At 35.0% G+C, this 72,089-nt stretch overlaps 1 protein-coding gene and 1 non-coding gene across 2 annotated transcripts; one reads left to right on the forward strand and one right to left on the reverse strand.

Moving 5' to 3' along the window:
* The first annotated feature begins 5,689 nt into the window (after positions 1 to 5,689).
* On the forward strand, positions 5,690 to 41,066 carry LOC138696366 (toll-like receptor 2). Its single transcript, XM_069821231.1, has 8 exons — positions 5,690 to 6,050; positions 7,982 to 8,160; positions 12,718 to 12,875; positions 13,941 to 14,144; positions 17,414 to 17,745; positions 25,059 to 26,193; positions 38,661 to 38,850; positions 40,429 to 41,066. The coding sequence occupies exons 2-8, from the start codon at positions 7,987 to 7,989 to the stop codon at positions 40,735 to 40,737; spliced, it is 2,502 nt and encodes an 833-aa protein (XP_069677332.1). The 5' UTR covers positions 5,690 to 6,050; positions 7,982 to 7,986; the 3' UTR covers positions 40,738 to 41,066.
* On the reverse strand, positions 38,207 to 38,279 carry TRNAH-GUG (transfer RNA histidin (anticodon GUG)). Its single transcript has one exon. It is a non-coding gene; the product is annotated as a tRNA-His (tRNA).
* Positions 41,067 to 72,089: the final 31,023 nt, after the last annotated feature.

Below are 72,089 nucleotides of genomic sequence, written 5' to 3' on the forward strand. Positions count from 1 at the left end.
CGATTGCATTTAAGTGTGCTTAAATGCGACAGGCTCATGTCAGTAAATTTACTCGCATGTAAAAGAACTCCTGCGGGACAAAATTCCGGCACATCCGGCGATGCTGATATAACCTCTGCAGTTGCGAGCGTCGTTAAATAAAACATAACATTTATAACATTTTTATGTACGCTTACATACCCTGTGTGCACAAGGAATAAAAGTACGTACATTTTTTGCATATCTTAGGGTGACCATACGTCCCGTTTTTAAAAGGATTGTCCCTTTTTCCAGTCTCTTGTCTGGTGTCCCGAGAAAAATGTGAATTGAGTTTATTAGGTACATAATTTTTAAGAGTTTAGAGGTAATTCATTATTTCGTGAAATCTAATGCTTGCGTGTATCGTAGCCGTTCAACTCTATGCTTTTTTCTATTTATGGCACCATAGGTAATATCTGATAATAGAACCAGAACATTTTGATAACTATGATACTGTTTTGTTTTGTCTTTTTATATCAATTAAACATCTCTTATGTTATTTATTTTAATGATATGTTATTCAAAGTCACGAAATCTTTCCGCGGCGACCAAATGGCATTTCGAGAATGATGAGCGAGACTAGAAGCGCACGAGGGTTACGAGACGAGACTCGAAAGACAAATGCAACGAACACAGCGAGCGAGAGCGGCAGTTAGTTTTGTTCATCTCTAGTTTATAGTTCCTAACGTGTAATGGCGAAGTACCACCTACCTGACCTTTGGTGAAGAATTCGTTATTTTCAGTCTTGTATAACTGCGTAGGATACGATTCAAACTATTTGCGCAAACCAGCAAACATTGAGGTAGCCATAGAAACTACAACAACAATTTTATTCTTTCACACTTATTCTGTGACGCAATACACATGAGCCGTGAATTACTGTATTACACACGCTCCGGATATAAAGCGAGTGGGATTAACCACGTAGGTATTACATCGTGCTACAAATAAGAGTCATGAAAAAGAGCCGAATTTGTTGGTTGCTTGACAAGCAACATAGTTATATTTAATCTCATTGTAAACTACTAACTTTTAATGCTGTATTAATTTTAATTATCGATTTTCGTAAATAACTTAGTGATATTGCTTGCGATTACAGTATTCACTGGATGTAACACTGATCGCATTCAGATATAAATTATTGTAAGAACCAACAAATATAAAATGTCATTTTCCGTTGGATTTATTGATTAGGCCTATAAAAAAAGACATTATATTCAATATTACAGCCTTATTCATATTACATGAAAACAATCAGAATCTTGTTAGAATACCACATGAAATATTCGTACTCACGAAGAGACACAAAATAAATTGATATTTAAGAAAAGTAAGACAGAGTGGCACAAAATTGTCTAATTAAATTTTTCACTGCAGTACTTCCAGAGGCATTTTAAATTTAGATTAGGTGGAAAAGGAATAAAAATTACAATTTAAACAATGTTTTAACAATTTTCGATTTGCGGAAGATATACTAACTTTATCTGGTAACTCTAAAGAGCTATAATCAATAAATATAAATTATAATAAGTCCAAAGTAATGCTCAATGAAATCATATACAAACAGAATAGTGGAGTCAAGTATAAAAGTTTGGAAAAAGTTAAAATCTGTAGGCTAGGAAATTAATATGAATTGAAACTACACGAATGAAATCAACTGAATTCAACCGTGCCATAAAACTATAATGCAGTGCTTTAGGTTGAAAAAATATGCCCGCGCCACGAGCGTGCTAAACTAGCCCCGGCTATCGACTGGTACTTGTACAGGATTGATATCTTATCTTATATAGCTTAAACTGGTTTACGGATACGAAAAACGTTAGTTCGCTGATCATCCACCGGGAGCTCGCGCTGAGAATGTCTATGAATACGGCCCATGATGTTTAAAAACCAAAGAAAATTTATTGAGGACCTCGCCGGAAAATTGATGTAACATCGAATTAAAGAAAAAGGTGGAAAAAGTAATTTTGAAGCATTTATTCATAACAATAAATTATTTCATCCAATAGCTGAATAAACTTGTATGCTTGTAAATATATGCCTAACGAAATATGCCCCTGAAATTATTTTTCCTCCTCCTCTGACATGTATTACAGATTTGTTGGTTACACCCTAATTCCGGGGAGATCTTCAATTACGTAACGTGTGTATGGTTCTTAAGGCATCACATGTTTCTTCGTTTTAATCATTCACACTCATTAGAAAATATGTATAGATATTATTATTATTATTGATTTGTTGAAAACTACTTAAGAAATTCATTCCCAAATTAGCTGATTTTTTAAATGGTTTATTGAACCTCGCATATTACGTAGAACTAGGGTGACCAGATTCAAATGGATAAAAAAGAGGACATTGTTTGAAAAAAGAGAACAGAAAATATGTACTTAGATTTAGGCTTAGGCCTATATTATACTTTACATTACGTCATTACACAGTCGACCTGGTTGGCAAGTTGGTATAGCGCTGGCCTTCTATGCCCAAGGTTGCGGGTTCGATCCCGGGCCAGGTCGATGGCATTTAAGTGTGCTTAAATGCGACAGGCTCATGTCAGTAGATTTACTGGCATGTAAAAGAACTCCTGCGGGACAAAATTCCGGCACATCCGGCGACGCTGATATAACCTCTGCAGTTGCGAGCGTCGTTAAATAAAACATAACATTTTAACGTCATTACAAAAAATATACAGTACAGATTTAGGCTTATATCAGGCTTAAAAGTATGTTAATACCTATTTTATTACAAAATAATTACGAAAAACTTAATAATTTTAGTTAGCTAGGCCTACATACGAAAGTCAAGGGAACTATAATTATTATTAAAGAGGACAGAAAATATTTAGATCTATATTCGCACCTCGATCTCTCGATTTACTAGCTACCTGTGAGCAACGACCATAACAAGGAGGAGCAAAAGAAAGTTATGATTAGACTTCGTGGAATTGCCACGAGAATCGCAAGGTTTACTGCGCACGCGGTATAGAGTGTATGAGAAGGGGACGTGCAACGGATGCAGTATGCCTCTGATGTAATCACTGAGCAATATACTGAGGTTACAATAAAAACATGTATCCTGCATTCAAGAAATACAATAAATGATCATTGAAGTAGGAAATGTCTAAACATGTAAATACACAATTATTTTATAGTGAGATATATTAACTCTTAAATGTAAGATACTCACATCATCCTTGAATATGTGCATTGCAGTGAACATTTTGAGCGACTGCAAAGTAACCTCCTCCGATGGTCACTTAAACAGTTGTTATTTTAGGAAAATGTACGTTCAACATCACACGATGTAATACGTACATATTTGAAGAACGGATAGTCACTACCTTTTAGTACACCAACTTCAGATATCTTGTCGTGACCTGATGGTACATAATTTATAATAGGAAGTTGTGAATAGGCAGAATTTTTAGCAATAATGTTTCTCAATTTGCATTTCACTTTTTCTGAAATTAATGAATTGTTATTTTGGATAACGGTTTGTGATACTTTATCCACTATATTAAGGGCTTCTGAGAGTTATAGTTTAGACGATTCTAACAGGATGATGCCTTTCGACACGATTTAAAAATTAGAATCAATGAACAGAATATCTTTCAATAGCTGTTCAGAAGGCAATGATTTTAAAGCTGCAACAGCGGAACTGTCTGTGCTATCCAATGGATCAATTACTTCCATTATTTTGCCGTAATGTTCTGCATAATAATTAACAACATCCAACCACGTTTCCCAACGGCTCAAGACTGGCTGTGGGGGTAAGGGTATTCCAGGGGCAATTATTTGGAACAGCAACACTCTCATTGTAGTATGTTTGATTTAATTCTTGTCTGCACTGAACAAATGTTAAGCTTTGACTATTCCAACCACAGTAATGCAAAAAGTGCTTAGATAGGTATACATTATCTGTAGCTGCTGTATCTATTTGGACCGGTCACAACTCTTAACATGAACTGCTTATACTACGAAACCGGGAGGTCGCCCACCTCCTCTATACTACCGTACACCGGCAACCTGATTGCATGCTGCGTGTGGCAATTCAACGAAGTCTAGTTATGATTATTGGCAAACAGTATGTTCCGTCGATGCTGCTGCCACCTATAGGCAAATTACTTGAAAAAGGCGTCAAATCAGGTAGTTTCAAAATATCAGGCATACAAGGCATTTCTTGATTTTTAAAAAATCCGCCCGGACCCCGGGCAAAGGCCTAAAAAGGAGGGCATGTCCGGACAAAAGAGGACGTCTGGTCATCCCAGCGAATAGGGATTATAAAGAATGGACACTTCGCGTCGGTACCTTTGATGTAGCCGCACTGATTTCAATGACCTTCAAGCCAGCTAGAGCGTGAGATTCTGCTTTCTCCCTAGAGTTGGCGCTGACATCACACCAGCTAGCAGTCGACACCAGAGTCCTTGGATATACTCTGGTCGACACAGCGGAAATATAACACATATAATTAATACATCTAGGTACATTATGTACTCAAATAAAATAAATTGGATCCATAAAATAATAAATCCGTCATTAACTGTAATGTCTAGACTCTAGAGTTCCTTTATAATGAGAGTGGAGACGTTGACCCAACAACAATTAAAATATGTAATGATTTGATAGCACTGAACATGGAAAAACAAAACTCTTATGAGAAGTAAAAGCATATACCTATATTACATTATATACAAATATTAAACGAATTTGATACATAATTTTATAATGCATTATATTATTTTATAATATAATTTATTATATCTGAAATATAAAAAATTATTATAACTAGTTCGTCACCGAGAAATAGGGAAAAGCTGTTAACTTGAATTTATTTGAAGCAAAGCGTTACTGGATTATGCAATAAGGTAGGCGTTGTTTGAATCCTATGCCTCAACTCTATTCTCAATTATTATCTTAGCCTATGCTCGATTACACTAACCTCTAGCGCTTGAAAGTAGAACTAAACGCTGGCGCACAGAGAAACAAAACAAAGGAAAATTCGCTAGTGTCCATTCTTTATAATGCCTATTCGCTGGCCACCCTACGTAGAGCTAAAAAATATTTCTCCTTCAGGCCTGCAACTTCCTTGTTCAACCTTAACCATCTTAACTCATCAGCTGACCAATGCTGCCAATTTGATTCTTAAAAAACCACTATGAAACAATGCAGAAGTCGCTAAATTTCTGTATTGTCAATATAAAATGAGATTATTTTGCCGCTATGAGTACTAAAATCCCGCTAAATCCCTATATCAGCAATACAAATTTCATAAATTTTACCCGATAAGCTAACACTGAAAGACGCTACATCTAGCGGGAAAACCGCTGAATTGGCTACATGAGCGATTACTGTACGGTACCTGAATGTACTCTCTGTCTCTATCCCAGTTTCTGTGCGTTGACCTTGAGACTGCTGCCCTAGGTGGGATTGGAACCACTATCATGACCTTGCATTTTAATCTTTCTGTACGTCGTGATCAGCCACGTAAGGCTATAAAAGAAAACAAAATATACAAGGAAACTATACAACCACTGTTTTTTCCTGGTTTCCAGATCAGAACTTTCATACATATCCTTTACATAACCTACAGTCGTCATCGCGTGAAACTGGTTGTAAAGGCCTACTCCCCCCCCCCCTCTGACACACACAATGAGTAAGAACAACTGGGATTTCACAGAGGAAGTAGGAGTGTTGGCTTCGCCAAGCCATGTTATGGTTACCAACGGCGCCAGGGAAGAGTCCTGTCATGTTGTTTCATAGTGTTCTTAGGTGGACAAGTTGTCACAGTGATTGTAGAAATCCGTAGCACTTGGTGTCTTTCGTTAGTGAAGTGTGAACTGTGTACCGCAACTGTCGGTCGTTGTGGTAACCTTATTTGGAGACATCTTACGCATGTGATACATTGATACAGTATTAATAACGTTCCTTGTTGATAATACCATTTTATGTTCGTCTCTACAAATACAACGTTTTACTTTACATATTAAAATTTTATGGCAATTCAAATGGATTATTTTATAATCAACTAAGATAAAGGTAAGTCGTAAAAGTAAGAGCAAAATCTCTGTAGGTACATTCTTTTAACGTGAAGTTTAAATAGTTATTTATTTGTTCATTATTTATTTACTTTTATTTATTTACATATTTTTTCATTTGTTTATTTATGTTTTATTCATTTACATTTTCATTTGTTAACTTACTTTTTATGCATTTACTTATTTTTATTTATTTATTACATTATTATTTATTTACTTACTTTCATTTTTAATCATTTTTTTTATTTTTATTGTTTATTTTTCATTATTTACTTATTGATATGTTGTAATAGATATGTATAGGTTATATATATTTAGTTTTGCGTTCTGTGATGCATGTAAAACCATCTAACATTTCGGTACTTCGTTTCGATCCCATCGCAGAGAAAGTTAAGTAGAAGGGACAGATCTGTTGGTTCTTTCACCAAGTGTCATTTTTCAGTCCTGCAGCCAACACACAGGCTATGTATGCCTACCGTAGTTTCGAAAAACGTTGAATCAAAAATTTAACAGTAGGAGAATAAGTAAATTCTTTCCCGCACTCTAATAAATTAAATATAATAATAATAATAATAATAATAATAATAATAATAATAATAATAATAATTGGCCACCCTAACATATTACCTCCTGGCATAGTTGTCTCATGAGTGATGTCTTATTGTGTCACTTATAAGCACACAGCGAATTTTCGGTTCCTTCACTGCGACAATATGTCACGCCCCTTGGTTTACGGAGGGCGAGTAGCGATGAGTTCAATGACCCCCTGCAAATGACGTACATCACGTTCAGTATCGGGACCGAAAATCCGCTGTAGTTCTTATGAGATTTAAGCCTGTCTTCAGAAAGTTGACTTAATAATAATAATAATAATAATAATAATAATAATAAGAAGAAGAAGAAGAAGAAGAAGAAGAATGCTGAAACTGATCAGAAACAGAAAAAGGAATTGGTTGGTCAATGGCTGAGAAGAAACTGCCTACTCAAGGATACATTAGAAAGAATGGTGAACGAGAGAAGAGTACGGGGCAGAAGAAGATATCAGATGATAGACAACATTAAGATATATGGATCATAATATGTGGAGACTAAGAGGAAGGCAGAATATAATAAAGACTGGAGACTGCTGGTTTGTAGTGAAAGACCTGCCCTTGGGCAGAACACTTATGTAATAATAATAATAATAATATTAATAATAATAATAATAATAATAATAATAATAATAATAATAATAATAATAATGTATTTACTCCCGTAACAGACGTCATCGCATAATGTATACACCCCAATTTTTGACATTAATATGAAGGGGGGAAAAAATCCCTGCATAACGTACTCATTACATTTTCAATTGCTACCTGTGGTAATATACAATCGGACTCTTATTCTTCTAAAATGTTTTCAGCAAATAAAACGCACCCTGGATTTTTAATTTAAAAATTATTTAAAAAGAGTGCGTCTATTACTCAAGTAAATACAATAATAATAATAATAATAATAATAATAATAATAATAATAATAATAATAATAATAATAATAATAACAATAATAATAATGCATTAAAATATAATGTACTAATTGTTTTCGTGCCACTGACAATAATTAATTATTAACTTATATACTGTACATAGGCACATGAGAATGTCCCTGAATAACATTGTTATTTTTAAGTACGTTAAAACCCCTCTTATGGACTATAATAAACACTTCAATGTTATTACTGTATATACACGATATTTCCTTGTGTATAGGAATGCTGTCGTTTACGTTGTTCAATTTTGTTTTATCAGTAAGCATTTTCTCTTAGTGTAGGTCGAATGTCTTTAAGTTAAAGCATAGAAAGTATAACTTACTTTGAAACTAATAAATTAAATTTAAGCTACCTTCGCTATTTTCAATATCGTACTTTACATTACTAAATGATAATTTCAGAAGCAATGATGGCGACATACGGGTGTAACTGGAAAACATACTTCATACTAACCAGTTGCGTTCTTGTGAATGGATTGCTGGCGTTAACCACATTCGACAATTCAACATCCAACACGTGTCCTACATTCGAAGGGAAGGAGTCGATACTTCTAAAAAATTGTTCTTACAACTTAAAAAAGGTAAGGAGTATTTTTGTAAAAAGGTTAGAAGTAAGGCAGAAAAACAGTTTTCGCATGTGATTTGTCCACAATGGCTACAACCTTGTACAACAAATGTACAGTAGTGGCAAAAAAAAAAACCGGACCGACCCTTGTAGCTGATTTGAGAGCCTTGTTCACTCAGAGCACGATAGATTGGTAACCAAGACTTTCGTGGTTCGAATCCTGCCTGGGAAGGAAACTTTTTTTTGTTCCTTATTCAAATTTATTCCCAATACTTTTCGATTGCAGCGGTATTTTAGTACATAATTAACTTATTATTCCCAGAACATGAATTTTACCAGCAATCGAAAAGTATTGGGAATAAATTTGAATAAGGAACAAAAAAAGTTTCCTTCCCAGGCAGGATTCGAACCACGAAAGTCTTAGTTACCAGTCTATCGTGCTCTGGAGTGAACAAGGCTCTGAAATCAGCTACAAGGGTCGGTCCGGTTTTTTGCCACTACCGTACATTGAAATTTTGGCTGACAAAAATCATTGAGTGATATTTTTGAGGTTAAAGACGGTAAAATTAACAAACACGAGTGAATTCTTTTATAAGACTATGAAAATATGTGAACTTTTCTGTATAACGGTGATAATGTTATTGAGAAATATTCTAGACTATATAATTACAAAATTAATTGAAATAGAAATGTTCCAGCAACAGTTCGGAGACATTCTGAAACTGAACTAGACTACTTCATTTCCTTACATTCGTTATATATATTTTGCTTCTTTCTTCCCTATTTTTAATCTATTTCCTATCTTTAAATTCTCTTAGTTTTAACTTTTGGACGTCTTTCAACGTAAACCTACTTTTTTTGTATTTATTTCGAATGTTCATTTCCATTTATTTTCATTTGTCCTTTCCGGCACTTAGTAGGGTAAAGGTTGGTAATATTGTGATACTAATAATATTATGATAATACATTTTGAGAATTTTTACAATTTCACTGAGCGAGAGAAGGACCGGTTTTGTGCAGAAACTTGTCCACGAACATTCCCTTAATACGTTGACGCAAAAAACCGACCTTTCTCTCGCTCGGTAAAATTGAAGAGTTCAGAACCATAGTGGACCAAGCGCCATTTACTAAAGCCGTAGAAAACATGCGTTAAAATGAAGTTTTTACCATAATTCAATGGAAATATACAGCAAGTAATATAAAATATACACATTAAAACTAAATGATATGTCAATCTTCATTAAACTATGCTAATCACTTCACTTTAACTCTTGCTTTCTCCGTTCTTAATAAATGGCGCTTGGTACACTATGGCTCTGAACTCTTCAATTGTAAAAATTTCTCAAAAAGAACGGTCATAATATTATTAGTATCACAGTATTAGCAACCTTTAGCCTACCCTATTTGTTTTCGCCATTAATTGACTTTTTATTCTTTTTTTTCACATCTTCCATTTTCTTTTCTCTTTTTCTTAACTTTAAAATTATTTTTCTTCCTTTTCCTGTTTAATTGAAATTAAAAGCTACATCTACTTCATTATTTCTTGCTAAGTATTCAGGTTCCTTTATGAATTTGTATTAATTTCTGTTTTGTTCAATTATTTATATTTCTAGTTAGCAGAACATACTCTTAAACTTTATCGTTGTTCCACATTTTCCGGCATATATATAAATATATCAGTAATTATTTTCCTTAAGTTCTTTTCTCCTTATCTTGTATTTTTAGTGTTTGTTAATTTTCATTTTTCCCCTTTTCACTATCGTTCTTCAAATCTGTAATTACCAATTTTTTCGCCCTTTTGTCTATTTCCTTCTGCGTTTCTCTCTCCTCCATCCCTAGTTAACCAAGCTCTTTCAGTGCACAATGAAGATAATTACATTATCATTTCTTGTTTGCTAGGAACGTTTGATTAAACTTATCACGTTAATGTGTAACCTTCAGACACGCTTCATCTACTCGGATCCTGGTAAATCGATGTCCTTCACGAATTGCCCCACAACTCACAGGAAAAGCGGCAGCGAAGCAATCAATTAAGCCAGTTCTTAGAGTGGTCCACGTGCGAGCACTCTTGACCCGACAAGTGGTGCTTTACATCAGTCGGGGGTAGAGCCCTGGGCCAAACAACTCTATTGCCAGCTCAGACGCATCTTTAGTTCATGGCCGAGCCTCCCCCATTCGAGGAAAAGTCAGTGCACCCCATCAAGCACTCTGGAAATTGCTTGCGATCACGTTCCTACCTAGCCCAAATATGTCTGTTCCATTAGTGTAATCACACGCCCACCGCTATTATCACAAATAAACTTTAACCCCGGAACACTTGGATTTTCTTTTAAAAAAGCGTCTGCTTCCAACGTTACCTCAGGTTGCAAAAAAATCCTTTTATCTTTTAAAAGTAACTACTAATTAGCGTAACATACTCCGTAATATCTAAAATTATATCGCAGAATTCTTTCGATATAATTATTCAATAACATAATGAAATAAACATAAAATCGTGCTCAGAGGAACAAGGCGAAATTTGACCCATCTCGTTGACGTAAAAATGTGCAAATCTTTCCAACTGCTGAATATATCTATTTATTTACTAACAAATGGCTTTTAGAGAACTCGGAGGTTCATTGCTGCCCTCACATAAGCCCGCCATCTGTCCTTATCCTGAGCAAGATTACTCCAATCTCTACAATCATATCCCACCTCCCTCAAATCCAAGGCCAACTCACCAACTCATAACAGGAAGAATAGTTTAATCATTGGAGGGAGGGAGGGAGGGAGGGAGGGAGAGAATGAGAATAGAACAGAAGAAGGGAAAGTGGGAAAGAGAAGATGGGAAATGAGTGCCGTGGGAGAGCTTAGGGGAAGTAGAGGACGATTGAAGTGGAGAGGGGAGCAAAGCAGAGTAAAGGAGAGCAGAGAAGAGGGGAAAAAAGGAGCATGGGAGTAAAATAAAGCAGAAAAATTGCAGTTAAAGAGTAGAAAGAGTTGAAAAGAGACTAAGGGAAGGAGGGTAGAAGAGAGGAGAGAAGAAGCGACAGAAGAGGACAGGAGAAGAGAGAGAAAAGTAGAGAGGAGAGGATACGAGACAAGAAGACGAAATAGAAGAAAAAAGAGGACGCGAAGGGAAAGGATAGAGGGGGAAAGGAGAGAAGACGAGAAAAAAGTACAGGAGAGGAGAGGAGAGGAGAGGAGAGGAGAGGAGAGGAGAGGAGAGGAGAGGAGAGGAGCCTTATAAGAACAGGGGAGAACGAATCAGAATAAAGGAAAGCGGTTCCGGACAATTCGTCACAGAAAATTAGTCGCAGAGACAATTCGTCACAGATAGACAATTCGTCATAATTCGACACAGAGGTACAAAAATTAAATCATGATTGCCTGAACAACTCTATATTATGTGAATTTAAATTGCTTTCAAAATCTGTAAATTGCAATTGGTTTCAAAAATGTTCTGCCAGATTGTGGCTTATAGCTCTTAGGTACCCGATGATGGTGCCTTCTGCCTTGTATTGCGGGTATTTTTCAACTATACGTAAAATTCGTCCGTCTATGTCAACGCACTTCCGCTTCTTTTTGGTATGAGAGTGGCCGCCCTCTCAATTTTCCTGTACACTTCTTCAACTTCAACTGTTTTCTTTTGTAATTTTATTATTGGCTTCAATTGTAATCAATGGCAACACTTTGCGTATTTCTTCTGTCTCTCGTGAACATATAGCCTATTGTTGATATATTAGTTTGTCGTGATATCTTTCAGATTTTGTAAAACGGATTTCATCCGTCATAGTTCCAAATTAGTTTCACACTGCTGACTTGATGTAGGCCTACTGGTAACCATACAAATTTATTATTCGTTGTTATACTTTGTTTGAAAAACAAATAATTTTTTGAGCTGTAAAGGTGTTTGTACACAATGACTAACATATCAATACAACACACACATTTATGTTTATTTTATTGTTGCCAATATTACCGAATTCTTCCTGTGGCCAATATGAGCATGTGACCAGTTGTACACTGTTACGAATTTCAATTATATGACGAATTGTCTCTGTGGCCAATTTTTTGTGACGAGTTGTCCCCAACCCATGGGAAAGAAGAGAAAAGGAATGGATAGAAGGGGGAGAAGAAAGTTGAAAAGAGGAGGAGAAGAGAGAACAATGAGAGAAGAATAGTACCGGCACATAAGACAATAGAAAAATCAGCAGGAAATGAAAATGAGAGAAATGGGGAAAGGTTCAAGAATGTGGCGGACGAGTGAGAACAGTTTTTGTCACATAAATTCTATAATTTAATATACCGAACAAAGCCGCGTAAACTCTGGTCCACAATAAGCTGGGAACGGAAACGACGAGAACGAAAACGGAAATATTGTTAAAATAAATGTATTTAAATGTGAGCATTCAGAATTAAAGAGAAGCTTGCTGGAGCCCGGGAACGGAAAAGTGAAAGTTAACTCTGAATGCTCACATTTAAACACATTTATTTTAACAATATTTCCGTTCTCGTTGTCGTTTCCGTTCCCGGTTTATTGTGGACCAGTCTGAAGAAGTTATCTTATTCCGACTTTCTTGTTCTGTTACAGGTGACTTGCAGCGTTGTATACACAGCACGTTTCGTCGAGTCAGATCTCTTGACGAATAACAGAGTGTTCTTTAAAATAACATCGTCGTTCAGAGTCCTGAACTCGAGTACAGAAAATTCAGCCCCATCCACCAACACCAGCGCACTCTCAGGAAACAGGTAGTGATTCACCTCCTTAAAATATTGTGCTGTTTATGATGAGTGATAATATAAGTTCCCGGGTTAGAACTTTCGTGTCTATTTTGTTATTAAATTACTTACCTCAAAAGCTTTATTTATTTTATGTTTCAAGTTTCAATGAACAAAATATAAGAACCTGATAGATCCTACGACAACTAGTTTTGAGACAGTAACCTTAAAGTTCCTAATCCACTATTCAAAAGCTATGACTTCTTGTATATGTTACTTTATGTCTTTATTTACATAATTGTGTACAAAATTAATTTATTTCTAATATCCATTTGTCTTAATTTATTCATTAATAAAATAACTCGATTATTAATTAAATAATTTGTTTTATTTGTTCATTTATTACTAATTTATTAATTCATTTACTATAATACTAACTCCCTTGTTAATATATTATTTTATTTTCTTTACATACTTATTTTCTAATCCATTAACTTACTTATTTTTTATTATTTATTTATTTATTTTTCATTCATTTACTTGGGCATTAATTGATTTATTCGTTGACATACTTATTGCCTTATTAATTAATTAATTCGCTTGTTAATTTACTTGTACATTTAACTGTGTATCATTTCGTTTTTTATGTTGCGCACTATTTATTTTACTTCTTCATACAATAAATTATTCATTCATCAAATAAAAATGTACCGGTATTCATTTATCAAACAAAAATTTATTCATTTACGTAGTAAATTATTTCTTAGTTCTTCCATTTATTCATTCATTTATTCGTAGTCTAATTCAAAACTTAGTTTCATTTATTCAATTAAACTGTCATGTAGAAGGCAAGACTCGAAATTATTATTATTATTATTATTATTATTATTATCATTATTATTATCATTATTATTATTATTACTATTATTATTATTATTAGTATTATTATTATTATTATTATAGTTTTGGTGGTCGTCTAATATTATTTCTATTATAAAAAGTGCCAACGTAATGTTGACTGATAATCACCAACAATAACACCAGTCCGAATTAAACACTCGAGCTATTCCCAAGCCATTGTATTTGTTGTTGCAGAAGATGTCTTGTGCTCGAGAGGACGAGTCTGGAGGTACACAATAATCTTGCGTCACAAGAAAATGGCTTCTCAGTGTCGCAAGTGCCCATTTCCCTCATACTCTTCAGCTTGGCTATGGACGAAATCAAACTTGATGCCATTTTCAATACCTCAGAACCTATGGCGGAAATCATATCCGACGAGTTTTGTCTCAGCTGTAACTCGTAAGTTTTATTTTATGCCTATTTTTATTGGCTTTCCTATATCATTTACAGTCTTCTATTTATCTATAAAAAAAACTTTCGTCAGCACGTAGAGCTGAAAATATGGGTTCGAGTCCCGGTGCCGGAGAGAATTTTTCTCCGCTCTACCCATCCTTCATCATTAAGTAATGCAGAATTCCTGCACGCAAATATCATATCGTCCTTGTTCCTGCAGTAACTTCTATGTGCCATATTTATTGATTTTCAGATTTTCGCTCTATTAAATTATTTAAATAGTGGTACAGCAGATAATAAAATCTCCTACATGTAATTACATTTGTTTCTTTCGAAAATGTAAGAATTCACAATCTCCTATGTACCATTGCCATAGGATGAATAAATGTGTTTTTCCTTCCTACTGAAAAATTTCATATTTTGCACATAGGAGTTATTGCAGGAACAACGACGATATGTACCTCGGTACATCACAATAATATCATACAGGACGTTAATAATTTTGCAGATTGACAACATGAACTTAATTTAAAAGAATAAAAATAAATAAACAGTCGTTGGTGACGAGCACAGGAGAAGAGTGAACAGAAGTTGATGGTTAGATCAGTAAGTGAACAGCGGCAACAGTTCTTTACATTAAGCGTGTAGTTTGACAGATGTCATGCATTTATATTTATAAATACAGGCTTAAATAATTAAAAACTCACCTGTTTCGGTATTTGATTTTGAAATTCCACCTTATGGGATCCTTTTCTTTGAAAAAGTGTTCACGTTTCAAATGTAGAATTTTTATAGTGACTTCATTACTATATTTTCACACATTTCTCCATTTCATGCCTACTTTAAAACCTATTTACAGTACGTCCTGGGATCCTGTCCGCACGGCGAAGCTCTGCGAAACGCTAGACACCACCAAGTACGATCAATTATAGCCACTGCCCTTAAACATGCCGATTACAACACCTTTGAAGAAGTACATGGTCTCTCTGTCACTGGCAGTACACGGCGCATAGATATAATAGCTTTCAAGGAATCTACAAGATCTGGATTCATAATTGATCCCATTGTGCGTTTCGAAACGGATGAGGAACAGCTAGCAGAAGTGAATAATGAAAAAAAGAATATCTACAATCCTACCATTCCCTATTACCTAAAAAATACCAGCTAAAAGAGCTTGAAGTAATCGGACTTCTGGTTGGAGCAAGAGGTACTGCTACTCTTTTCATGAAAGATGTGTTTAAGAGGCTTGGAATACCTTCATCTACTGTATTATTCCCATTGTAACCTTAGCTGCATTGAAAGGGTCAATTGCTCTCCTGAAGAATCACCTATATTCGAAATCAAACTAAGTTCAGTAGCATTCTTTACTTTTTTGTAACACTTCTAAAAAATAGGTATATTTTTACTAATCTCAAAAAAAATATTTGCAGGAAATTATTTGTAGGAATTTCATTGTTGAAACAAAATCAATGGTTTTCATGAACTTGTAAAAATTTCTATGGTTAAATACTCTTTGTCCCTTGTGGCAGCTCACGAATGGTGAGAAGATATATAAATTAGAAATTCTAAGTCTACAAAAATGCACACAATTTATTGTGATCTTGAAGAACTGAAGGTTTCAGAACCATAGTAGACCAAGCATCATTTACTAAAACCGTAGAAACAAGGGTTAAAATGAAATTATTACCATAATTCAATGGAAACATACAACAAGTAATATGAAGTATATACATTAAAACTAAATGATATGTCAATCTTCATTAAACTATGATAGCCACTTAACTTTAACTCTTGCTTCTCCGTTTCTGATAAATGGCGTTTGGCCCACTATGATTCTGAACCCTTCAATGAAAATATTTTAAAATAAAATCGACAAATAAATCAACAAACTTTCCTTTGCTGTAAAACTACGAGTATCAAATGTGCCTTTACACGCATTCCTTTGAAGGTGAACTAAGTTAGAGATGAGTAACATTCGTGACAAGTACTAACAATTGTTGCGCAGCGTGGTTTCGTAACGTCGACACATCCTTCCTTGTCACACTATAATATTATTGCTGCGTATCTATTTGACAACCGTTTCATAGAGTGAAGAATTCTGATGTAATTAAAGATTGGTTTCCTCAGAATCTTGAATTTCTCAAATCTTTTGGCAACCTAGATTTTTTACATATTAATCATTTTAGAGAATATAAACATATTTACGAACAGAAAACAATGACAAGTCCCTAACTCGATGGAAAATAAATGTTTGCTCAAGATTGGGTAAGAAAACGAGCCCACCACTCGGTGGAAAACAACGACGACTCCTCGACTCGATGGAGCGAACTCCAAGTCGATGGAAAACAGGTACGAGTCCCCGAGTCGATGGAAAATAGGGACGAGTCCCCAACTCGATAGAAAACATGAACGAGTCCCCGACTCGATAGAAAACAATGGAGTCCAAGGATTGACGGAAAACAATGAAGTCCAAGGATTGATGGAAAACAATGGAGTCCAAGGACTGATGGAAAACAATGGCGAGTTTAGGACGGAATGGAAAACAATGGTGAATTCTGACTTGATGAAAACCAATGACGAATTCCCGAATCGATGAAAAATATTGATGCCTTCACGCTTCGATGGAAAATAATGAGTCCCCGACTTGATGGAAAAAAATGGCAAGTTCGTGACTCGATGGGAAACAATTACGAACCTCCGACTGCGTGGGAAACAATTACTAGTCTCCCACTCGATGGACGACAATTGCGAGTCCCTGATTCCATGGAAACAATGACGAGTTCCTGACTCGATGGAAAACAATGACGAGTTCTCGACTTTATGGGAAATAATGACCAGCTCTGGACTAAAGAAAACAATGACGAGCACTCAACTCGATGGAAAAAAATGAGTTCTCTATTCGATGGTTAACAATGACGAGTTCTAGACTAGAAGAGAAACAGTGATAAATTCCCGACTTTGGAAATAATGAATTCTCAACTTGTTGGGAAGGAATGACGGGTGCTCGACTCGATGGAAAACAATGACGAGTTCTCGACTTGATTGGTACAAACGACACGCAAAAATTAATGAATCAGTACACTCGTTACAGAACTAGCTTCAGAAAATTAACATTCAAAATATTCAGTGACACAATATATTCATCTCAAGTAACTGGCCAGACATGAAGTCCTTACTCTGTGTTAGATGGAAAATTCGTGTACTGCACTGAAACTGACAATCAAACCCATCCTGCTCTATTGGATGGTGAGTTCATGTTTTCGCACATTTTCTAGGTCTGCTTGCTCCTGCAATGTGAGGATGCTGTGGCCGGATGGTTTCCTGACAGACAGCAACACCGGACTTCATTCAGAGGATTTCTGGATAAAACTCCGGAATCTCGTCACTGTGAAACTAGCGGGACGTGTTAGACGCCTCCACTTAATACACGGCGTCGCCGCCTCAATAAGAGTTGAAGGAATCCTTCCTCATCTGGAAGGATTTGGCATTGAAGACCTGCTATTGGTTGGTGCTGACTGGACGTCTTACGAAAGAAGACATCTTCCGAACATGCCCGAGCTCAGAATCCTCAACATATCTAGGAATGGCATTGAAACTATTGAACAAGGTAAGTTACTAAATTATTGTGTTATCGGTATGTACTTATATACTATAAGCTTAACGATCTAACAATGAGCCATAGGAGAAAAAAATTTTATACTTGAGAAGTTGTAGTTTCGTTTACTCCACTCTTTTATCAAGTTTAATCTCCACTACAGATAGATAAAGTGCTTATAGGCTACTTAAAGTAGCAACTTCGTATAATCCACCTCCATCAGGCATGAACTCTAGCCGTAGTTTTACAAAATACTTGTTCGGAATATGTATTATATGACTTTCTTGTGTTAAATTCTACCGTACCTGGTTTACATGTTTCGACCTATTATGGGTCATCCTCAGAAATGGTCGTTGTTGGTCTTGGCGCCTATTGTTTTGTTTCCTCTGAGGGTGTGTTTGTGTGGTGTAATGTGGAGTCAAAGAGTGTGTGTGTTCTGAAATTGAGTTGTGTGTTTAGAATTTCATTGGGGTGTGTTTTTGTGTGTCTGTATATTTCAAATTGTTCTAGTATGTTTGGTTTCTGGCTTTTTGGTTGGATGTGTAGTATTTCCATGCCTGTTTTGATGTGTCTGTAGGTGTGGTTAGCATTTGTGATTTGTTCTGCATATGTGGAGGTCAAAGTATACAGAAAACCCACAACAACAACACACATACACAACACATCCAACCACCCAACACAACACAAACAAGCTGCATTCCGAACAATGGTACACAGACTACTCAACATACCAATGAACCAACAGGATTACAACGAAGAACTAAACACAATCAAATACATAGCACAAGAAACGAATACAACCCTAACATAATAGACAACACAATACGTAAGACAAAACATAATCACAAAAAAACATAAGAATACAACACAAGCACAAGAACACAAAAAATACATCACACTAACATACGAAAACAAAAACACACACAAGATTGCAACATCATTCAAGAAATTAAATTACAATATCGCATAGAGAACAAATAACACTCTACAAAAACATCTCAACACACAAACAACACAAACAAACAAATACAACCACACAGTCGTATACAAATTCAAATGTAACACCTGCAACAACTTCTACATAGGACAGACAGACAGGTCATTTCAAACACGTTACAAAGAACACATCACAGCCATAACAAAATTACAAAACACATCCACATATGCAGAACAGTCACAAATGCTAACCACACCTACAGACACATCAACACAGACATGGAAATTCTACACATCCAACCAAAAAGCCAGAAACTAAACACACTAGAACAATATGAAATATACAGACACACAAAAACACACCCCAATTAAATTCTCAACACACGACTCAATTTCAGAACACACACACTCTTTGACTTCACATTACACCATACAAACACACCCTTACAGGAAACAAAACAATAGGCGCCAAGATCAACAACGATCAGTTCTGAGGATGACCCATAATAGGTCGTAATATGTAAACCAGGTACGATAGAATTTAACACAAGAAAGTCATATAATACATATTCCGATGTGATACAGTGCTAAAAGTTGTGTAATCAAGATGTAAAATACTTGTACACAAAATAGCAGCTTTGTCTTTACCACATTATCAAAGTTTAGTTTCAACACTTGCAACCACAGTTTGATAAATGCGTTCTGTTACAGAATATACCATTATCTCCGTTTTTTCTACATTGTTACCACGCATGAAATTCCAACCACAGATAATTCTGTGGCAAACGCGTCACCACAATCATAGGCAACAAACATTCTACGTAAATGAAAGTTTCTCCATAGTTACACAATAAATTCTTGTATATTTCATTACTCCTTGAGGTTACTGCAGAGGAAGTCGATTTCCAACACGTCATACTCTCTTAAATATCGGCCATTAATATCCACTCGATTACAGTAGGAAATGAAATATAGGAAATGCACGTGTTGTCAAGACCATAATGCATGACAGCTGCATTTTTTCAAATGTATTTTCCACGAAAGGGGATGACATAAATTACTTTATATGGTATTAAAGGAAATTATGAACATTAGTGAACGATGAAGATATTACATTTTAATAATTTGTGAATAAAGTAAATATTCATTGATGTGATTCGAAAGTTTCAGAATAGTATTTAAACCGCAGAAATCTAAAATTGGCGTGTCAGAATTAATGAAGAGAACATAAGAATCAAGGAAGACCTACAATTCGATTAGCTAAATAACTGGTACGCTATAAGGCTTAAGACAGAGGTTCCCAACCGGTGTGTCGCGCAGTCCCATGGAGTGTGTCGCAAAATTTTGCAACTGAAAAATAAATTTTATGCCATCCAGAAAGTCTCTTTACAACGCATTTTTTTTTTTATTTACAACGAAGTCTTTGGTATGGTACATTTTATTTTGAGACAGACTTTACCAATGAAACGTGAACACCTGCAACAATGATCAGTTTAATTTTTCTGCCTGGCGATAATTCGAATGAAAGTGAACACCTGCAATGATGCTTATAGTCGCGACGCTGTTATTCCCGGCGTGACTCCTCCTCTTTGCTTACGTCTTAGGTAGTGAAGGCTCTATAAAGTCTAGGTAGGTAGTATCGTTCTCCATTTTTGTTCTTTCGTTCCCGAGCTACCAGACGAGGAATCTATTTGCCACACCATTAGGCATTATCATGTCATTGCTCCTATGATAATAAATTAAACGCACTGTAATTGAGTAAATAATTGAGCGGCAAATAACGTCCTCATGTGCTTTTTGCGAATGCCAAGGAAAGAGCAAAATGGCAGCCGATTATATTAAGTATTTATCGAGCCTTAGGAAATGCATAACGTCGTCATCAGCGAATCACAAGACGCATACGTTTCAATGTAGCCGGACCTGCAACGTGATTGGCTGCCGGAAATAGGAGCGACGGGACTATAGTAATTCGTTTACTCTTCACACTTAGTAATAGAATCGTTAGAACATACTGGTCAGTTTCAGTATATACGTGTGAGCGGTGATAGTGCGACTATTTTATCAAAAGTGCTTTATTTAGATTTTATCGTGGACAAATAGGCCTATTTAATTCGTAAAAGACAATCTGAATCAAGTTCTGGGTTAGATGACAGCAATGCTAACTGAAATAATGTGAGCGAAAATTCCCTAAATGGTTCACAAAAACGTACTGCGTTTCGTAAATATAGTAGTGAAATTTGTAATATGGTTTAACGTGGCGTGGAGTTCAATATGAGCAACATCCCGAGTGTCTTATATGTTTTTTTTTTTTTTTTTTTTTTAAGATTGCGTGTTGACATTTACCTCTTATATCGAATTATGCACTCTTCATCCCCCTATTATTTATTCGCTCGATTTCATACTCTCTCTCGCTATCATAATATTAACACTCGATCACAACGCGATAACACGCTAGAAATTCCACTTCACGCATCGTCTCTGTATTCCTCATCCTTCACTGTTGCTACCTCTCGTCACTGGAACTCTCTGCCGCCTGAAGTCAAGGGCTGCCGAACATTGAATTCTTTCAAATCAAAGTTAGAAAATTATCTTATGACGAGTTGCCAAACTAACTTACTATTATGACAAGTGTTGTATTGCATGTTTCCACGTTTTCACATTTTTTTTATGTTCTAATGATATTCAACTTATTTTATATTTTTGTTTTCATATTTTCCGATAATGTTATATCTCTAATGTGATAAGTTGAGCTATATATAATCTTAATTTTCCTTATTGTGTGTACTTAGAAATATTGTATTCACTGTATACTTTGTACTGCACTATTTTATTACTACTATTATTATTATTATTATTATTATTATTATTATCATCATTATTACTATTCTTATTTTATTATTATTATTATTATTATTATTATTATTATTATTATTATGATGAATAATTGTCTTTTTTTTGTATGCCTTATTTAATTTGACCTGCTGTTCACATATTATTATGCTTTTTTCTTTCTTTCTGTATGTTATATATTATGTCCGATTTCTTCTTATTTGTTGTTTATTTTTTATTATTATTATTATCTTATTCAATTTTGTGCGTAAAATTGTAGTGTAATTTGTAAATTTGTAGTGCTTTTGTAACGCAGTCTTTACTCCTGGTTGAGTGTTAGAGAAGGCCGTATGGCCTTAACTCTGCCAGGTTAAATAAATCATTATTATTATTATTTATAGCACTGTATGTCAGACACCGCATAGAAATTATCAATGTTTTCTTTTTTTTCTGGCGGTATGTATTGGAACGGCGTTCCGGCACCTTTTTGTTACACTTTTCATCATGTAACCGGAATATTGTGTGAATAGGACTAACTATGTTTTAATATAATTTTTATTTGAATTGCGTTTAGACATCGAAAGCCTTAGTTGGACGAAAAGGAAGTTAAAGCGACAAAATTCCCATGCAGTGAACAGTAATCATCTCCCCGTCCGCTATAAAATATTCTACACAGAGTTCTGCCACCTTTTTCTCCAGAAGAAAAGCACTGGTTGTTATTGTTATATTATTATTTTTAATGAAAACAAGTAAGTGTGACGCGATATCGTGGACTTCCGGTAAAGTGTGTCGTCAACGAAATAAGGTTGGGAACCATTGATTTAAGGGATAAAGTAATAATAATAATAATAATAATAATAATAATAATAATAACAATAATAATAATAATAAATCCAAATTAATAACAATAATAATATTGCTATCATTATAATGAATAAAATAAATTATATCATCGGAAATCAAACCCACGATCTTCAGGCTTGTAGTGCAACGCATTAACAGCGACTTACAAAATGATAATTCTAACATTTAAATATTCGCATCTTAAAACTGAAAGTATTTCCAAATTTTAATACATATATAGCCTAATGTATACAGAATGAACCATACCGACATTAATTTCAGGAAGATATTCTTTCAGATATTTAAATCAAATGTTTAATACAATTTTGATCGTTTCTGCTTACTTTCTGAGATAAAAATTATTATATATGAAATATTTCAGAGAATTTTTGGGAAAGTCATTGATTTAATTCTCAATATGCCCAATCAATTTAAGAGACCAGTGTATTATGATAAATGATTGAAATAATTTAGTTTTGTCCTCTAATATGAGAGAAATTTGATACCGACAGATGCAACTTTTCGTTCTGAAAAGGAATTTTACAATGTCACATTTGTTCCTATCAAATTTCTACATATTTGAAGAACAAAACTAAAATTATTTCTATAATTTATTATAATAATACACTGCTCTCTTAAACTGACTGAGCATATTGGGAATTAAATTAATGGCTATCCAAAAACAAGCTATGAAATGTTTCAAATAAAACAATTTTTATCTCAAAAAGAAATCTAAAACGATCAAAATTATATTAAACTTTTTTTGTTTGAAATATCTCGAAGAATAACCTCCTGAAATTAATGACATTACTCACGGTTCACCCTGTATATATTATAGTACGTACTAAGTAACTATTTGTGACGCCATCTTATTTCACTTGCACATAAAACCAGTTGCCAGAAATTCAAATAACTTCTCCCAGCCAACAAGTTCCCGTAATAAACTCATATTGTTATAGCCGCATGTTTAGTGTACAGCTGGCAACAGTTGCTGCAAAGAACTTAGTGTAATTAAAATGTGTTATTAGTCTCTCTCTTTGCTGCATTTTTTTTATTTCTCAGTAACACGCGCCTTCATGCGAGAGAAACAGGGAAGAGGAAATTGAACCCGAGCCGGATGTAGACTAATTAGTCTTAACAGATATTCTGTACAGTGAAGCTTATATTTAAAGTTGTACACGACATACGAATTGGATTAACTAAAAAATAGATATTTTCTTATCACAAACATCATTCTCATTATAAATGTCTTTATAATCATTTTAGAACTATTTAGTCCTGTGCAGCAAATCAAATATATCTATCCCCTTCAACTTAAGAACACCAGGAGAATTAACGCTTATTTATTTATTTAAATATTTATTTATTTATTTATTTATTTATATATTTATTTATTTATTTTTTATCTATTTATTTATTTAATCTGGCGGAGTTAAGGCCATCAAGGCCTTCTCTACTACACCACCAGAATACAAATAGACATATTCAAGAAACAAATGCAGAGAAAAGAAGCAAATAAGAAATAGAAACAAAATTAGAGACACAAGTACAAAAAGCAGACTCCTCCCTCTCCCGAGTGGCATAAAGCGCGACTTCCTTTCACAGATTTCACGGATTGTGTTTAACAGAGCTTATTTATTTATTTATTTACTTATTTATTTATTTATTTACTTATTTATTTATTTACCTATTTTTTCATTTATTTATTTATTTTTATAAAAAATGTGTCCCCTTTTTATTCAGTATGCTCCATTGCAGTAATGCAATACTACACACTTTTGTTGCTACACTGTTTTTACATTCTGTCGGAACTTAAAACAAAAACTAATAGTAAACTATTTACAATATTTACAAGGATGTAAAGTCAGCTGACTGAATACAGTTTATGAATTATTTAAAATTATTAATACTAATGCTATTTTAACTGGAGTAGTGCTTTCACTATTTGCAATATAATACACTGCCGTGAAGTCTATTGACTTAATAAAGGTGGTGAATTGCTTATAATTATTTTAACATAATATCTAACTACTACTACTACCACTACCACTACCACTACCACTACCACTACCACTACTACTACTACTACTACTAATTTTAAGTACAGTAGTTTTTTCACTATTTACAATATTTACAGTGATGTGAAATCTATTGATTGAACAAAGTTTCTGAATCCCTTATAGTGTTTTAACAATAGTTTCTCATGTGCCATGGCCATCTATCTTGATTTCTATATATTCCCTGCTTCAGAATATCCCTTTGTTTATTCAATTTGACACACGAGTTATATACTTATTTATTTATTTATTTATTTATTTATTTATTTATTTACGAGTATTTATTTCATGCATTACATTCAGAAGATATTCTGCCACAAGGCATTTTAGGATTGATTATACTCGTATAAGTTTACATTACATTTATATTTAATTTAAATCACGTTAATAAATAAACTAAATGAATAATTTATTATAAATAGAGCAATAATAAAGCACGCAATCATATAACTTTTAACAACCTAACCTAAGTTTAACAGTAACCTACCACATATACCTACACTTTAATGACGTAATCTTAGGAAAAAGTGTACAGAAATAAACAAATATATGTTTACAGGTACAAGTTTTTCCACTATCATAACTTCTTATAAGTGGCATTAATTATTTTCAAAAATCCAGATGCATGGTTATAAACTAACATTTATTACTTATTTACAGATGCATTCCTGTCGATGCCCATTCTCGAGGTTTTGATCCTCTCCAACAACGACTTGAAGGAATTGCCGGACTCAATCTCGTCACTGAAGAAACTGAAAATACTCGACCTCTCAACCAACAAAAATTTGCAAGTCGATAGTACAATTCAGAAGATAAAACACCTTACAAGCCTGAAATGGCTGAACATGTCTCGAGTACCAATAAATAGTATGGAGCTTTTAAATCCTTTAATTCTGAATAACAGTCAAGTTATGTTGACTGAATCAAGAATGCAACTTGAAGGACTAATTCTGGAAAAATGCGGCATCACTATTGCCCAAGAAGATGTTTCATTTTTTGACAACATGTCATCCTTGATTGAACTGGATTTATCTAGAAATTCAATCCAGATGCTCTCTTCCAATATGTTTCGGTCGCTGACTCATCTTCAGAGTCTCAATCTGAAGGCAAATGGTTTCACCGTAAAATTCAAACTCGAAGTAGGTGAATCAACCCCACTGAAATTTCTTGATCTGTCAAGAAATAAACTGAAGAGCATCGATGAGATAAACATAACGGGAGCAGCATACGAAGTCAACTTGGCTGGAAACGCTCTTTCAGAATGGAATAATGTAAATATATTTTTAAAATCTGAACATTCAAATGACACCTGGGTAAAGAAACTTAATCTTTCAAGGAATGCTCTTACTTTTGTTTCTGAAAACATGGCAAGTTCATTTCAACATTTAGAGGGTGTAGACCTAGGTGGAAATCCATTCAATTGTGACGATTGCCAGATACCAACATTCCAAAACTGGTTACTACAACCAAAGGATACCATGGTGCTTAACTTGGGGACCGATAATAATCTTACTTGTGGCACGACGAAGCGTAGAAGGACCGAAATAATTTCAATCGTGTTCAACAACACAGCCTGTTTACCACCCCATGTGGACAGCTTTGTAAATTATCTTGCTGTCATTTGGATTCCGTTGCTGGTGGTTGTGTCGTTGGTGCTCCTGGGAATCATCGGCATGTATGGATACAGGTTCGAGATCGCCTACGTCAGACATCTCATCAATATTCGACGCCAGAGGCACATCAGAGAAAACGAGAGTATATCCAACTACTTGTACGATGCCTTCGTCTCTTACAGGTACAGTCAATCCTTTATTTATACAAGGGAATTATTAATGTGCTCATGTGGAAACCTCCTCTAAAACTGTGTACTTCTACATGCATTTTTATACAAACAAGAAACTAGCTGTCCATACTAACTATAAAGTTGAAATTAAATCCATGTTGAATCTTTTGTATACTACTTTTAACACTTGAATATAAATAATTGATTAAATGGCGATCTTACTCGTGCTAATTATGTAAGAATGTGCCTCAGAGCCTTCTGTGCCTCTGCGTCATCTCAACTTCGCTGCCTGTTGTGTGGGTGCATTCATGTGATGAAGAGTTGAGTCAAATAGTGTGTGTGTTGAGTATTTGATTAGGGTGTGTTTTAGTGTGTCTGTATATTTCATATTGTTCTAGTGTGTTGAGTTTTTGGTTTTGGGTTGTATGTGTAGGATTTCCATGTCTGTATTTATGTTATTGTATGTATGGTTGGCGTTAGTTGTGTGTTAGGCGTATGTAGATGTATTGTGTCCTCTGGTTATTGCTTTAATGTGTTCTTTTTACCGGTATCGAGTTTGGAATGATCTGCCTGTCTGTCCAATGTAAATTTCCTAGACATCACCATAACAAACGTTGATAACAAACACACTTTCAAAATATACAGAAAACCAACCACCACTACCACACACATACACAACACATCTAATCACCCCACACAACACAAACATGCTGCATTCAGGGCAATGGTACACAGATTACTCAACATGCCCATGAGCCAACAACACTACAATGAAGAAGTGAACACAATCAAATACATAGCACAAGAAAATGGTTACAACCCAAACATGATAGACAACATCGTAAGGAAGACAAAACAAAAACTCAACAAACACAGAAACACACAAAACACAACACAAACGCAAGAAATACATCACACTAACATACAAAAACAAACACACACAAGATCGCATCCTCATTCAGAAAACAGAAATACAACATAGCATACAGAACAGAAAACACGCTACAAAGACATCTCAACACACAAACAACACAAACAAATAAATACAACCACACAGACGTATACAAGCTCACATGCAATAGTTGTGACAGTTTCTACATTTGACAGACAGGCAGATCATTCCAAACTCGATACAAAGAACACATTAAAGCAATAACCAGAGGACACAATACATCTACATAAGCCGAACACATAACTAATGCCAACCACTCATACAATAACATAAATACAGACATGGAAATCCTACACATACAACCCAAAACCAAAAACTCAACACACTAGAAAAATATGAAATATACAGACACACTAAAACACACCCTAATCAAATACTCAAAACACAGATCAATTTCAGAACACACACACTATTTGACTCAACTCTTCATCACACGAACGCACCCACACAACAGGCAGCGAAGTTGAGATGACACGGAGACACAGAAGGCTCTGAGGATAGTGTCAAGTAGCACCGAAACAGCTGTAATCCGCACATGCTTACATAATTAACAGGACTAAGATCGCCATTGAATCAATTACTTAAAATTAAACTTAAATACAATGTTATCGAGAAATTGAATAGTCCTCGGCATAAGCAGACAGTGCTATTTTAGCCGGCGATGTGCGTTGTGTGCTCAAGATCATCACATGTTACGTGATAGGGTAGGCATTCAAGGAAGATGAAACTTAAACCACTGTCCTCATGTAGGTGCCGCTGTTTCTTGATGTGACGTTGCATAAAGACTTGTCACACCCTTACAATTAATATGGGCAGCTAATTTTAATTATATTTGTCTATCTGCTATGGAGATCTATGTGCATAGTTTGAAGGCATATATTAACATGTCTTTCCTTTCTAGTTACTGACAACTACGAGTATATACAAATTAGAGGTAATTATTCGTGAGTAACTTTGATGGTTCGTGTGCTACAGTCATATGTTATAATTCCGCGAAAGGAACGAATATTAGTCAATTTTTATGTGCGAGAGATATTTCGAAAATAAAGGCTGGAAGAATATGAATGAATGAATGAATGAATGAATGAATGAATGAATGAATGAATGAATGAATGAATGAATGAATGAATGAATGAATGAAGTGCATTTATTGACATACAATATTTATAAACTCATGTACCGGTACGTAAAATCCTTCGCACGAGCCTGTACGGTCATTCGTGCTATAACTATGCACAGTTAAGAATATTATAGACTACAGGGTTGTTTCCGATCTCTGATAACGAATTTGAATGACATGATGTGCGTCAGGAATCACACCGACGAGAGGTGATAGACCAGTAGTGAGTGATTTCATAATCAGAGTGCACGGTGTATCACAGTAGCAATGCCCAAAAAAATCGAGTCTTTTTGGGAGGAGTACATAACAACCATTTCCGATGCCAAGAACAGTTAAGTGAAAATCATAGGAGCCTGCAAAACACGTGGTTTCGTTATTTCCAAGAAAGGCAGCTTGTGTGTACCTAATAAGACTGGCAAAGCTCGGATAGGATTAATTCCAAAGTGGAAAAAGCAAGCAAATCCACCCCCCGTCACAAGTCGCCGCACCCCATTAGATGATACAAATTAATTCCATTCGAGCTTTACCAATCTTATTAAGTACATAGAAGATGCTTTTCTTGGAAATAACGAAACCTCGTTTATTTAAGTTTCTTTTATTTTCGCTTAACTGTACTTGACATTGGAAAGCATCGTAATGTACCCCTCCCAAAAAGGCTCGACTTTCTGGGAATTTCTGCTGTGAGTCGTCGTGCACTCTGACTATGAGATCACTCACTACTGGTCTGTCACCTCGCGCCACAGTTCAGCTGTCGTGTGCTCCTGACGCACATGATGTCATTCAAATTCGTTATCAGAGATCGGAAACAACCCTTTATACTGAGTCCTAAGTAGATTTGCAAATGCGCACTATGCTAAAGTGAATCGCTGGCAACTCACGTGTCATATTGTAAGTTGTATGATTATTTGTCTTCGTATACTTTGTTGAAAATAAGCAGTAAAATTGGAAATACCGACAACTAAGAAGGTACTGAGAGTAAATCAAAACAAAAGTCAAGGTCTTTTAACTTCTGGATTCATACTTTTTGACGATAACGCATGTAATTTTAATATACAAATATCATAAATACTTCGTCGTTTCAATTGAGACATGGTCATCCAATCAACGTACAGTCGCGAGCTGGATGTCTGAATCCAACAGATGGGTTCCCATTTCGCCAAGTTTTCTGATGGTGAAGTCGATATGTTGCCATGCTTCACCATCTATGTCAAATTTCATGTGTATTATATTAAATACCGTGAGTTTTATATCATACAAAATTAAATTAAATAATAACTCATCAGACGTAATGCTTTAATTTTCAAAAATGTAGTTTTATGTTTCATTGATTTTTAGATAGATAGACACAATATATCGTCGGCTTACAAGCAAAAATATTACCTCTGAGAAAAAGGCGTTTTGAAAGCTCTTAACAAAACTGAATTGTCAAAATATTATTTTTAGTAAGATGTGTTTCTTTATGTGTACGCATATTTAATGTTTCAATTCGAACAAGCAAACATTCTCATGAGGACAGACAAAAAAGTTATTATTTCTTCCAGTATGTTAATAATGTCAAAACAAGGGCTGGAACAAATTTTGGCGACTCGAGCGCAATTACTAGGGCCGTAAAATAAGTTTCCCTGCAGCCGTTTACAAAGAGAAAACACAATTTCATTTGAAAAATTTATTGGAACAGATACGACAACCCTTAAGTTATTTTTCAACATATTTCCCACCGAAATTGAGACATATATCATACCATGGGATCAACAGAGAGGTAGAGACGACTGTCACACACTGGTTCCGATCCTAGGCGGCAGATGTCTACGACACAAGGATATAAACGTTGATCCCACGGTATGACAAATGTTTCAATTCCGGTGGGGAATATGTTGAAAAATAGCTCAACAATTACTGTATCTGTTCCAATAAATTAATATTTCCATAAAATTATGTTTTCTTTCTGTAAACGGCCACAGGCAGATTTATTTTTTACGGTCCTCGTAATTGCGCTCGAGTGGTCAAAATTTGTATAAGCACTTATTTTGACATTATTAATACGGTGGAAGAAAAAAAAAACTTTTTATCTGCCCCCATGGGAATGTTTGCTTGTAAGCTTATAGACATACATTATGTGCATTATATACGCCCTTTCTCATAAGTAATATTTTTTACTTAATGTGTTTTGCTTGTAAACTGACGATATGTAAGCACTTTTGGCACTTCAAATAATCTTCTCCTCCCATGTCTTTTATCCACGACAGAAAGTTTTAAAAGACGCATTTTTTACAGAGCTTACCATATTACTGGCAACACAAAAGGGAAACTTTTACACATAACTTTTACTAATTTTCTAATTATGTAAGTGAATATCTATCTCTCAAATAGTGTAATTTAGGAATTAATGTACCATATATTCAGCGTGCATTGATATAAATTTAATTTCTATTAGAATCATTGGTGCGTAGAATTCGGTTCCCGCTAACAAAGTTATGTCAAAACTTTTTGTGCAAGAGGATTTACGGTGGAATAAAATACACATTTCACTGGCTTGGCTCCGAACTCCGGAGGCTGAGTCAACAGTCTGGGAGGCACCTTTAAGCACGAAGCTTGCCAAAAAGAGAGACGCCAGGCAGACTGGAGGCATCCGCTATTTAACACTGCTTCCTTTTTCTCACTGCAAGTTATGTCTGCAGGTTTCCTTTGCACAGTTCCTCCTGCTTGTTCTCAATTTCTATTCCCAAAATATTACTGTGCCATTACAATATGTTGATACAAGAGATCTTGAAGTTGTTTCTCACTGACGTGAATAAGGATAAATTTGCTCAAGAATATCAATTATTTGTATAAAGCATAGTATACATACAAATTTAATGAATATATTTGAGAGGAAAATTCTGAATTGTGAAGAACTCTATCTGTGGAGAAACATACTATATGGTGATCAAGATATTGTCTCCCCACATTAAAGTGTTGGGCGGCCAGGACATGGTATTCGAATTGTGCATTCAAATCTGATAAAATACGTGTCTCAACAATAAATATACAGAGCGTTCGCCTACGAGTGGGGCCAGGAAAGCGGCATGTACTGATACGCTGCTTTGTGCGCGCAGTTGCTGAGACACGCTCGACAATCAAGGACATCAAGGTCGACAAGTTATCAGTTGTGAGCCAGACTGTTGCAGTATTTAACACGTACAGTGCACTTTCTTGACACAGTTGCTTAAATATTCAGCGTTGTGTAAAATTTGTTAACAATGCAAAACGCAAAATTCACGCTTGAACAGAGAGTTTTTTTTTATGTATGATGCATATGTGAAAACAGAGTCATGTAGAGAGGTGCGTAGGCAATTTCAAGTGAAATATCCCGGTGCTGCAATTCAGGGTAGAGAAACTATTAGGCGTCTTGTTAACAAATTACGGAGAACAGGGTCGATAAATGCTATAATTAATTCCTAAGCGAAAACGAAGAGTATTGACGGGAGAAAAAAATTGATGAAATCAGTGTATCATTTACACGCTCTCCTACTAAATCTCTAAAACGTATTTCACAGGAAGTTAGTGTTTCAAAAACATCAGTCTTTACTACTGCTAAACTTTTAAAATTAAAACTCTACAGAGTATAATATAGAAAGCGGAAGCTTACGGATAGACGATTCCCGCAAGCGACACCGCAGGCAGGCCGCTTTCCTGGCCCCACCCGTAGGCGAACGCTCTGTATTAAACAACGACAAAATTTTGATGAACAGATGGTGTTCGACAGAATCTAAGAAGGCTATACTACAAGTCAGCAGTCGATAGAGACAACCACAAGATAAAATTGATAGTATGTGTGGGAGACTTATTGTCCTCAAAGCTAAGACCCAAATAACGGTTGTAGCGCAACTGGTCATGATGATTATGTATATACATATTATGTAAGCTTACATACATTACATACGTATGCACACGTTACGTTTCAGTCACCGACGCGTAGCTCTGGAGTAAAGAATGGAACTTGTAATTTCAGACCGCTCGGATACGGGTTGATTGTTTGGTTGAGATTTTCCGAGTTTTCCCCAAATGTTGAGCGAATGTTTGGTAATCTCATTACGAACCCTCGATCTCATCTCGTCAAAATAGCAACACGCTATCGCCAATTCAACTCACACTAAATAACCTCGTAACTGATATTGCGTCGTTAAATTAATAACCAATAAAAACTCGATATTTATCTTATTCTTAAATAAAATTATATTCATTTTACCAACCGTTTTCTTTATTCCTCTCTCCTAAAATTGATACGTCTTTTGGACCATGTTGTCATTGTTCATTCTTTGCAAATACTTCATCTGGTTATTTCATTATTTCATTTTACAGAATCCAAAAGTTCAACGGCTGCTGGTGTGAAACATGGCTTCAACTATGGCTTAAAACTTCATAACTAATTAATTTCTCAGTACCCTGTTTTAGCTGACATAAGTATGATTAAATTTAAACCGAAAATTAAAGAAATTATTAAGGGAACTTAACACAGGGTTAGGCAATTAATTGCTAAATATTAGTCTTATACTATTATACTTGTGAATATTGGTTATAAACAAATTTCAATTGTGATTGTTCTTTATCATATACGCTCTTGTTTTTGTAATCTGTGCTATTTTATTGTTTATATTAATTTGTTTATTTTTTCTTCTTCTTTCTGCTTATCTACATTGCTATTTTGAACTCCCGACCACGAGCGTTTGCTCATACGGGAATAAATTATCTAATTTGTATTTCTGTTTTATGTATATAGGCCTAATAGTTTTTTAATGTGTCTTTTTTACAATATTTACGAATCTTTAATATTTTCATCGTAATTTGCAGGGAAACGTTCGATTTCGCAACTCGAAACATAATAAATCTTAATTAAAAGAAATATATAAAGAGATTATATAAACTTATACGGTCTTACTATTAAAATCTCTTATACAGACGTTTAATTGACTTATATGATACTTACACGATGAATAGTTCGTTTATAAGTCGTGTGTAAATTCCTTACTAATAATCACTATATACGTCGTGTATAACAGCATAACTGTTACACAGCTACGTCATAGTTTCGTCATTACTTCATTACGAAAGGTAACAGAATAACTGAGGTTCTCTATTGCATACGATAGTGCGCGCTAAGTATAGATAATGCAACTGGGCCTGACAGATTACCACTCTATATTCTGTGGTTACAAGGCAACCATCATCATAAAATGACAATCGATACGAACAGCTGTTAGAGGGGCGGCCATTTTTTTTCTCTATATACCTATACAACGCTTAAACAAGGGGTTTCATGTACATGCGAGTAACTACTGAAAAGCAATTGCTATGTATAGTTACAGTTGTTTATACATCTATCGCTTATGCATGGTTTATTAGTAGTCTAACGTTTCCTGTCCCAACACAGTTGGTAAGACCAATAGGCTATAGTCAAGGTATACGAATTATCACTATTATGTTCTTGACCTCAATGTACACATGAATAATAAATCGATTCAAAGGTAGATAATCGCAACGCAAGTGTAGCGCAATACAGATCCCTCAAAAGATTTAATACACAAATTGATTACTTACAATATCAACATCTTCTTAATGCTGCCTGCGCATTTGATAAAGTTCTTATTTTTCTTTTGCTTCTACTCTTGTAGTTCTTTCTCTGGATTGAGTTTCGACGTCATTCCACCATCCTCTTCTACCCCGATCTGTAAGAAAGGAATTATTATGACAAATTAAATATCCCTCTTTCTACTAAAAATATTCTGAAAATATCCTAAGTCAGCTTAACCTCTTCTCTTGTCCGACTGACACACCACTGAGGTTAGGAGAGGGTACACTACACAAACGGGGGGAGTAACTCGTTCCTCTTGGGGTGCGAAGAACAGTTAAGGTAATAATAATAATAATAATAATAATAATAATAATAATAATAATAATAATACATTTACTAATGAAGTGCTTTTTACGGAGTGTGATATTGTATGAGGCAGAAACGTGGACATTACGACGAAGTGAAGAGAAGCATTTGAAATTGGATTTGGTGAAGAATGGAACGTCTGAAGTAGACAGACAGAATAGAAATGAAGATGTGCTGGAAGGAGTGGGTGAAGAAAGAATGATGCTGAAACTGATCAGGAAGAGGAAAAGGAATTTGTTGGGCTGAGAAGAAACTGCCTACTGAAGGATGCACTGGAAGGAATGGTGAATGGGAGAAGAGTTCGGGGCAGAAGAAGATATCAGATGATAGACGACATTAAGATATATGAATCATATACGGAGACAAAGAGAAAGGAAGAAAATAGGAGAAATTGGAGAAAGCTGGGTTTGCAGTGAAAGACCTGCCCCTGGGCAGAACACTAAATGAAATTAATAATAATAATAATAATAATAATAATAATAATAATAATAATAATAATAATAATAATAATATTATGAAGATGATGATGATGACGATAATGATGATAATGATGATGAAATGAAATTAAGAAGCGCAAAAAACAAGGCGTTATCGGATAATAAGGCATAATAGTAACTAAAAAGACAAAACAAATACGAGATTTTCTTGTTAATAATTCATCAACGCTATCAGACAAAAATATAAGAAAACAAATGGATAAAAATTTTTGAATATAAATTGTCAAATACTGTAAGACAGGATATGCATTGTGACACTACATGTTCGATTTCACATATTTTTCTTTATTCTCCTATTTTCTCCTTCTAACGACGTGTTGTTTTTGTATCCATTTACCCTAAGTCCTGCTACTCCCTCTACGCCGTATTTCACTTCTTACTGATAGAAACCTCCTCAAACTGAAAATATCTCACTTCTGCAATTAAATGTGTAGACATGAAAGTTATTTCATGTACGTAGTTTGTTGCGAGGCAACTCAAGTCAATTATTATCCCACGACTAACAATAACTCGTTTATTCTGGGTAAATTCCAAGCATACGTCACTCTCATTACTTAGATTCTCAGCGCAGAACGCCGATAAAGGAAACAGATCTTAAGTGTCGTCAGGGACAAATGTTACAAAACTGTGTTACTTACGTAGGTAAATACTGCAACATATTATTTCACTATTTTGTCCCTCTGTATGATTTTACTCTGTTTCAAAATTGTTTTTTAAGTAGATGGTAGTTACCGATTAAGACAGGTGATACAAACAGATACAGGTAATACAAAATGTATCATTAAGATGACGCATATACTATTTATTTATTTTCTTGTTCACTTATTTATTTATTATTTACGTATTTATTTATTATTATTTATTTATTTACTTGTTTACATCTTTACTCCTTTACTTGTTGACTTATTCACTTATTTAAGTACTTATTTATTTACTTGTTCATATGTTTGATTGATTGATTTATTTATTATTATTTACTTATTAAATCTGGAGTTAAGGCCATAAGGCCTCTTCTACCACAGCACGAGAAATACATACTAATACAAAAAACAAATGTAGAGAGAAGTAAATAAGAAAAAATACATAAAAGTACAAATGCAAATACAAAAACAAATGCAAATATTTATTTATATTTATTTAATTTGGTTCAGTTAAGGGCATCAGGTCTTTTCTAATATAGTACTAATACAAAAGAAACGTAGAAAGAAGTATATAAAAATACAAATACAAATACAAAAGAAACACAAAAGCATATACATATATAATGCTTATTTATTTACTTATTTACATCTTTATATATTTACTTTTTTACTTGTTGATTTGTTCACTTATTTACTTATGTACTTATTTGTTTACTTATTCGTTTATTTAATTTATTTATTCATTTACGAGTATATACGTATTTATCTATTTATATATTCATTCATACTGAATTTTATGTATTTCAAAAAGCGTTAGTTCAGTTGGTTGTCAGTGTTATCATCATACTATTAATACTCATATTTTAATTTATTTCCTTTAATTTACATAAAAAAGACACGAATGGATGAAATTATTTACTCTTCGTGTAAATATATATAACCTACCGTACAAAATTTCTCTTTCCTCACTTACACAAGAATACATATTTTTATTCTGTCAATATTTAAGATATGTAACATATTTTACATACTGTGCACTTGAAATAACCATCTGTAATTAATTTATACAAAATATGAAATGAAACACCTACTCGCAGTTTTGAATCGCTCGTAATATAATTTTGTCATTTACGCAAATCGGTATTTAGAATTCACAGAAACACACGGTATCATTGGGTAATAAGATTCTTACATTGCCCAATAAGGTATCAGTGTTTAATAAAATTCTTATTTCATTTTTCATTTGATTTATTGTACTCCGTACATCTTACATTAGCATTGAAGCTTCAAGATGTGTCATAGGGCCGTATTCATAGACATTTTTAGCGCGGGTTTCCGGTGGATGATCAGCGTTTTTCGTATTCATAAACCAGTGTTAGCGATAGGATATGATTTGAATTCTGTACAAGTAACCAGTGGATAGCCGGGGCTAGCTTAGTACGCTCGTAGCGCGTGCTGCGAAATGTCTATGAATAGCACCCTTATAGTCTACCGTCGTCTTTACGCCACAACACATCTGTTCCATACACCTTCAACCGCTGTCAACATTTCCTTACTACTTCTACATATTACGCTGCTCGTTAGTCTACAATAATCAACATTATTGAAGATTCTACACGACAACATTAACAATCTTGACTTCACCACACATCGATTCAATACATGATGTACTTTTTTACGTCAATTTCATCATTATTAATGTTCAACTACTTACAATGGTACTATGTTAATCATCATTAATCCTCGACTTTTAACTGGTTTTAACATGTGATTTTAATATACTTCTCAACTTTTATGAAGTTATTTACGACTGCAACATAATATTTCGTCATATACTATTAATATATCAATCTTCGATACACAACGAACTTCTACGGTAATATGTGATTGGCAATAACAACTTGATATTATCCAACATAACGATACATACTTGTACCAATTTGACTTTATTTAATATTGCAACCTTCACAATAGTGCATATTTACAACATATTTGTTTAATAGATTATCACAGCGTCACTTAAGTTTAAACTACATTTAACATTCATTTTGTAATTCCAAACATTTCGCCTTCAATCCACATCATTTCTATTTACACCAACTTCAATACAACAGTCAACTAGGACCCCTTACACCTTTCTGACCTTCTTTGATTTTTCTGATAATTTTGAATTTTGATATGTAATATTTTCATGTGACTTTCTGTTAAAATATGCACATTTAACTTAAGAGTCTTATCGTTAAACAAGTATTCACTTTTGAGTCATTATACAGTTTACTGATCCAATATAATAACTCGTTCGCGATCTCTAGCTGTCATGAATGATTATAATATGACAAATATACATATGTATCATACAACTATCTTTTGTTGCTGTATTTTTAGTGTAACTTTTTAGAAAATGTTTCTAGCGTATTTATAAACTTCCATTAATTGTTTGTAGAATTTCAATATATATTTATTGGGTTATTTTTTACGACGCTGTATCAACATCTAGGTTATTTAGCGTCTGAATGAAATGAAGGTGATAATGCCGGTGAAATGAGTCCGGGATCCAGCACCGAACGTTACCCAGCATTTGCTCGTATTGGGTTGAGGGCAAACCCCGGAAAAAACCTCAACCACGTAACTTGCCCCAACCGGGATTCGAACCCGGGCCACCTGGTTTCTTAGCCAGACGCGCTGACCGTTACTCCACAGGTGTGGACTTCAGTATGTATTATGCAATTATGTACAGATATCTTTATGGTCTGAAGATGCCCAAAATGGGCGAAAACGTTCACAAGTAAAATATTAAAATATGTTAACAAACATACTTCTGGGTTAACATTAAAATAAGTCAAGACGGAAACAAAACTAAAATTATATTAATATTTAATATTTGAGGAGAAAAATTCGCTCCGGCGCCGGGGATCGAACCCGGGTCCTTGGTTCCACGTACCAAGCGCTCTGACCACTGAGCTACGCCGAATTCAATCCACAGCACCGGATCGAATCTTCCTCCTTCAGTGTTTCTCTTTGTGGCCTGACTCCAAGTTAGGGATATATATGTTGACGTATATGTCTAGTGTCAACTGCCATTATACTAGGAGCGCACTCAGTTGAGTGACTTATTTGGCCGGGATTCCGCAGTTTTGATGCACTGCTAGCTATGAGAATATTATAGCTTTATTAATTTGTCCTACAGAATAATCTCTGTAATGTTGACAATTAATATTTGAGGAGAAAAATTCGCTCCGGCGCCGAGGATCGAACCCGGGTCCTTGGTTCTACGTACCAAGCGCTCTGACCATTGAGCTACGCCGAATTACAACCTGCAGTAAGAATGAATTTTGATGAAATTTTGTTACAGTGTTGCCGACAGAGAATGGGTTGTAAGGGAGCTGCAGCCTTATCTGGAAGATGGACCCGAGAAGTACAGGTTGTGTCTGCACGAGAGGGACTTCGCGCTGGGCTCCATCATAGCCGACAACATCGTGGAGTGCATGAAGAACAGCAGGAGCACGCTGGTTGTACTGTCACCACACTTTGTGAAGAGTCAGGTACGTCTTTTCCAATCCTGGAATAGTCAACCGAACTGCACATTATACTGTTTATGTAAAGGCTCGTCTCCACTATTAAAACATTAACAACATGTTAAATGTTAAATTGTTTACCGTTAACATCCCAACATGTTGATAGAACATGTTAATGCTAATTTCATTTAACACTTTGTCCACCAGAGTGCTGCATTGGAGTTAAATCGCTCGCTTCAACTTGGTCGAGTGTCGCACCCTCGAGTGAGATACGATCGGTCGTGATACGCTCGTAATAAATAGAAGCATAGTACAAGGTCATCTCACCCACATTTCTTATCTTGTATGGAAGGCGACAGATAAGATACACATATGTTTTGCTCACACGGTAAAAGTAAGGCTTTATTTTCTGCGTTTAACGGAACAGTCAATGGAACGTACCAAAACAGGAACATGAAGTTATAAATAAAATAATATGAAAAACTTCGATATATAGTTATTATTGCTAATTAATAATTATTCAATATTTGATTTACCACATATATAATATGGCAGGTCCATACATAGTGTTCCGCCTATATACTGCGACAATGTAGAAACGTTTTACAAAATATTATTGATAGAGCAGTAGATTAATAACAATATTAGTACAGAGATAACGTCACAGAAAATATAATAAAGCGAATAATCATGCTGCACAACTGTTACAGACGCAAAGATTGATACACTAATTATTATTATTATTATTATTATTATTATTATTAGTATTAGTATTATTATTACTAGAAAACTTGATACAGTTCTTGCATTATCGTGATTGTGTTCTCCGTTTATAATAATTACATTTACATCCAATAACATCTATCAGATGTGGCAAAAACAAAATCACTCCTGTGTGGGGGGAAAAAAAATTTACCTACAACATTTACAGTATATTACATTTTAAAGCAAGTTTTGTAGTTGTACTATGGAGAGGTTAGTTAAACACTGCAAAGTTTTGAAATGATAAACATCTATGATGTTACTACGCAGTTCATCACTGTAACAAGAACGAATGTCTAACGCTCGGCTTCTACCGTTCGAGGATTTATCGCTCGTGACAATTTTACCCATCACGCATGAGCGCTACCTATCGGAGTATGCTATGAACTACTTGGCGCTCGAGCGAAAACGTCCGATGCAGACCTCTGTTGTCCACACTGTTAAACATGTTAAACTTGACTTTCTTTGCGCAGTCCACCATAAACAGTTTATGAGATTTTAATGTAGATAGTGTCTTATTTTCAAACCTTGGGCAATGGACTCAATCTGCACAAACAAGAGAATTTACAATGTATGTTACCTCACTATTCCAATAATTTACATAATTGTCCAAAAAGAAACCAAGATTCTTAACGGTTTCAGAATATTCTGTTGATTTACCCCCGTCCCTAAATCATCCCTCAAGAGAACCCTAACAGTCCCTTTTTATCCTGTACAACAGTTCTAGGAAAAAGCATATAAACAGTAATATCATTCGGAGCCTGACAAACTAATTATTTTGAAACATAAAATATGTAACAAATAAAATTGAGCCAACTTCTTGATATTCGCTTTTTGTTACAGTGGTGCAGATGGGAGCTGGAAGTGGCGAACCACAAATTGTTCGAGGACGACAGAGAGTTCCTGATCCTGGTGGAGCTGAAGAAACTGGACAAGAAAACTCTTCCTCAACATTTGGCCTATCTGTTGGACACAAGAACCTTCTTGGAGTGGCCGGAAGGACCTGGTCCTCACCCCACTGCCTGGAAGAGGTTGAAATACGCACTGGGGGACAGTCTGTACCAGAGGAGGATGAAGGCCCAGGATAATGGAGAACACATCGACCTCACTAGCCATTATGACGACAGTGGTTTCACGGACGCGTACATTTAGTTGCAGCACGAATAATGCTAGATGTGGCTTCATATTTTCTTATAACAGCCTTTATTAAATATAAATATGTACAAATTCCAGCCATTTTTAACTGTTCTGGGGGCCTTGCTTGGGACCTCGCAGAGAGCCATCGGCGTAGTTCAGTCGGCTGAGGCGCTTGCCTGCCGATCCGAAATTACGATCGGGCGTGGGTTCAATTCCTGCTTGGGCTGATTATCTGATTGGTTTTTTCCGTGATTTCCCTCTAACGTAAAGAGCATGTTAGGTTATCTATGGCGAATTCTCGGTCTCAGCTCGCCAAAAAATATCTCGCCATCACAAACAACAGTGACGCTAAATAACCTAGTAGATGATACAGCGTAGTTAAATAATCCAAGTAGAAAAAAACCTCGCAGTGAGAGTGCTTGTGAAATATAGTGGAATCATGATAATGGTGAGGGGAGAACCCGGAGAAAAACCCCTCGCGCCCGTTTTGTCCACCCTAAATTTATTTGTAGCTCAGATGGAGATAAAATGATTAAGATAAACTTAATTTTTCTGATATTGTGGTATAGTCATGTCTGTATTGATAATTAAGATATTTCAGGCTTTATTTTCGAACTCTAAATTCATTTTTGAGTTCCAATAAGTATATTCAAATGAAAAAACATGCAAATGTTCAGCCTTTTGACTTATTTTAATGTAAAATACTGAAATAGTTATTTTACAATTCACATTAATTTAATATTTATTATCCGTAGTATTTAATTTACATTCAGTTTTTTCCACTAAAATTTATTACTTTAAGTTTTGTATCCCAGTTTAAAAAAGTCATATTTTTCTAGTTCATTTATATTACGTTTATTTTTTATGTATATTAGTTCTTTATTTCATTTATCATATTCTTCAACCACAAGATCTGTTTCATACCATACATTTCATTTCATTTTACACATATTAATCTAGTATACATGTAAAAATATGCATATTTAATAAGTTTTTTTATTCATAACGGTGCCATTTCCTACAAATCAATTGGTTTTATTCCTGTTAACTTTTTCAACAAATTAATAGTAATAATACGCATTATTTTTCATACCCCGTTTTATTTAAATATGCATAATTATATACACCACATGTAATGATGCCTTTTATACTGTTTTTAAACATATCATTTTCCGCTATTTTAACCTTGGTAATGTCTTCATATTTGTCAATATTTAATATGTATTGCTTATTTATCACATAGATATCGAATTTTATGTTTGAAGATGCCCACAATTGGGTGAAAACGTTAACACTAATAAGTAATTGAAGAGTCTACAGCAAGAATGATGGATGTCATTTGGAATACATTTTGCAGGAGAAGCAATTGAAAGTTTGAAATGCTTAGCGCTCAAAGCTTAACTGTGATTTTCCGATCATTACTGGACAATGACCATCAGTGTCAATGCCATGTAACTCTGTATGTACATTCTATATGTCTTAAGCTATGCATTGACAGTCTTGGTTCATTTTCTACAGGAAAGTGACATCATTCATTCTTGCAGTGGACTCTTCAATTGTAAAATAACTATTTTAGTATTTTACATTAAAATAAGTCAAAAGACTAAACATTTGCACGTTTTTTTCATTTGAATTTATTGTCGAATTTTGATTAATTACAGCAGAAATGAATTCAACCGTAGGGGAGTGTCGGGTAGTATCGGACATCGGGTAATATCGGACAGTGAGTTTCTTTCATCAACAACACGATGATAGTACCTGATTGACATGATTCCGTTTCTGTGATGTCGCATAGAGAAACGCAACCATGTCATTAAGGTACTACCATATGGTGGTAGATGAAAGAAACGCACTGTCCGATACTACCCGATGTCCGATACTACCCGACTCTCCCATAAATATATATTAATAATTAAATATCCTCTTCAATGAAAAAGTTGTATTAGTAAAATTTAGCTCTATAATGTGCGTAAATAGAAATCGTGAAATAGTTTAGGGCCTATAGTCACAGATACATTTTTAATTTTGGGATTCTTCTGGATTATGTATATACATGTTTTTTGTTATAAATATAACCAAAACAAGTACAATAACAATGATATTCACTATCTTCAGAGACTGATCTGGTAGTAGTAGGATATGAGTCCATACTGAAGTTACTCTAGAAGGATATGAGTCCACTCAATGTGTACCCTAATAAGTAGGCATGTGTCCACTACTGAAAATTTATTTACCAAATAGGAAACGTTACAGTAAAGGAAATTGATTAGCAATTTCATCCAATATATCTAAAAATGGTGAGTCTGGATGCATGATACGCCACCAATACTCTGCCAAGTGACACAACTTCATTACAATTTCCGACTAATGGTTCCAGGAATGCTATGGTGGTTGTGACAGACTTAATCTTGCTCCATGTATACAGGGTGAATCGTAAGTAATATCATTAATTTCAAGGGGTTATTCTTTGAGATATTTCGAACAAAAAAGCTTAATACAATTTCGCTTCTTTTTTTTCCCCTCTTAGAGATAAAAATTGTTTTATATGAAACATTTCAGTGCGTGTTTTGGGAAAGCCATTGATTTAATTCCCAAGTCATTGTAAGAGAGAAGTGTATTATGATAATAAATGATTGAAAGAATTTTAGTTTTGTCCTTTAAATATGCAAAAATTTGATCCGAACAAATTTAAATGTTCGTTCTGCAAAGGAATTTTAAAATATTACATTTTTCAGATCTAATTTCTGCAAATTTAAAGGAAAAAACTAAAATTATTCCAATCATTTATTATCATAATACACCGCTTTCTTAAATTGCATGCTAATATTGCGAATTAAATCAATGGCTTTCCCAAAACACGTTACGAAATGTTTGACATAAAACAATTTTTTTCGAAAGTAAAGCAAAAACGAGCAAAATTGTATTGAACTTTTTTGTTCGAAATATCTCAAAGCATAACCCCTTACATTACTTACGGTTCAGCCAGTAAACTACTGCAAACCCCAACTTAATTGACACTTTTGTGTGTAACAGTCGATCACGAGCTACTGAAGCTAAAAAGGAGGGGAGATAGGGTGTACGATGTGCTGCGTCTCGTATCTCTCCTCCAACAACGGCATTCTTCGCGGTACGGAATCTTTTGCATCCATAACATCTAAATACCTTCAAAAGATTTACCCCTCTCTCTTCGAAATGTTTTAGTAGTTGAAACAACTCCAGTGCAGTTGGGGGTTCCTAACAGACAATTACCGGCTTGAGGTTGCGGGAGTCGACGCAGTGACAGCAATAAACCATGTTCTCTTGAAAACTCTGTTGCTATATCCTCAGTGCTTGTTAGTGAACAGAACTGAAATATGATTGAGTCTTGCCTGGCCGTGTTAACAGTTAATTCAACAGAAATTTTGAGCTTGAAGTGTTCCATCCAAAATCACAGTTCAGCGTTGCCTAGGAATTGTCAACAATGCTAGGTCATCTCCAAGGATACTCCTTCTGTGGACCCATGGCATATACGTAGGTGGACCCATATCCTACTAATACCAACAACTGATCTTACTGTATCGTTTCGTCTTCAGATGAATCCTTAAACAGATCTTTCCAGAGAGGAGGTTAACTTCTATTTATTTTCTGTCTCTTTGATTTGTACTAGTACAATTTCTTTTGAATATATATACAGAATGTTTCCGGGCTAGTATTACAAACTTTCAGGGATGATGGGGAAGGGCACATGTATCATTTTGAGATAAGGAACTCTGGTCCGGAAATGACCAAGTCGAAAGTTATAAGCAAAAATAGTTGTGTGGAAATGAAATTGTAATTTGACACCACGTGCACTCCTTCCCTTAACCTTTGAAACAGTCGTGGAAAGATGGTATGGGCCGGATGTCTCGTACGTGGGTACTTGCCCCGATACAATCTGTGAGGTTGTCTATTGTTCCTATTGCCTCATCCGTATTCGAGCATCAGGTCTGCTTATTCCGCTCTCGTGTACTCCTCCATTTCACTAGGACTGATCGACTGGACACTGCAGCTTGTGCACATACACTGCTGTCTACAGACGTGCATATCAGGACCGACCATGTCCGTTACACATTACGCTATCTGCATTGCTTTAGTGTAGTTTCCTGTCCCCATCCCTCAGACAGTGCACTGAATGGAATAGTGTAAGTAGACAACGTAAACAACGTCAGATGAATACAGTATAAGATGTACAGATAAATACACATAAATAATATGTACAGAGGAATAAAATTATTTCATTTCCACACAACTATTTTTGCTTGTAACTTTCGACTCAGTGATTTCCGGATCAGGGTTCCTTATTTCAACTTGATACATGTGCCCTTCCCCATCATCCCTGAAAGTTTGTAACACTAACCCAGAAACACCCTATATATTTGACTTTACCTTTTCCACATGTTTATGTCAGTGTAATATTATTGACAGTCATTAATCTTGTCTAGTAATTTAAAACTGTTTAATTCTCATTCGATAGTGTCGTTATTTCTAATATGGTAAACGCCTTGACATTAAGCTATTCCATGTAAAAATCTCATTTCTGTTCCAACATTTTTCTCCATAAACTAATGCAGATAGAGCTATCTTCTTGTAATGTTTTAAAATTATGTTAGTTCTTACTTTAGTATACAGACCTAATGTTCATCTTATGGTGCCATTATATAATTTAAAAATTGCTTAGTTCCACACTTAATCGTAAGAATTATTATTCAAACTAATGCTGTATTGCAGGTATTTAGAGTTAACTTTGTAGTAGGTAAATTATATTTAAGAATTTTGCGTTGAATGGGTATTTTCCTTGGGATCGCCATTTACCTATTATATTTTTGTCTGATATGTTCGTGTTATACTTTTGCTCAAATCATGTAATGTTACTTGTAAATTTTATTGTATTTGAATTTGTTAAATCCTAAAATAATTTGTTCTTTAATATCAATGAAGTGCAAATATAAATAAGAATTTGTTACTGAGTAACAGTGTTAATATTTTAAGCGATTTTACTGCTTATTGCCTTAAAATTTAATTAGTGATTATTTAAATTAGTTATCGAGAATATAATATGCAATTATTATATCACAGCCACTTTAAAAAATGTACAATTCCTCTAACTACATGTCATACAGGCTGTAAACGTTATAAACTGCCAAAATTATACAGACGTACATCTCGGTCTATTAAACATGATGTGTAGTGAAATTTCGTTTTTCTTCCATTTTTGTTTTTAATTTCTAAAATATCATGTTTTTAGAATTGATAGTAGTCTAATAACTACTGTTCGAGTAAATGTGAACGTCATTGCCAATGATCCTCCGTGAAACACAAGCTAACACCACCACAATAGAGAGACAATAGAGTACACTGATTTGTAAACAAGGATATCACCACAGTTGCAATGTACGTCGAGGACCGAAATAAATAATGACTGTATACTATCATTTACAAATAGATTCAAGGATAACTTTTTTCTAGGGAAATCACAAAAGTTGCAGAAAAATTTTAGTAGACTTTTTTGTTCAGTAATTTATAGGCCTACTCTATCGGTGATTTGTTTGGCAGTTTATATCGTTTACACCCTATATAGTGTCATAAAATAAAAAATTAATACATTGTAATATAGTATAGCATTTACAGATAATATATATACATATATATATATATATATATATATATAAAGGTAATATATTATACAGTATATTATATTGCATTCAACTGCTATATTACTTTTAGGCCTATATTATTTTAACTATATCATATTATATTGAGTAATACATTAAGGTATGGTATATGCAGAGTGTCTAAATTATTATATGTAAATACAATGTAGAAGGTGTTCAATGACAGCAACGCCACAGAGTAAATCCTTAAGATGAAAGGAATAGAATTTTCCTTTGACATTTTACATTATTTATTTCTTAATTACTGGGAAATTAACTTTGCCTCTATAATTGCAACATCGCAGTAAATTCAAAAGCACTTACCTATGTAAGGAAACATATGTTCTCCGCAGCAGTGAGGGGAAAATATGTAAAAAAAAAACTGTCTGCGGCACTCTCCGCTCTGAAAAACGCTCTACACTCCGCGATACCAAGTTTGCCAAGCATCCATTATTTAAGAGTGTTTTACCAATAATTAAAACATTAAAATACTCTTAAATCGTAAATGTGACAAACACTATTCAAAATATTTATTGGAACTGAGAACTGTAATGTATTTCTAGATGTGTTTAAAAATAAAAGGATAAAATTACATGTAAATAATGTCTTGGAAAATAAGCGTAAAGTAGAGAAGCAGAATGGTAGAGGACACTTCCAATCACACTACTATGCCAAAGATTCGTCCCTTACAAGAATTGTCATTGAAAATCTTCCATTCAGTACCCATGTGATTATATGAATGCATACCATTTTATTACGGCGTTTATTTTGTTTTCCGTAATTCAGTATAGCATATAGTTCGGAAATAAGGAGAAACAATGATCAAGAAAACGACAAACAGAATAAATATTTCTTCTATAAAGAGATTATTTGAATCAGAGTGACTATCTGACTGTAAATATTGCGGGTTTCTGTGTTTAATCCATAAGTGAAGGTAAATTTATCGCTTAAGGAGATAAGCTGTGATTGGTAATTAATATTAACTCAGAAATATGTCAACAGTTTTAGTATATAGATATATGTAGTCAATGCATTCAGAATATTTAAGATATCATTGTAAATACCAGAATTCTCGAAAGAAGACACTCTCAGTATTGTAATAAACCTCAAATTTTGTATTTTTATATTTCGTAAGAGAAGAAAAATAAAGAGAAATTTACAATAAAACCTTACTACCAGTATAACATAATTACCGCCACCAATATCACCAAAGTTCCCTGCATAAGAACGTATTTTCTTATATTTCGTCTTCTCCACATATCCTTTATCCGCTAGTGGGTATTGAATGACAAAGAATTTTTATATGTTTCCAAATGTTCGTATCATTTCTATATTACATCGCTTTTCCTATTTCAGTGTCAGAATGAATGAAGAAATCAATAAATAAACATTAAAATACATAATTAAGTAAACAAATAATTAAACAAATAAGCAATAAAATAAATAGTTAATTACATAAATAAACAAATATATTATTAAATAAATAAACAAACAAGGAAGTAAACAAGTAAATAAATACATCCATAATTAAGCGAAGCAGATAGTAGAAAAACATGCAGTTGAAGGACTATCTAATATGGAGAATCTCTGGTAGAAATTGTAATAATAATAATAATAATAATAATAATAATAATAATAATGGCTCCAAGCGGGAGATGATTCACATTTTAAGGGAACATTATACTGACATTCCAAGTTCCATATGTTTAAGGGTTCACAATAGTGAAATCAATAACTACCATATTTATGAAGCTACATTCACCAAACTTTTATCACTGGTATATCTGGTTAATAATAACAAATGTATAAAATTTCATCTGCCTATGATAAGTGGCTTGCATTTTATAATATTTTATTAAAATATTGAATCGCTTCATATGAAAAGTTCCTTGCATTATAATTTACATTATTCTTAACTGATATTCACTTATATGGATCCTATATACAGTGTATCAGAACTTACTGTAGGGTTTTTCTGTAAAATTAATCAGTAAATAACTTGATTTTTTATTATAAAAGAATAAAAAGTAAAAATATTAATAATCATAAAAAATTCCTACTAATTTACAGAAAAACCTAATAGTAATGTTTGCTCCAATGTATACTATAAAGAATCATATAAGTGAATTACTTAGCCTACTTAAATCCTTACAAAATGTCTTTTAACGAACCCAGAGGCTCATTGACGCCCTCACATAATCCTGCCATCGGTCCCTATCCTGAGCAAGATCAAATATGAATATCAGCTAAAAATAATGTAAATTGTGGCGCAAGGGACTTCTTATATAAAGCGATACACATCTTTCAATGAATACGCTGCGTGCTGCTTTCCCCGGGCAACTTCTCTCCAAGTCAATGGCCCTCCGTATCCCCAGACCTCACTGCACAGACTTCTTCTTTGGGGGTACGCAAAGCTCGTAGACTCCCTAATATCAACAGCCTCAAAAATGCAGTTCGTGAGGAAATTCCTGGTATCACGCCAGATACTTTGCAAAGAGTAACGACTAGTGTACAAAGAAGATTACAACAATGTATTGACGCTAATGGTGGGCATTTTAAGGATGTCATTTTGAAAAAAAATTAGATAATAATCTATAAATGCGAGACTATAACATGTCTAACAGTGTCCATGGTTTGTAATTTCTTCAAATAATAAATCAGTTATGGTATTTTGAAAACGGGAAACGTTAATTGCCGGAGCCTGTAGGCATTTATCGATCCCCAAAGAGTAGGATATCCTTCAATCATTCATTCATAGTTTTCTGCCGAATGGCAGGTCTTTCACTGCAAACCCAGATTTCTCTAATCTTTCCCATTTCCTGCCTTTATGTTTGTATCCGCACATGATCCATATATCTTAATATCGTCTATCATCTGATATCTTCTTCTACCCCGAAATATTCTTTCGTTCACCATTCCTTCCAGTGCATCCTTCAGGAAACAGTTTCTTCTCAGCCAGTGACCCAAACAATTCCTTTTTCTCTTTCTGATTACTTTCAGCATCATTCTTTCTTCACCCACTCTTTCCAATACAGTTTCATTTCTTATTCTGTCTATCCATTTCACATGCTACATTCTTCTCCATATCCACATTTCAAATGCTTCTATTCGCTTCTCTCCACTTCGACGTAATGCATGTATGTATTTATTCACACTGCAAATGGGTATATACCCGGTGACCATGTCTATGTCTCTGCTCCGTTCAATGTCAACTTCATACAAGACACTTTACTAGCCTCTTCCTTAGTTCTTTTTCCTGAGGTTTGCAGAAGATGCTCCTTTTCATATTAAAAGCTTCCTTGGTCATTGCTATCCTTCTTTCGAATTCCTGCTAGCAGCTCATGTTACTGCTTATAGGTACACCCCAACTATTTAAAACTTCCACTTGTTCTACTGCCTCATTTAGAATTCTCTAGTTTATCTTCTATATTTTTCTTCCTATGACTATGGTCTTCGTCTTATTTGTATTTATCTTCATCCCATACCGCTTACAGCTGTCATTTAGCTCCAGTAGCATATACCTTAGTAGCGTCTAGTCTTCTGCTAAATAGCCATATCATCAGCAAATCTTATGCACCAAATATCTTCATAACCTTTTCTACGAAGCTATAGTCAACCTCCGAAATACTGAAACATTACGAATTTTTATACACTACACCAGTAATGGAAAGAATTCCAACCTACTTAATATATTCTTAACCTACTTAATATATATTAATATTTCGTTCTACCTGTGTGTTCAGTGTAAGTGCGAAGACTACTATAGACGCAACTCTACATTGATTTTTTATTAGTTTGTAAATTTATGTTACAACGACCCGTGTAAATACGAATATATTCGTATAATTAACTTAAACTGAATAAACAATATCTTCATTATTCCGAGCTGTTAATTCCAGCATTATTCAAAGACCTGATTTTGCATTCTAAAATTCTCATTGTGCAAACACTAGTTTATCACGTTATATAATTCCTGCGTCATCATACAAGCTTAATTTCTCGGAACTAGCATATCCCCATTAAATACCACCGCCGAAGCTCTTCGCTTGGAAACGTTCAATTACTGTGTTCACACACAAAAGCAAGACCATTTTAACTTTCTTTATATAGCACTACCTCTTCTTCATCGCCCTCTATGGTCTAGTCGTTACCTGCTTGCCATTATATTGGAGAACTGGGGGTTCGATCCCTGCAGAAGGTGATGAATTTTTTAAAGTTTCTTTCGGAAATGGAGTCACAGATTCACGACAAGTAAAAGAAAAGAATTGTTTCTGAATAAGAGAGCTACAGGAAAAATTTAGCGGTTATTCATTCATTTATTTATTTATTTATTTATTTATTTATTTATTTATTTATTTATTTATTTATTTATTTATTTATTTATTTATTTATTTATTCTGGTAGAGTTAAGGCCATGAGGCTCGCGTTATAATTTGAAATTAGCAAAATGGGCTCTTGTAATTGGATTAATGGTCATGGCTTTCTCCTATGCTTAAAGTCGAAATCTACACCACACTAAACTATACTTAAAGATGCACTGTATAAAATATTTTTTTTTCATGTGTTATGAACAGAGAGCTGATGACGGTAATGAAAACCGCAACTCAAAACATCAAATGGTTCTCAATATAGGAGAGAAGGAATTTTGTCCACCACTGCTGATGACATCACACTGCTGCTCCTGTGGCTTGCGTTGTCTAAGCTCGCAGCTGCTTAATGCTTTGTTATGAAAAGAGCGGTATTTGTCGCGATTTTGATATGAATTATAGTTAATGCAACGTGATTAACTAAAGCAAGAATGAACTTGCGGTGTGACGCGGCAGTATGACGTCACACGCATCACCAATATCCACTTTTAGAGGTATGTTAATCGAAAACCATTAGTCATTAGAAAGATCCAGTTTGCGCCATTGTGTGTATAATTAAATGCACATTGTTCAGAATATGTCATTACAGAACCTGATTTTTCAGTGCAGTATCCCTTTAATATCAGAGGACGAACGCTGTAAAGTTTTCTTTTCTCAATCGTACTATCAGGGACTGGAATGCTTTACCTCCAGACTTACTAAAGACTTTACCAATAACAAAAAATGTATTTAAAAATAGGCTTAAGGACTTTACTAATAGACGTTAGTGTATTATGCACACTATTTGAAGGGTGTAATTGATGTTTTGTTATTTGAAGTGTTGTATCAGTGAAGAAGTGTGTTGTGTCAGTGAAATGTTTGTGTCAGTGAAGTTTTATAGTTTATAGTGGTAGAGCAAAGTAGGCCTATTTCAACAGTGAAATGTTTTTGAAGTGTCAGTGAAATCAGGATAGCATCAGTGAAATGTATCGTAGTTCCATTGCAGTGAGTGAGTTGACAGCGAAATGAGTGTAGTGCTGCAATATACTTCTGCATGTATGAACATATCATACTCGTGGGTTTTAGTTCGAACTTAGGGTTAAGATACAAATTAGATTTACTTTAAATGTTATTTTAAGTGATCATGGTTCATTTAATTTAGGATGCTCCGTGTTAATATTATTATACTATTGTTATTATTATTATTATTAAGTTATTATTAATTGTATTTATTATTGTGTTTATTATTAATTGTCATTCTTAAGTGTAATTAGTTACCACTGCTACCGGGTAATTTACTCATTTCAGTGTGAATACATACATACATACATACATACATACATACATACATACATACATACATACATACATACATACATACATACATACATACATACATACATAGTACTGTCCATTATCTGGTCCTTTTAATAAAAAAAATATTCAACTTTCGCAACTACGAGACTGCCTCGTAAGACAAAGTACATAAAAAATGCAATTAAAAGAGAACAGATAATATCACGAAAGAGAAACATAGTAAAAGAACAAAAAATGAAATTAAGAACAGGAAAGATAATAAACAATAAATATAGTAAATAAATAATGTTGTCCTTGTTAAGACACAGAGTAGAGATGATATTTTAAAAGGCAAGCGATCCTCTAATAGCAACAAGGGAATCATCAGGAATGAAGTCACTGTTTAACTGTAACTTTTTGCAGATGTTGACAAAGAGCTAAGGTATTGTGGCCCTAGCTCCAATCATTAACCCTAAAACTCCAATGGAGTTGAGGTAATATTTCTCCAAATAGTAAGGAGCTGTGGACTGAAAAATCCTACATTTTTCTGCGTGGATTTCAGCGGGCTGTTGTTCCTGTGCCTCTAAACTGACTGTTGGATCGATAATATAGGCGGATGTAGAGCCTGATGGAATGGCAAACATATCCATTCGCAGACATAATCCCTCTTTAGAGACGCCATGGACTTCTTCTTGTACACTTGATTCCATTAATGCCGTCTCGTTTCTTAGTCTTACTGATAACGAAAACTACGTCTCCTACCTTCACCTCACAGGTTAATTCGCCTGTATTTTGTTCATGCTAGAAGCTACACTATTACGAGTATAACTGGTTTGCAATGAATGTCAACATTTCAGAGGTATAGCGGCACGCCACTGCTCGTAGGAATGGCTGTGTGTCTGTTGTATGCAACTTACTAGCATTGGCAGTAGGAAGGAGATGAAGTACTGACTGCTAACAAACTAACATACAGTATCTTTATTAAAGTATTTTAAATCTCGACCTATTACTAATATAATAGCTTTATCTTCAAATTTTGAACCAATAAATAATAATCATCTTTTTTTATCTTTTACAGTTCAGGTACAGCCATGAGCAACAATTTCAAATTTGTTCAGGGTTCTTGGTTCAAGAGGTAAACTAATATTGTCTTCGAGCCATTCATAGAATTCTTTGAACTGATTCCCTTTCAGAGAGTTTAATTTCTGCTTCACTTGAGATGTTGCTGAATTATGTATGGTGCAAAGCCTGCCGATGAACTGTCGTCTTCCTTCCTTTTTGTAACACTCCGCTGCCTGCATTATTTCCTATTCATGAGCATGTTGTTTCAACTATGTTTCCTTTTTTATCATATGATGTACCTACCATAAACTTACTTTCATTACGTATGTCACAACACACAATACAATATTTATTTGTACTAGATGTTTCATGAACTTGTCTCTTTTGTAAATAAAATAGTCAACACCACGTTCAGTTTTGCGAGGGTCATATTGAAAGTCATGAGCAACCCATTGTTATAAACCTTAATTTTTATTTTTTAGACAAACCAGATACATCATCTTAATCTACAGACTTTTCTGTCACTTTTCAACATAATCTCTATTTCTTTGCACACATTTTTTCCGCCGTTCTGTAAGTTTGAAAATTCCCTTGCTGTAGAAGTCCGTTTCAACTTCCATAAGACACTGACGTACTGCTTTTCGGATGTCCTTCAGCGTCTCATAGCGTTAGCTTCGCAGCTGCTCCTTTACAGAACCAAAAGGATGGTAGTCGGAGGGTGCCAAGTCGGGACTGTAGGGAGATTGAGGAAGAGTTTCCAATCAAATGTTCTGATTTTCTCCACGGTGACACGATCAGTGTGAGGCCACGTGTTATCGTGTTGCAAGATGATGATCTTTCCAGGGCGTTTCTCGCGCAATGCACGACGGAGCATGAAAACTATCTGAATATAGCGGACAGCCGAATTTCTCCATTTTAACCAACTCACAAAGTATTTTCAACACAACTCTATTCATTAACTCTCAACTCTTAAAATAAACATAAAAAATTATGGAGCAAGAAAAAAAAAGCTGAAGCATTCAAGAAATTCAACCAAAATGCATTCCAGAACTCATAAACTCTTTTCTTGTTGCGTTCCGTGGAGGCAGTTCAAGGGCGACTGCTATGAGGCTCATCTTGGATGCTCGCGTTCCCATCTTCGAAATATTTCACCCACCTCCTAACACTGCTGGCGCCCATGCACACATCTCCGTATGCACGCTGAAGTCTGAGGTGAATTTCAGCGGCAGATTTTTCTTCTTTAACAAGGAATTTAATGACAGAACGCTGTTGAAACGAATCATCGTTGTCTACCATTTTGAAAACCTTGCCTGTGTTCACAGGATAGAAGTTAATGACGTCACAACATGTCAATACATACTGTAAAGTCTGTAGATTATGATCATATAATCGTTTTTGTTACATTGTTGAAATTTAAATTATAGCAATGTGTTGCTCATGACTTTCAGTACGACCCTCTGTAGTTAATCCGATTTCGTTTCCCATAATATTAAACTTACAGACACTGAACAAATAAAAACCAAGGAAATGTTTTGCGATACCAGAAAACTAAAAACCATGGAAACGATACGGAAGCGTATAATGTGACATACAATCCTGTGGAAAGAGTCTATTATGTGACGTAAAATATTGTGTGACCAATGTTTATTTTTATCAGTTATTTTACGACTTTTCTTGTAATTAGATTACAATGAAATTGAGATTCTTAGTTACAGATGCTTAGAATCAAGTTTAGATGAAATGCGTTTCCAATTTTGTTGCTTAATACAACCGTAAAGACATCAAAACAAACGAAGTGTGTGTCTCGCCTGTACATAGCACAGGCGGTGCATTGTGTCATTACTCACGACTGCTGGCCAGTGGGCTGGGCTCTATGACGGATTCTCATGGCTTTACACGAACACATCTCCAGATAGTTATCGCCGACGCGTGGGGTGACATGTCCACCATTATTCACGAGGCTGTCAGTCCCGTCACAAGTGTGACTTCACCGCACATTGTTACAAGGGACTCCCTGTACGCATGCGCATTTTGTTCGTCCACATTGCAATTAACACCGGTGTCTGCCGCGGATTAAACCAACCGTGCATGTCGGAGCCCCAACACACACGTTATTAAATCCAGAAAATATATTAACCCTCTTTATTCCATGTGCAAAAAGCCTGTGGTTACACATAATTAGTGCTACGTGCGGAAAATACAATATTAGATGCACATTTTAACCCATTATTTTCGGTGTAGTTAGCAATAATTGTTGTTATCGTGATAACAGTGTTCCATTTTCGAAAACAACAATAAAAAACGAAATTTATTCATGACCTTAACAAAAAACATGCCTTTACTAAATACTTTTGCGTTTGTAAAGTAGGCTTTTATTCAACATTACTTTATTCCACTGGTGCACGGCGTAGTACAGTAACGCACGACGTAGTACAGTACTGCACGGCGTACTACAGTACTATACGGCGTATTACAGTACTTCACGGCTTACAAGGAGAGGGCACGCTCTGTATATCACCGAATTAAATAAGATTGTGTGAGATGAAAGTACAAGAAGTACTGCTTAAAGTCATACCTGGTATGGGTGGCCAATGACCCCTCGTTTTTTAAATATTGGCTATTGTTTGTGACATACTTCCGTTAGGTGATCAATAGAGAAGCATTAGCCTGTGTAACAGCGTAGCCCATATGGTTGGATGCTGAGTTGTTATCCAGGCAACCTGAGTTCGAATCTTTACTGGTCCTATATTTTTTTCTTTTAATAATGATTAATATTGTGATCACAGTTATCTATTTACATACCTATATCATATTTCTCAATGTATTGAATGCTTTATCATGTTTTAAACAAATTATTAATTAACTAATACTGTATTGAAAGATAAACAAAGAAATACTGCTCACGTAGGAAGGTAAGATGTGTCTCTGGTGTTTGTTCTATTTGTGTAGCAGCTATTCCATTTCATTTTGTACCCGATTCATTATGATGTCATAAAAACACACAAAACATACATATTTCCTGCACCATGCACAGCAAACGAAAGAAGGTTGTCCACAATTACACACTTTTTCCGCACTTCTGCTGCGAAACAGATATCCTTCACATTCACAAACACTTCTCGTTCGTTTATCAATTTTTATGCATACCACGCATATTTCAACATGGCTTTGAATATAGCAACTGACAACTGAAAGTGAATTAAAATAATAATAATAATAATAATAATAATAATAATAATAATAATAATAATAATAATAATATCAAGCTTTAAAATATGAGAAGGCATTAGGTTTCGAATTCAAGTTGCCTGGATGACAACTCAGCATCCAACCACATGAGCTACGTCGTTACACAGTCTAATGCTTCCCTATTAGGCATCTAACGGAAGTATGTCATAAACAATTGCCAATATTTCCAAAACGAGGGGTCATTGGCCACTCATACCAGGTATGACTTTAAACAGTGGTCTTGTACTTTCATATCACAAAATCTTATTTAATTCGGTGATATACAGAGCGTGCCCTCTCCTTGTTAGTACAATACTGCTAGGCGTAGTACAGTTGTGCACGGCGTAGTATAGTACTGCACGGCGTAGGAAAGTAGTGGAAAGTCCCCGGGTTTAACTCAACACCTCCCATTGTCAGTAATATTCTTATTGCTCGAAGTAGTTGATCTTAGCCCAAGGAGTTCTGACTTCCCTGACTTCCCATCACTTCACCCATTTTTATCCTTAATCTTTCTATTCTTGCCAGATATACGCGTAACTCAATCCCTATCTTGTTTTAACAATTCACTTGCGTCTTATTCCAAATTAACTTAGTGTCCATTGTGAGCCTTCATTAGAAATACAAACACACTATTTTCCACTATATTAAGTTCCACTCCAGGTGACTGTACTCATACGCGGAGCTATAATCTTACATTGCTGTCAGCGTCTGGGCTCTACGAAGCTCAGTTAATTAAACATGACTGTCTTCGCTCGCTGTTGAACGATGACTCTGTATAAATATATAGTATATAGTATATTATTAATAATAATAATAATAATAATAATAATAATAATAATAACAATAATAATTTATTTAACCTGGCAGATTTAAGGCCATATGGCCTTCTCTAACACTCAACCAGGAGTAAAACTGCGTTACAAAACACACTACAAATTTACAAAGTACACTACAATTTGACACACAAAACTCAATAAGATAATATTAATAAAATGTAAACAACAAGTAAGTAGAAATCAGACATAATATATAACATACAGAAAGAAAGGAGAAAGCATAATAAAAATGTGAACAGCAGGTCAAAATAAATGAGACATGCAAAGTATAAAAAATAAGACAATTATTGATAATAATAATAATAATAATAATAATAATAATAATAATAAATAAGAATAGTAATAATAATAATAATAATAATAATAATAATAGTAGTAATAAAATAGTGCAGTACAAAGCATACAATGAATACAATATTTTCAAGTACACACAGTAAGGAAAATTATGATTATATGTAGCTCAACTTAACACATTATAGATATACCATTATCGGAAAATATGAAAACAAAAATATAAAATAAGTTAAATATCACTAGAACAGAAAAAAATGTGAATACGTGGTAACATGCAATACAACACTTGTCATAATAGTAAGTTAGTTTGGCAACTCATCATAAGATAATTTTCTAACTTGGATTTGAAAGATTTCAATGTTCGGCAGCCCTTGACTTCAGGCGGCAGAGAGTTCCAGTGACGAGAGGTAGCAACAGTGAAAGATGAGGAATACAGAGATAATGTGTGAAATGGAATTTCTAGCGTGTTATCGCGTTGTGATCGAGTATTAATATTATGATAGCGAGAGAGAGTATGAAAACGAGCGAATAAATAATAGGGGGATGAAGTGTGCATAATTCGATATAAGAGAGAAAGTGAGTGCAGATTTCTGCTCTCGTGTAACCTAAGCCATATTATAGTATAGTAAATAGGGCCAAAATGTTTAATTTTGCAGTTAATTTTATTTATGTCTTTATTTCTGTTCTCTATAGCAAAGGTTTACTTCCAACGCGCTTCAAGATCGAGAAGTCGGTCACTAACGTGTCTGCTGTTTCTCCTCTGCAGACTTCTGCGATCCTGCGCCAAGAGACTTGACAAGTCTTAATTCAATTCCATGGCTAGCTTCAAATTTGATTCTGCCCTTAACTTCATTAAGACGGCGGCATGTGCACAAGTTGGACGAAGACCTAGATGTTGTCCATACAGCAGGGAATCCCTTCATCTACGCATCTCTGTCAGGTTTCTCGACTGGGGCTCGGAGAGGAAAAGTGATGAGCAGCGACTTTCCACGGAAATAGCGAAGTTAACTCAATAACTATATTATCTAGTGCAACATATGCATTGGCCGAAGCGTCAGATTTCCACGGTGGATACTCGAGTTCCAAACCAGTAATAAAAGGTGAATTTTGTGATGGACAAAGACAATGTTGCAATAAGTTTTATCTCAATAGTTTCATTTTTTTCTCATTATTGAACTGTCATTTTATAACGTCAGGATGTAGACCTTTGGCTCCCCCACCTACCAATAATGCATAACACAATATCAATACGGCGGTTGCTGTCGTCTGCGATACAACGAACTTTTCTGTTGATTTTCGAGTTCGTTATTCTTTTTCCTGATTATTATATGCTTATTTAAGTTGTGTTAACTCTCGCTAAGTGGTTTTATATTTTATTTTATCAGTCTTAGTTATTATTTTATTATTGTTAATATTTATGTTTTATTATTATTAATTAATTAATTTGTATTACTATATTTGTATTATCTCCGTCACTGTTATTCTATTATTGTTATTATTATTATTATTATTATTATTATTATTATTATTTCTACTATTATTTATATCATCAACATTATTATTGTTGTCCCTAAAATTTATGTATACTCTACTGGACTGTACCCGAGCACGAGCCCATGCTCATTTCGGGTATCTATTCAAATGCACCATATCAAATGTAAATTATGAATAAATTTGAATTTGAATTTGAATTATGAATAATTGTTACTGACCACACAGAAAACATTAGAAAATTAATACAGCACGTTTGAGTTATATAGATTTGTTTTCCCATCACGAATTCTCAACCATCGCTCAGTTAAATGGCCACTAACAGTCTCAACGCGTAGGACTCATTCCGTTTCCCTTTTACTTGAAGACGAAGATATACCAATTTTCGAAACATCGTCGTTATTCTATTATGTTATCCAGATCCTACTTGAATAAGCCATAACTGAGCTTAAATAAATTTTTAAGCGTATTCCAGGAGTATAAAGAAAGTTTAGATGATAGCGTACTATATAAAACAATACCAAATAAGATAATTCCAAAAGATAGTTTAATATTGTTACAGCAGAGTCCGTATAGGCCAGTTTCCATCTGATGCTTTTCCAATCCACTGCGGGCTAAAGCAGGGAGATGCACTATCACCTTTACTTTTTAACTTCGCTCTAGAATATGCCATTAGAAAAGTTCAGGGAAACACAGGGGGGTTGGAATTGAACGGGATACATCAGCTTCTTGTCTATGCGGATGAGTGAATATGTTAGGAGAAAATCCACAAACGATTAGGGAAAATGCGGAAATTTTACTTGAAGCAAGTAAAGCATAGGATTGGAAGTAAATCCCGAAAAGACTAAGTATATGATTATGTCTCGTGACGAGAATATTGTACGAAATGGAACTATAAAAATTGAAGATTTATCCTTCGAAGAGGTGGAAAAATTCAAATATCTTGGAGTAACAGTAACAAATATAAATGACACTCAGGAGGAAATTAAACGAAGAATAAATATGGGAAATACCTGTTATTATTCGGTTGAGAAGCTTTTGTCATCTAGTCTTCTGTCAAAAAATCTGAAAGTTAGAATTTATAAAACCGTTATATTACCGGCTGTTCTGTATGGTTGTGCAACTTGGACTCTCACTTTGAGAGAGGAACAGAGATTAAGGGTGTTTGAGAATAAAGTTCTTAGAAAAATATTTGGGGCTAAGAGGGATGGAGTTACAGGAGAATGGAGAAAGTTACACAACGCAGAGCTGTACGCATTGCATACTTCACCTGACATAATTAGAAACATAAAATCCAGACGTTTGAGATGGGCAGGGCATGTAGCACATATGGGCGAATCCAGAAATGCATATAGAGTGTTAGTTGGGAGGACGGAGGGAAAAAGACCTTTTGGGAGGCCGAGACGTAGCTAGGAAGATAATATTAAAATGGATTTGAGGGAGGTGGGATATGATGGTATATTAATCTTGCTCAGGATAGGGACCAATGGCGGGCTTATGTGAGGGCGGCAATGAACCTCCGGGTTCCTTAAAAGCCAGTAAGTAAGTAAGTAAGTTTAATATTGACAAATAGGAGGAAGAATAAGGTAAGAAAGAGTAAAGAAGTTTTGTATGGATGGGGCTACATGGATTACCAATGTGTCAGACGAAGATATTGCTCATAAAGAATTGTGAATAAAAAATACTCCGGAATATGTATTATTCGTCTTTCTCGTGTTAAATTCTATCGTACTGGGTTGACATGTTTCGGCCTCTTATGGGCCTTCTTCATAACTGGTTGTTGCTGGTCTTGGCGCCTTTTGTTTTGTTTCCTGTGGGGGTGTGTTCGTGTAGTGTAATGTGGATTCAGACAAAAACAAACAAAACAAAAGACGCCAAGATCAGTAACAACCAGTTCTGAAGAAGGCCCATAACAAGCCGAAACATGTCAACCAGGTACGATAGAACTTAACACGAGAAAGACATATGATACATATTCCGAAGTGATACAGTGTTAAAAGTTGTGTAATCAAGATGTATAAAAAAATACCCGTCTCCTCAAGTGAATAAACTTACTTTGCTATAGAAATGTCTTAAAATATAAAGACACGTACATGATTCATCCAAGATAAATTTAATACATACTGCAGGCACATAATTTTGGGAAAGAGAAACTGCTTGACTACAGAAATCATTTTAGGAAAAGTGCATCTGTATTGGGACTACACGAAATGATATAGTAATGAATGAGGACATTTCAAATAAATTAAAAATATACTACTAACCCAGACTTATTGAGAAATAATCTTAACTTTGTATGAGATAAAACGCTTCATTATAGAAAGTCGTTGATAAAAGAGAGTATTCGTACAGGAGATAAAATACAAGTTAATAAATGAAACACGCAATATAAATTAGAATATACTGCTATTAGAGAACTGGAGAAGCACTCTTGCTTTTCGGTGAAATATTGTTACGTCACTGTAGAAATTATTCAATAAAAGACAATACCCATATAGGAGACCACAAAAGCGAAAAGTTAATAAGTGAAGACATTCCAAATAAATTAAAAATATGCTGTCAAAAGATAATTATATATATATATATATATATATATATATATATATATATATTATTAGAACATTTTATACGACTTTTTTTTCCAAAGAACAATTTATTTTATCAAAATACTTTGAATATGATTATATTTTAGCAGAAATTAAACATCAGCAGTGAACAGCGCACATTATAGAGGTTTACAAGTTCATAATCATTTTAGTAAAATTATATTTCTTACATGTATTATCTCTCATAGTTACGTTATAAATTGTACCGTATACGTAAATATCACGAATATTAGTTGGTAGCAGAATACAAATTACAGGTTATTCAAAGTCCACTTCAAAGTTTACCTACAGAGTGTAGATTACCTTTAGTGCACATCCTGGATGGACTCACACTCACTTTGAGGATCATCTTCACTGATGTTTGCTGAGTTCCACAACTATGCAAGGGTGCCTGGATTCATTCAATTAGCTACCCTGTCCTCTGTTTACAAGATAATGGAACGAAACTACGTACAGTCCGCGTCACCGTTTTTGGCATGTGAAATAAGTAATAGGAACGTTAAGTGCGAGTGTTTTACATTTGCCGCTGTCAGTGTGACAACTGTGTTTGGCAAATGGCTGATGTGACGTGTATAGAAAATGATACAATTCTCAGCTGCACTAGCAACATGCTCACAAACTGGGCACTATATATCAAGGACACACGCCAAAAACTCTGGCGCCAGCTGTAAGCAAGTTGATTTAACACGGAGAATCGAATTAAACATTCTTCCGAAAAAAGACCCTATAGATTTACCGCATCAATTATTATTAAGGAATTTCTACAGTGACGTAATTTTCTTTCATCCTAAGTTAAGTTTGTTTCTCCATAATTCTCTGTTAATAGAGTGTTTTTAATTAATTTGAAATGTCCTCATTTATTAGTTTATTTCTTTGTACTCTCCTGTACGGATATTCATTGCCATTAAGATATTTCTACAGTGACATAATTCTCTTTCACCCTAAGTTAAGTTTATTCTTCTCATTCTAGAGTCGATGTTATGAAAGCATAGAGCTCCAAGTCCCTTTCCCTGCATCTCATTATAAAGAAACAACCGAAGAGTGTTTAAGGTTATTTATTTAGTTCTGTCCCATAATAGTAAAATGCATTTTTCCCTTCATATTCTTTACGGTCTTCCATGGTCTCATTATTCATTAAGTCTACAGTACAGTGTCATTTTGGGTAGTCGATTACCATTTTTTTACTTGGTTATTTAATGACGTTGTATCAACTACTAGGTTATTTAGCGTCGATGGGATTGGTGATAAGGGATAACGATATGGTATTTGGCGAGATGAGGCCGAGAATTAACCATAGATTCCTTAACATTCGTCTTACAGTTGAGGAAAATCTCAGAAAAACCCCATCCAGGTAATCAGCCTAAACAGAAATCGAACCCACGCCAAAGCACAACTCCGAATCGGCATACAAGCGCCTCAGTCGACTGACAAGCAAACATTCTGATGGGGGCAGATAAAATAGTTAAACTTTTTTCTTTCACCATGTTAATAATGTCAAAAGAAGTGCTTATACAAATTTTGGCCACTCGACTGCAATTACAAGGGCGTCCAGATTTTCCCTGAAAAGAGAACAATTGCATGGAAAGATTTATTGAAATAGATATAGCAATTGTTGCGCTATTTTTCAACATATCCCCCACTATAATTGAGACATGGGACAAATTTTTGTACCCTTGTGTCATAGAAGTCAGCTGCCTGAGGTCCGAACCAGCGTTTGACAGCCGTCTGCACCTCTCTGTCGATCCCATGATATGACAAATGTCTCAATTCCGGTGGGAAATATGTTGAAAACTAGCTCTGCCTGTTCCAATAATTGTTTTCCAATGAAATTGTGTTTTCTTTCTGTTAACGGCCCCTGGCGAACATATTTTTTTACGGCCCTCGTAATTATTGCGATCGAGTGGCCAAAATTTGTATAAGCACTTCTTTTGACATTATTAACATGGTGGAAGAAAAAAAAATAACTTTTTTATCTGCCCCCATGAGAATGTTTGCTTGTGAGCTACGCCGGTGGCTGATTATTATTATTCAGCCTGTAAAATTTAATATCAGAATATATTTTAAAATTCTACTGCACTTGGTGGTTCCAGAATATTTTACATTCAGCTTAAATTACAACAGCAGAATATTAAAGAAGGACTTTTACCACAATATTATATCGATGGTGTTTTTTAAATGTGACTATTTTACTTTCTTCTTCTTTTACTTCAAGCATTAGACCTCTCGGCCTGTTGCGTCTCTTTGATCCAACCATCTTCTTTAAAGTCTTCCAATGTCCCTTTTACCTTTCGGTTTATAATTTAGAATCTTCTTAGGTAGTCTTTCATTGTTCATTCTGTTTACGTGGTCTTTCCATGTTTGTTTATAATCATCTACTTTTTTGTTCAATTCGTATATTCCTAGAAGATTTCGGATGTCCTCATTATGTAGTCTGACTCTTTTTGTGATTCCTAGCCATCCGCTCAGAAATTTCATTTCTGCTGCTTGTATTTTACTACGTGTTTTTGTATCAAGGGTCCAAGTTTCACTGCCATATAATCCGTATGTTTCCTTTCTAACTTTGCCTTTTAGAGTTCTCCTAATAGTTCCACAAATTCGATTACATTTTTCTATCTTCTTTTCTGCATCTATGTCTCCCATATACTGTATGATAGCTCGCATCCCAAAAATTTAAAGGAACTTACTTGTTCAATTCCTTGATTTTGTATTAATAGTTTACATATGAGAGGAAATTTTCCCTGAAAGGCCATCGATTTTGACTTTTTTACTTTAATTAGTGTAATTAGTTACAATTTAATTACAAAAAGTGAAGATATGTTTTTTAACGATTATGTTTACATTCTTTGATATAAAGTAACTAATAATAATGTGCTAGAATTTAAATATAGTTGTTCCTTAAAAACTTTTATTTTCTGGGATAAGTCCTTTTACCTGAAAACTCGATATTATGACAAGTTCAAGAGTTCTTAGATAGGTATAAAACAGAATTATTGTCCATCTCTCATTGAGTCTTTTAACGGCACAGAAATATAAATGTTAGTGTTAGTAATGAAATATTTTCCTTTCGGCGTCTTTGTATATTTTAATTTCTCCTTCAGCCTTCAAAGACGACAGAACATTTTTAGCCATCGCGTTGGAGAAATGGAGTAATATATTCAGAAATGAAATTCAACCTCTGTCTTGATACTGCGACCGAGGACGGCTTAAGTTTTTTCGCAAAGTTTTTTTTTTTTTTCTCTCTCTCCCAGAACTCCATTAGAATGGATTGTTTTCAGTGCGAGTCTGTACAAAGCCTTTTAAAATATTCCCAGAAAACAGCCTTCCATCCAAACAACGCAATGAAGAATAACAGAGGAAATCGATTTATCGGTGACGCAGATTTCAAGTATGATGAGGTCGCAGTCCGTGTGGCGAACTTCATAGAAAACCCACACGACGAAGTTCAAAGCACGAAACACTGTGGCACAGATGCGGTGAACTAGCAGCAGTTGGAGTTGGTCTACAAGTAATTAACAAAGGCTATTGACACGAATATTTCCCAACTTCTAGGACGTTAGCGAACATAAATGAGGTGAAAATGTGTCTTTTCTGATGGCTATAGAGTTCACAATCGTTAAAATGTGTTAGGAAAGCAATCATTCTTTCATTCTTAATGATAGTCCATCCAGCCAACCGTCTATCCGCCCTATATCCGCTAAATGAATCGTCCATCTTTGCCTCCATGTATTACTCGTTGTACGAATGATTCCCGATTTCGAGAGAGGCGTTGGCGCTGCGTCATGCGATACGATCCATATCCTACGCAGTGTTTATGCTTTAGTTCGCCTACTGGCCGCCGGCAGTCATTCGTGCAACGAGTAATACCATCAGTTCGACAACACATCCAGCCATTATCCATCCGACAAATCCATTACAATAAATGGATGTAATATTCAAATTATTGGATGTTACAGAATAGGTAAAAAGAAAGGGAGGTGTACAGGAAGACATGTTAAAATCTATAATATATACGGGTGTATAGTAGTGGCAAAAAAAAAAAACCGGACCGATCCTTGTAGCTGATTTCAGAGTCTTGTTCACTCCAGAGCACGATAGACTGGTAACTAAGACTTTCGTGCTTCGAATCCTGCCTGGGAAGGAAACTTTTTTTGTTCCTTATGCAAATTTATTCCCAATACTTTTGGATTGATGGTAAAATTCATGTTCTGGGAATAATAAGTTAATTAAGTAGTAAAATATCGCTGCAATCGAAAAGTATTGGGAATAATTTTGAATAAGGAACAAAAAAATGTTTCCTTCCCAGGCAGGATTCGAACCACGAAAGTCTTAGTTACCAGTCTATAATGCTCTGGAGTGAACAAGGCTCTGAAATCAGCTACAAGGATCGGTCCGGTTTTTTTTTTGCCACTACTGTACATCAATTGAGCGCGAAAGGATTAAAAATGCATCAGTTGAGCGTGGGGTCGGTTTTGGGGTTACATCAGTTGAGCGCGGTAGAGTTGAGCGCGAAGGTCAATTTTCCTTAGGCGTAGTGATGACACGTAGCGTGTGAGAAAATGTGTGTGCAGTGTAAGTCAGGTTTGGTGGAGAAAAATTCTGTCCTTGGGGCTTTCTAATGAGTATAAAGACAATACTAACAACGGTAAATGGTTGCACTGGGTATTCGGTCTTTCATTTCTTCCTCCAAATGAAGTCAGAAATGCATTTATTCATGATTTAGTTAGCAAGCAACCTGTTACTGAAAGTATCACAGCCTTTTCTGATTATTTGGTATCAAATTTCATAAAACCGGGTTCGTTATTTCCCCCTGAAATATGGGCTGTTACATCAGACAGAAGTAATAATGCATGTGAGGCGTTCTACAAAGCGTTCTCTCTGAATTTTAATAGTGCTTACCCACATATACAGTATTTTGTTTCTTCAAGTCGTTATTCAGAGACAAAACTAGCACATATATTAAAATGAATGACAACGGGAATACTGTTAGTGCCAATCCTCATATAAAATGAGGAAATAGTATATAGAAGAATTACTGTAGATATAGACGCGGAAATATTACTAGAATTTGTTTCCTACAGAGTGTGGTCTAGTATTATCCAAGAAAGTGACCAAGAAATTAAACAATCCATTACTGGCACTGGAACAAATATTTTAAACTCTGACAAGTACCAAGTTATCGGTACGAGCATTTTAAACTCTGACGAGCATTTTTACGAGAGCAGCATTTTTAACCATACCTGTCATGTACAGAGTCTCCTAAGTCTCTACAAAATGAGAAAGGAAATTGCTGCGGGTCGTGTTAAACTGACCGCCGCGCTCAACTGATGCTTTCCCAAAACTGACCACCGCGCCCAACTGATGCATTCAGTTCAGGTAAAAATTTCTCTTGCGCTCAACAGATGAACTCCCATGAATAAATGAATGGAATGAAATTTCGGGAGAGGGGCACTATGACGCAGCTGGTTATTTAGCGTCTAAATTAAATTAAGGTGATAATGACGGTGAAATGAGTCCAGGGTCCAGCACCGAAAGTTACCCAATATTTCTTCATATTGGGTTGAGGGAAAACCCCGGAAGAAACCTCAACGAGGTAACTTGCCCCGACCGGGATTCGAACCCGGGGCACCTGGTTACGCGGTCAGACTAGCATGTTGCTAACGCACGATGTAACTAATGAAAACTGTGAAAACACGCAGGTTACAAAATTTAATAATCGAGTGAGAGATTTTGGTTCCTTTTCCCACTTGTTATGAATAATTTATATGGAATACACAGATTAGAAGGAAGTAATCACTTTCTGTATTACTCGACCGAGGCCAGTGTAGTCCTGCAGGCCGGAGAGCCACTTACACTGCTCCTGCGTTCAAATAGCATCATCGCAATAGTTCACATTACGCCCGCGGCTCCACTCGTCTCGATCGAGTAATACCACAATCTAGTATAATTAATATACAGTGTCGAAGCTTGAGGTGATGACAGTACTAGGAACAATAGACTGTGCCAGTACTATTTCGCATTGTCTGTGATGAGGTGATAGTAGCGATTCTACTGGTTAGCAATTATCTAGTGACTGTATATACTAGACTGTGGTAATACCCAGTTTTTTAATTATTATTTACAAACATAAGCTTCACTACTGATAATGGTTCTGTCAAACCTTCGGCTTTATAATCTCGTTGGTGACACAATATTTACATGCAAGTCCGAGCTTAAAATCACATGTTATGTCAATCATGTAGTTTGCTCATCAATTCGAAAGTAGCATTCTCTTAATGCTAACCATGTAAAAGACAACATTGTCCAGTACACTAACTACTGTGCAGAGCTAGTAATTTCAAATGTATAATTTCTTTACCTGTGTCTATCCTGAAATTACATGGATGAAGACAAGGAGTAGGATTAATTGTGTAAATACTTTTTTTCCGACCTTGAGACACATAAAAAGTGACAGAGGATTACAGAAGATAGTCTACCTCTACAGCATATCCATCTCCTAAACAGAATTCTTATACATGACCATGGCTTCCACACAACGTTAGGGGAGAGTCGGGTAGTATCGGACGTCGGGTAATATCGGACAGTGCGTGTCTTCCATCTACCACCATGTGGTAGTACCTGAATGACATGGTTACGTTTCTCTATGCGACATCACAGAAACGTAACCATGTCAATCAGGTACTATCATCGTGTGGTAAGATGAAAGAAACTCACTGTCCGATATTACCCGACGTCCGATACTACCCGACTCTCCCCTAAGTCTATACGTTCTAGCCGTTGTGAACACCGAAGCCCATATTAAATGAACTATTTACTTAGAGCCAATGGCGTAGCTAAGGTGTAAATACTGGGCAGTCTGAAAAAAATCTACTTATTTTATAATTTTTACACAACAAATGTTTCTCGTTAATATCAAACTTTTTTGTGACACAGACCCTATAAGAAGATGATGACCCCAAACAGAATACAGGTATAACAATATAACTTATTTGTCTCGGAACATCCTGTTAGCCAAGGACATTTCTTATACCATGAAAATTGAAATGTTCTATTGTTTTTCTCTCCACCCGAAATTTTAATATGTAAATGTAGTTTCGATCTTCTATCTTTGTAAGCACACTTTGTTTCATACTCCCAACTTGAAAATGGTATCTCTTTTAATTCTCCAAATAATTACCTCAATATTTTCTCAGTATGAACAATTATACACAAAATTCGTATGTAAGACTCAGACGCATGCTCTTTTGATTAAACAAACACTAAAAAATGCAGCGCTTTCACAGGACACCAACGTCGCGTGGCGTATTATGTCGCGGTTGAGGCTAGCTCCGCTCCCTGCGAATCGATACACCCCTTCTCCCCGGTATACCCCGAAGCTTGGGAGTACCACTGCCTGTGAGCGAGGCCATCGTGCCACGGTATCAAACTTCACTCGCCAGCCACTCGCAGTGAACTGTCCATGCTGGAATGACTACCAACAGTGAATTTATAAGGATTGGAGTGAAATCAAGTGTTATTATACATAGTTATTAAGAACGTAGACTGTTATCAGCAAAGCTCGGATCTTGGGGACTTGTGTGTCGTGTGCTTGAGTAAGGTTACAGGCATAACGTGCTCACGCTGCAAGTGCTCAGGGACAGTCGTTTGTACTAAGAAAGTGGTCACATCGAATGGCAAGAAGACGAACGAATAAACTGTGTCACGTCGAAGCCAATGACATTAAGAGAATTACAGGTAAACGGTCTGTTTGAGGAATTAGAAAATACGTGTTATTCGAATGGGTGTTATGGAAGTTTGAAAATACATTTCTTAAATTTTAGGTACAGAATTTCGTGGAGGAATTCTGAGGAGATACATTATTTTCTTCTAATGCAGAGTTTATATCTTGTAAGTTGTACCACATATAAACTAGAGCTGGAAACGGGCATTCATTGAAAGACATTGCAGTCCTTTAAATTGATGGAGAATTTGTCCATAGCCATGGATCAAGTCGTAGAGGGACCTTCCCTAGTAGTGATACACTAATTGAAAACTATTTGCGAGAAAAATTTAGGATATACTTATCTTTCTCAGATACGAGATCTGCTGAAAATCGAACAGGAAACAGTGACAGTGAAATATTCAGTATTTTATTTAGGCCCAAGACTTTATAATAAAATTTCAAACCATTTTCCAAATTTGAAATTTTTTAAAATCGAAACTTTTAAAAAAGAATTTTGTAAAATTATCCATGATATATAATAGTAACAAATGTACTTTTTTTACCTTTTATTTCTATCGACTATATTCATGTTTTTATTGAATATCACTGGCTTCTGTTGGATTGTCAATTTATATTAAATGTGTATTTTTCTCTCGTTTTCCCTTTCTTCTTTATTCTTGCTCTTGTGTTGTACTTATTGGTTTGAATTAAGTTAATTACTGTATTTAGTAAACTGTCCTTGTAAATTTTATGTTATATTATTCACTAAGACCACACCGTACACGAGCCTGACTCTTACGGTAGTGACTAGAAACATTTTTATTTTATAAATGCAATTTGTACTCACTAGGTAGCTAGTTAAAATAAATAAAATAAAAAAATTAAAGTTTGCTCCCATCACTTCATGTGACGTGGAAATAAGTTTCCTTCGTTTCAAATCATGTTTAACTAACAGACGAAGAATTTATGGGTTCGAAAATCTTCGAATGCATGTAGTCATACACTGTAATGAAATGTACAGAGCAGAACTGTAAATTTGATGTATTTTGCATGTTTATTTATATATATGCTATAAAATTAGATGTTTCAACCTATCATAATATTATCATTATGTTGTTCCAGCCAGGAACCACTTTTATAGCAGACCTGACAGTACCTCCGTGCTGGAAGCGGGAGTTTGTTGACATTGAAGTCCGGTCGCTTAGCCACGTTCAAAGATACAAGTCCCCAACTTCCGAGCTTTGGTTATCAGATATAACTACAATTTTTTGGGTAGCCTAAGACTCGCCATGTATTGCGGGAGGAGACGGCCTCCACATATGGAGGGAAGCTGCGAATATATTGAATAAGCAGTCGCAGACAGCCGATGAGGGGTGGTCCTCCAGCTTGGGGGTTGGGCGAAGGGCTAACAACCCATCACCGTAAAAAAACAGCTTGTTACGAATCCTTCAAATAAGCCTCGGAATGGGACTGATTCTCTGGCACGACCACATCAAAGGAATAAGGTTTTGAGATTTGGTACTTGGAATGTTACAAGTCTATATAGAACAGGAGGGGTAACATTAGTAGCAAAAGAACTAGCTGGATATAGAATAGACTTTGTGGGAGTACAGGAGGTTAGGTTAGATGGGAATGATATAACACAAATAGGAGATTATTTGTTGTATTATGGGGAAGGAAACGATAATCACCAATTAGGAACAGGATTCTTTATTCACAAAAGTGCTCTGGAGTATGTTATTAGGAAAGACCAGGATAACAGAGAGGGTATTGGGTTACATCAGCTGCTTGTCTATGCGGATGACTGAATATGTTAGGAGAAAATCCACAAACGATTAGGGAAAACACGGGAATTTTACTGGAAGCAAGTAAAGAGATAGATTTGGAAGTAAATCCCGAAAAGACAAAGTATATTATGATTATGTCTCGTGACGAGAATATTGTACGAAATGGAAATATAAAAATTGGAAATTTATCTTTTGAAGAGGTGGAGAATTCCAAATATCTGGGAGCAAGAGTAACAAATATAAATGATACTCGGGAAGAAATTAAACACAGAATAAATATGAGAAATGCCTATTATTATTCGGTTGAGAAACTTTTATCATCCAGTCTGCTGTCAAAAAAAGGTTAGAATTTATAAAACAGTTACATTACCGGTTGTTCTGTATGGTTGTGAAACTTGGACTCTCACTTTGAGAGAGGAACATAGGTTATGGGTGTTTGAGAATAAGGTGCTTAGGAAAATATTTGGGGCTAAGAGGGATGAAGTTACAGGAGAATGGAGAAAGTTACACAACACAGAACTGCACGCATTGTATTCTTCACCTGACATAATTAGGAACATTAAATCCAGACGTTTGAGATGGGCAGAGCATGTAGCATGTATGGGCGAATCCAGAAATGCATATAGAGTGTTAGTTGGGAGGCTGGAGGGAAAAAGACCTTTAGGGAGGCCGAGACGTAGATGGGAAGGTAATATTAAAATGGATTTGAGGGAGGTGAGATATGATGATAGAAACTGGATTAATCTTGCTCAGGATAGGGACCAATGGCGGGCTTATGTGAGGGCGGCAATGAACCTCCGGGTTCCTTAAAAGCCAGTAAGTAAGTAAGGCTAGGACTCACAAACCTCTTAAGAGCTTCGCCACTGGAGAAAACATATCATATTAGCAAGACCAGTTAATTGATTTCTGAAAAGGGAAAACAATGTTTTACCATTGCAAAGATGATAAGAAATTTAGGACCAATGACATCATTAGTTTACCAGGAAATTGTACCTATGTGACCTTGTGTTTCAGTGTATTTCCGATTCGTTGCAACAATTAAATTGTTTAGGA

This window comes from Periplaneta americana, chromosome 1 (assembly GCF_040183065.1).
Source record: "Periplaneta americana isolate PAMFEO1 chromosome 1, P.americana_PAMFEO1_priV1, whole genome shotgun sequence".
In the NCBI taxonomy this organism is placed as follows: Eukaryota; Metazoa; Arthropoda; class Insecta; order Blattodea; family Blattidae; genus Periplaneta; species Periplaneta americana.

What these genes read in the sequence shown, in the direction of transcription:
- LOC138696366 (XM_069821231.1), top strand. Translation starts at nt 7,987, where the DNA reads ATGATGGCGACATACGGGTGTAACTGGAAAACATACTTCATACTAACC. An exon ending in TTTTGTCTCAGCTGTAACTC is followed by an intron (nt 14,145 to 17,413) that starts GTAAGTTTTATT and finishes CACATTTTCTAG; the next exon opens with GTCTGCTTGCTCCTGCAATG. An exon ending in CATTGAAACTATTGAACAAG is followed by an intron (nt 17,746 to 25,058) that starts GTAAGTTACTAA and finishes ACTTATTTACAG; the next exon opens with ATGCATTCCTGTCGATGCCC.